General features: G+C 39.3%; 3 protein-coding genes across 3 annotated transcripts; all 3 read left to right on the plus strand.

Annotated features, from left to right (window-relative positions):
- Window positions 1-20,890: 20,890 nt before the first annotated feature.
- LOC114827383 (uncharacterized mitochondrial protein AtMg00810-like) lies at window positions 20,891-21,343 on the plus strand. The gene has a single exon (XM_029109163.1). It carries the CDS (start codon window positions 20,891-20,893, stop codon window positions 21,341-21,343), a length of 453 nt encoding a protein of 150 aa, XP_028964996.1.
- Window positions 21,344-28,081: 6,738 nt separating this feature from the next.
- LOC139188578 (uncharacterized) lies at window positions 28,082-28,621 on the plus strand. The gene has a single exon (XM_070806190.1). The coding sequence runs from the start codon at window positions 28,082-28,084 to the stop codon at window positions 28,619-28,621; it is 540 nt and encodes a 179-aa protein (XP_070662291.1).
- A 21,023-nt stretch (window positions 28,622-49,644) lies between these two features.
- LOC114827582 (cyclin-D3-1-like) lies at window positions 49,645-52,045 on the plus strand. The gene is made up of 4 exons (XM_029109641.2): window positions 49,645-50,536; window positions 50,633-50,834; window positions 50,979-51,109; window positions 51,365-52,045. Exons 1-4 carry the CDS (start codon window positions 49,994-49,996, stop codon window positions 51,680-51,682), a joined length of 1,194 nt encoding a protein of 397 aa, XP_028965474.1. The 5' UTR covers window positions 49,645-49,993; the 3' UTR covers window positions 51,683-52,045.
- The last annotated feature ends 8,903 nt before the right edge of the window (window positions 52,046-60,948 follow it).

Consider the following 60,948-nt stretch of genomic DNA (forward strand, 5'->3'; position numbering starts at 1 on the left):
TTTAACAAATCATCCTTCAGGTTTTTTTTATAGTTGACTATGATGGAGAAAAGTCAGTCCGTGCTTCAGGAGTCTGCCTCCCAGCTTCCCTCGGACACGCCGATTGAGTCTATGGATCTCCCTGAGGAAGCAGGGTTTCACATCGTGATAGAGACATTAGACCAGACTTTCGGTCAAAGGCTAGGGACATATTGTCAGGGGATGGGAAATGCCAGGTGATGGGAGCGTGGAGCCTCGTCATCCTCGGAGTCAAAGGGCTAGGTTAAGGTTTTGACGTAAGAAGTCACTGGCTTAAGGAGTGAGCTAGCATCGTACAAGTCTCAAATGTTAATGCTTGTACAAACCCTCAGTTCCTCCAGAATACGTCTCCCCAATTTTTCTACACCATCGCCCTTAGAGCCCTTCCACACAGCAATCAGGCCTGTCGACCTCTGACCCCGTCCCCAACCAGCAACAAGATTACCAAGCACCTCCGCTTTTTTTTTCATAGTATTGTTCCCCTTTCTTTTAAAACTTTATATTTGTACGTAAATTTTTATTTATATTATAAATAAAAATTGTTTTTTTATTCATTAATTTGCTTTTTTTTTTGTCATTATTATGAAATTTTTTTTCATTTTCCTTTTATTCTATTTATTATTTATTTATTAAAAATTACACTTGCGCGACGCCGACCAATCGTCGTGCAAAATTAAGCGTGTCTTATCACTTCGTTGCACATCACGACGCGACTCTTAATTTTTTGTCACGTAAACAATTTCGAGACAAACTAGTCCAAAGCGCACTTGTACCCTTTTATATCATACGATGAAAACCTTCGTTCGTATAACTTTGGCGCAACGAGTACTAAAGCGTCGTGCAATTGTTGAGACGTGCGACGAATTTGAACTTTTCGTCGCGCAATGTCTTTTTCATGACCTTTTGCGCGAAAAAATCTGTGCGACAGTTTTTTTGGTCGCCATAGTTTTTGTGCGACCTAAGAATGCTTTGTGCGACAAAATGTCCCTCGTCGCGCAAAGTGTTGAATTTAGTAGTGTGTCCCTGACAACTCCAAGAAAAAAGCTTCTTAGCCTGAAGTGAAGAGATTAAGCTATTGGGTAGAATTCTCCGTTCACCTTGGAATACCACTCGCAGTCTCCCAGGTTCACGAAAATAATAACTTTCCCATGACAATTGATAACAACATGATATTTCGAAAGCCAATTCATTACCAAAATTATGTCAAAAACGACAAGAAGTAAGGGACGAATATCTGCTTCCATAAGTTCTTCAACCATAAGGACTGGACAATTCTCGTACTCCCATTGGATACTAAAAACATCACAATGGGAATAGCTAACCCAAATTCTTGATCAAGCGGTGTAGGATAGGCATTTTCCATTTGTGAGAATGTAGTGAAGTACAAGAATGTATAGCTCCAAGATCAATTAATACTCTAGCTAAATAACCAAAAGCATTTAATGTACCAATAATGACGTTTGGATCCTCATTTGCCTGCTGCTGATTCATAGCAAAAACATAACCTTGGGCTGCTCTTCCGGAACTACTAGCTCCATCACTACTACGACCACCTCGGTTACGCTAACTTTTGTTTCCTCTACCTTGCTTGTTACCCTGGCGACGACCTCCTGAGGCTGAATAGAATTTTATGGCTTAATTTCCATTGTATTGCATAAAGGGAAAATATATACAAGAGACAACCCATGTTCTACAAGGTAATAATAAAGGACTCACAAATCCTTCCTAATAAAGGATTCCTAATATTTACAATATATTTATATGCCCATTTTACAAAAACCCCTCATGTCAACACTTCCCCTCAAGTTGGAGCATAGATATCACACATGCCCAACTTGACAAGTGAGTCACCAAACAACCTACAACACACGGCATGCGTGAGGATATCTGCGAGTTGCTCTTCTGAGTTCACAAATGGTATTGACACAATTTTCTTCTCAAGCTTTTCCTTAATAAAGTGACGCTCAACCTCCATATGCTTTGTTTGTCATGTTGTACCGGGTTCTCTGCAATCTCCCATGCGGACTTATTATCACAATACAAGCTTATTGCCTCCTTTGCTTTGAAACCTAGACCGCCAAGTAACTTACGTAACCAAAGAACTTCACATATCCCATGTGCCATACCTCTGAATTCGGCCTCGGCTGAAGACCTTGACACCACATTTTGCTTCTTACTTCTCCAAGTGACTAGATTTCCACCAACAAACGTAAAGTATCCAGAAGTAGAGCGCCTATTAGTCACATCACCTGCCCAATTAGCGTCAGTAAATCCCTCAACCCTTAGATGACCTGAATTTTTATACAAAATTTCTTTTCCTGGAGCCGACTTCAAATAAGCCAAAATTTACATAACAGTTGCCATATGATCTACACTCGGTGAGTGCATAAACTGACTCACCACACTTACTGCATAGGTTATATCTGGATGAGTATGAGCTAAATAAATTAGTCTTCCTACCAGTCTCTGATATCTGCCTTTATCCACTGGTTCTTGATCCGGATAAATTCCCAAGTAATGTTTCTCCACAATAGGAGTATCCACTGGTTTACACCCAAGCATACCCGTTTCCTTCAAAAAATATAGAACATATTTTCATTGAGACAAGAAAATACCTCTGGACGAACGAGCAACTTCAACACCAAGGAAATACTTTAAGTCATGCAAATTTTTCATCTCAAACTCAGCAGAAAGGTTCTTCTCCAGCTTGATAATTTCATCTGAATCATCATTGTTATTATCATATCATCTACATAAATAATCAAGGCTGTTACTTTACCGTTCCTCCGCTTCACAAATAAAGTATGATCAGAATGACTCTAAAAATACCAATTTTTTCTCATGGCCTGAGTGAACCTCCCAAACCATGCATGTGGTGACTCTTTAAGCCGATAAAGGGACTTCCGCAATCGGCACACTCCTATTTTTCCTCCGTTGCTATACCTTGGAGGAAAATCCATATACACTTCTTCTTCTAGATGTCCATGAAGAAACGCATTTTTTACATCAAACTGTTTCGGTGGCCAATTCAAATTTGCAGCTAGTGAGATAAGGACTCGTACCGTATTCATCTTAGCCATGGGAGAGAAAGTTTCCTGATAATCAACTCCGTATGTTTGAGTATACCCTTTCGCCACCAACCTTGCTTTATACCTGTCGAGTGATCCATCAGCCTTGTATTTAACTGTAAAAACCCATCGGCACCCAACTGGCTTTTTTCCTTTTGGCAGCTCAACTACTTCCCATGTATTATTTTTCTGCAATGCCCTCATCTCTTCATCCATTGCTTCGATCCATTCTCGACTCTTCAAAACATCTTCTACTCGAGTTGGTACTTGAATCGAATCCACATTATTCACCCAAGCTTGGCGTTCAGATGAAAGGTTTTTACAGGACACATAATTGGTTATGGGATACTTTACTTTTCCCTCCGGAGAGAACTTGTCAGGAGGTACACCACGATTTTCCCTTGGTGGCAATTTATATGTACTTATAACATCATTAGTTACATGAGTATCACTAGTGCTTACCTTAGGGATATCCAGAGAAGATATATTGGACAACGACACTGTTGAGCTAGGGAGAAGAGAGGAAGCTGCTTCGGCAACAACTGGCTGACCATCAGTACATTCCTCTTCGGCAACACCAACGCACGGACTGGTAGCCTCTTCTTTGGTGAAAAGCTGCTGACCATTCACAACAGGCTCTTCGATAGAAGGAGACCGAGCATCAACTGCATCACTCGGCATGGCACCATGCACTCTCCAACTGCATCACTCGGCATGGCACCTTGCACTCCCCCTGAAATCGTTACCTCTTGTACATCTAACCATTCAAAAACACCATCAAGATCACAACTAGAACTCTCCCCCTTATGATCGAAGGGTGGTGATACGGGAGTATAAAAATATTCTGACTCAGAGAAAGTCACATCCATGGTTATATACATGTGGCGAGTTACAGGGTGGTAACACTTGTAACCTTTCTGGTGAGATGCAAAACCCACAAAGACACACTAAAGAGCACAAGGATCCAATTTACTACGACGAATCTTGTGAATATGAACATAAGCAACGCATCCAAACACTCGAGAGTGAGAGTATTGGTAGAAACAACCGGAACATGTTCCGTCAACACTTGGAGTGGAGTACGAAATTCTACAACTCGGGATGGCATGCGATTTATAACATACATGGCGTCTCAGCTACCCCATTCTGTTGTGAGGTATACGAACACGTTATCTCATGAATAATTCCTTGATCACGAAAAAAAGTAGATAGCTCAGAGTTAACATATTCTTCCCCATTATCAGTACGAACAACCTTAATAACGGTGGAATATTGTGTAGCCACCATCTGAGAGAAAGATCGAATAATCATACTAACATCACTTTTATGTTTCAACAGATAAACCCACGTCATACGAGTGCAATCATCAACAAATGTAATAAACCATTTAATTCCCGAAGTAGTACTAATAGGGGAAGGCCCCCACACATTAGAGTGTACTAGTGCAAATGGAGAAGATGTTCTATTCATACTTAGAGGGAATGAAGCACGATGACTTTTGGCTAAAATACATACTTCACATTTCAATTCTAAGTCTTCAATACCACTAAACAAATCAGGTAATATATGTTTCAAATAACCAAACGATGCATGCCCCAAACGACGATGCAATAACAATACCTTCTGTAGACTACTATTACGTGACGCATGAACCAAATTAGCTCTTCCAGGAACCACATCATCCATATAATATAGCCTCTCTCTCTTAGTGCCACGCCCAATGATCTCCTTTGTCTGAATATCCTGAAGCAAGCAAAATGAAGGATACATTAATACAACACAATCCAATTGTTCAGTGACTTGAGGTACCGACAATAAGTGATGGGACAATGATGGAACCAATAAACAATTATGTAAGGGAAGAGAGGGTGTAAGAAACACTGTTCCCGCTCCAACAACAGCAGCAATGGAACCATTGGCAGTTGCCATACACTTTCTATGAGGACGTGTCATAAACTGAAATAAGGTTTTATCATACGTTATATGATCTGTTGCACCGGAATCCAAAATCCACCCTCAGTTTGCCATTATAACAACATACGAGACAGTGATACACGAAATCACACCAATACACGACAATTGCAGCACAAACAGAGGTACAATCCTTTTGCACGACAAGTAACCAATCAACTAGTTGATAACTCAATATCTCACGCTGCAATCCAAGGCAACAGCGAAAAACCACACTCACAGGGTCAATTGCAGAACCACATCAATTGTACACGACTTTCCACACTGCAAAAAACACAAGCAGCAGCAATAAAAGACGGGAAAAAAATACTGGATGCAACTCCAGTAGCAGCCAATCCCTATTTTTTTTCCCTTATTGTTTTGGCAGACAGCATGTCAAACCACACACGGACAGCAGCAGTAGCCGCACTGCAAATAACTCTCTTACCCAGGATGCAGACGGCAATAACACAATTATACCCACACGGGACCTACTTTTAGATAGAATATTCCTTTAATTGCTTAAGCACATTCTTCATGGCCTTGCAATTGCACTCAAGACACACGGTGCTGCTAAACACACAGCAGTACGGCACTGTACAATGCACACACGGCCTGACTTATTGCTGCAAGAAGAAGAAGCAGGAATAGGTCGGCCGAGCACAGCAGCAGTAAATATCGTTTACAATTTCTAGGGTTACGGAAAATCTGGCTTTGATGCCAAATAGAATTTTACGGCTTAATTTCCATTGTATTTTGCATAAAGGGAAAATATATACAAGAGACAACCCCTGTTATACAAGGTAACAATAAAAGACTCACAAATCCTTCCTAATAAGGGATTCCTAATATTTACAATATATTTATATGCCCTTTTTACAAAAACCCCTCACGACAACAAGCTGCACTATCTGCCCGTCTCTGTTGATAAGTCTGTTGAGCCTAGGGATAAGTCTGCTGATTAGGCTGATAAGTCGACTGACATGTAAGCCGGATGACTAGGCTGATAAAGTTGTTAACGATGCTGATAAATTGGCTTATAGTGCTGATAAATAGGTTGCAAATTTGTCATACCATAATCTGGTTGCTGGGTCATGCTAAAAGACATACCCAAATTCTGCTTAGGTGTAACGCCCCGGACTTGGCGCATGAGTTAAAGGAAAAATAAATACGAAAAACTAAGGGCCTGTTTGTTATCTAACTTGAGAACAAAACTCAAAATTTTAGTTTTTTTTTAAAAAAAATGTTTTGATTTAAAAATTTTAAATTCAAAACCTTGTTTGGCATGCATTTTCTCAAAACTAATCCAAACAGAAAAAGTCAAATACCCAGCCCAAGCAATTACCCGACCATCGCATCCCTCCCATCCCCAGCGGCGAAGACCAATTTCCCGACCACCGCATCCCTCACTTCCCTATCGGCGACTCCTTTGGATATTTACCAACTCCTTACTCCAAACTCGCGTTGACATTGGCGGTCTCAAACCAACCAATGACCATACGAAAGATGTGGTGGCTATGGTGCTATGGTGGATGCAAGTGAGAAAAGATAAGATTGAAGAGGCAACAGAGAAGAGAGGATTGAAGAGGCGGGAGAGATTGATTTGTCTTGGCCGAAGGGAGAAGGATAGAGGTGGTGGCTATAGTGGATATAAGCGGGAATCGATTGGAAAGGTAATAGAGAAAAGAGGATTGAGGGTTTAGGGATTAGAAAGGCATTTATCCTCGGATTGATGCAACACTAAAGTTCACATGCTCCATGAACAATCTCAAGTAATTCCACATAAATTGTAAATGTATCTATCATAAAACATTTACACAGGATCCAACATTATTGACTTAAAATAAAGAGATATTTGAAATAGTGTAAAATCACATAATAACTCATGGTTTTCAGTTATTAGAAAATAAAAACATTTTGACAACACATTACATAAACCCCTGACCTCGACAATTCGAGCTTTGACAAGACAACCTTACTAACATCTCAACAAACCTCAACCTCTCTCTCTCTCTCTCTCTCTCTCTCTCTCTCTCTCTCTCTCTCTGTATATATAATATATATACACATATATACAGACATGCATGGCTTTCCGCGTGCTACTTGCATGCAACGTAAAAAGAAAGGGAAAGTGTGACTAAATATGTGAATGAAATAGAGACGTGGAATGCTATTTATAGGTGTCCAAAGTCGGTATGGCATGAGTCGCCTCATACTCGGCTACTAACGCCACCAAGCAAAGAATCCTGATGCACTTCCTAATTCAACCCCTCCTACTATATAAATGATGACTCATAATAACACCTCCTGCTTGCATGATAAGCAAATGATAGCTCCTACATAAAAAACACCAGCCACTGTTTAGTTTTGGTTTCAATATTTGTTGTATATTTCATTATGAAGATTACAAGAGAATGAAGGCAACTCTTATAGAGAGCAAAAAAGAAAGCTACAAGAGATTATAGGCTAACTGATAGGAGCATATTTATGCGACTGAGTTAGCTTGTTCTCAGGCATTTATGTTGTTATTTCTTAGTTAATTATGTATTTTAAGCTATTTTCGTGTGTTTGTAGGTCCATAGGCCTTATGAAGCAATAAGATGCATTTTGGTGCATTTTGAAGCAGTTTTGGGCTTGGAATGAATGGCACATGCATGGAGCAAGGTGGATGGACGAAATTGAAGACTAAAGAGGCTAGGAATGTGTTAAAGTGAAAGAAGAATTAATGTAAAAAGAACAAAGAGCTCAGCCACAAAGGAGTGTCACTCCACCATTCACCTTTCCATCATTGCCATGCACCACCATTGCACTCCCTTTGGATTCCTATGTCGTGCATCATCATCCATGTTCCCTCCATTGACTCATTTGTTGCATCATTCCACCTCCATTTCCTTTCTCTACCATGTGCACAATCAGTCATGTTCCCTAGCTGCAACACCACTCCATTTTACCCCCATGCTTTGCATCATCACTTCACTTTCACTTTTGAATCATTTTAAACACCACTCCTTGCACTCAATTGCTACACCATTCCTTGTTCCCTCTATCATTTCAGATTTCATGCATCATTACATTGAATCATTGCACTCAATTGCTACACCATTCCTTGTTCCCTCCATCATTTCAGATTCATGCATCATTACATTGAATCATTGCACTCGATTGCTACACCATTCCTTGTTCCCTCCATCATTTCAGATTTCATGCATCATTACATTGAATCATTGCACTCGATTGCTACACCATTCCTTGTTCCCTCCATCATTTCAGATTTCATGCATCATTGCACTCAATTGCTACACCAATCCATGTTCCCCTCCATTGCCATGCACTTCCTCTATAAAAGGAAGTGTGTGTAACATAAATTTAGTTCATACTTGGTTAGATCATTCACTCCATTTCAACACAATCTTCATCCAAACACATCCATTCCTCCATACAAATAAACCTTCAAACACTCACCAACACCTTGTGCCGTAGCAAAGGAAAGGAAGGAAAGTGCTTGGACGTGCTTGCTGTCCAACTTGGATCGTTGGAGCGTTTAGGTGTTTTCTTTCTTTTCTTTCTAATGTTTAAATTCATTTCCTTTCGTTTTGTTGTAAATATGAGTGGTTAAACCCCTCGTGGCTAGGGGTGATTTCAAAGCCATGATTATGTGTGTAAGTGCATAAAGTTCAATTCCTAGCATGAGTGACATGATGTCATAGTTGCAAGTGCTTTGTAATTGCTTATGATTTTCATTAAACGTAATGATCTTTGATTGTATCTCTATTATGATGTCATGTAGGGAACTTTAGAAGAATGTTTTGGGTTGTCGAATGATGTCATCCAATCCAATAAAACAAGGAAAATCTGAGAGTTAACTAGTGATGTCACGGTTAATTTGGAGCATTGTTTTTCATAATTCAATGAATTAGTAACTGGAAATCGAGTTATTTGCATACATGTCATGTGTGGAGAAAAATCCTCTAGCTATCCCATCCATCATCTTATTTCTCACATTTGTTTTACAGTCTGTCTAGTTTTTCATACTTGTTTGTTTGTTTCAACTTCATCCAAATCAAAACCCCCCTTTTAGTTTCTTGTTTCAAATCTTTTTAGTTTGTGTTTTTAAGTGTTTTGATTCAAGTAAAAGTCAATTTTCGTCCAAAGTCATTCCTAGTGTCTAGTTTAAGTTTATTTGGTTGTTTTAAGCTGTTTTGAGTATTTTAAGTTTGCTTTGAGTCTTGTTAAGTGTTTTTAAGTTTAGTTTTATGTTTTTAAGTCAGTACAAAGGTTATTAGCAAGCCCTTCTAATCCCCGGTCCAGAACGATCCCTACTTATACTTGTACTACAATTGTCAAAAGAGGGTTAAATTTATGTGTTAAGATAATTTTCGCACCAAGTTTTTGGCGCCGTTGCCGGGGATTAGCAACTTTGCTAATCCCTTGTTATTTCTTTTTGTTTATTTTCATGTGTTTTTGTTCCTAGTTGCTGATTTTACTTATTTTCTTGTTTTAGGTGGTTTATGACTCGAAGTTCTCAACCTGTTCATAAGTACATCTTTGACTTTGACGATGATTTTGATCGAACTTTGAGACGAGCAAGGAATCAACAAGATCCCCAACCATCTCAACCTACACGAGATCTTGAAGAACACAAAGTAGAAGAGCAAGAGGAGGCCACAGCAAGGACTTTTGAAGAAGTCCAAGATATGGCAGTAGACAATCGAACAATCAATGAGCTTTTTGCTTCGGGATTGGACAATGCTCTGCCTATATGCATTCAATATCCAAGGGCGGCCCAAAACAAGACCGACGAGTTTGAATTAAAGTCCAGTTTATTGCACCATATTCCTAAGTTCCATGGGTTGTCCATGGAAGATCCTAAGAGTTCGAGGTTGTTTGTTCGAGCATGACCCCTGTTAATGTTAATGGGAGCATTCTGAAAATGAAGGCTTTTCCCTTTTCTCTCTTGGAAAAAGCTAAAGATTGGTTGTATGAGCTAGCCCCCGGAACTGTCACATCATGGGAGAGTATGAAATGGGCATTTTTGGAGAAGTTTTTCCCAACTTCTCGAGTCATTCTACTACGCAAAAGGATTAGTGGCATTCAGCAAAACCAAGGTGAATCCTTTCCCACTTACTATGAGTGTTTTAAAACCCTTGTTGCTTCATGTCCACAGCACCAGATGAAGAAGGAGCTTATTCTTCAATATTTCTACGAAGGGCTTCTACCAATTGAACGCCAAATGTTAGACGCCTCAGTGGGAGGAGCTTTGGTGGACAAAACACCCATGGCTGCCAAGATCTTAATTGCTAACTGAGCATTGAATGCCCAACAATATGAAGGCGTTGGTCAAAGAGACAACCCATGGCAGCAACAAGTTAATGAGGTAAGTGCTATTTCTGAACTTCAAAATCAAATGGCTAACCTTACTACTCTTCTTTCACAGGTGGTTGAAAAACCAAAAAAACAAAGTGTAGCCGCTTGTGGCGTGTGCTCAATGAATGGACATCTCATGGATAAGTGCCCCCAATTGATCGAGAACGGAGGGTGGGAATCTACCAACGCCGTGGGTTTTGGGAGTCAAAACCAACCAAGGAATGATCCGTTCTTGAATACATACAATCCAGGTTGGAGAGATCATCCAAATTTCAAATGGAGGGAGCCCTAACAAACCTAACAACAAAGTGCATTCAGATAGCAACCTCCGGGATTCTATCAAAGGCTGTATGCACCCGCACAACCCCAAACACAACTTGCCCAAAATAACTCAGGTTCGTCTTTTGATAATGGTCAAGTTATTCAGTTACTAACTACATTGGCGAAGGGTCAGGAAAATCAAGCCAAAAATATGCACAATTACGCCAAGGAAGTGCAAAATCAAGCTCGAGAGGTGACTGAATTGAAGAGACAAATGGGACTAATGGCAAAGTTTATGGGGCAATTTAGTAGAGAACCAGGTAAGTTACCTAGTTCGACGGATGTGAATCCAAATGGAGGCTTCGAATCTGCCAAAGCCATCACCTTGTGAAATGGAAAAGAAGCTTGATCTGATCCCAGCCCATCTAAATCCAATCAAAAGGAAGACTAAAAGATGCAATCTGAGGAGAAGGAACAAGGCTTGCCCTCGGCAAGGATTGAGCAATCTTTGCTGCAGCCACCTACACACCCTAATTCGACCACCAAAGGTAAGTTGGGTTCAAATTCTATGACTTCTAATTCCATTCCAACCAATGCACCCTTTCCTCGCAGGTTTATGCAATCAAAGAAGGATGAGAGTGACAAAGACATCCTTGACATATTCAGAAAGGTGCAAGTCAATATTCCACTTCTAGATGCAATTAAACAAGTCCCCAAGTATGCTAAGTTCCTGAAGGAGCTGTGGACTACAAGGAAGAGGGTTTCGAACAAAGAGGTGGTAAGGGTAAGTGAGAATGTCTCAGTTGTGTTGCAACTAAAATTACCTCCTAAGTGCAAAGATCCAGGCAATTTTACAATTCCTTGTGTCATAGGAAATACTCGCTTTGAATCTGCCATGTTAGATCTAGGTGCATCAATAAATATCATGCCTTATTCAATATATGCATCTATGAAATTGGGAGAATTAAAAAATGATGGAGTGATCATTCAACTGGCCGATAGATCTAATGCGTATCCAAAAGGTGTTTGGGAAGATGTTTTAGTGCAGGTGAATCACCTAGTCTTTCCGGCGGACTTCTACGTGCTTGAAATGGAAGACTCAAACCATTCCCCTCAATTACCAATATTACTTAGCCGACCATTCATAAAGACTACCCGTACAAAGATAGATGTATTCAAGGGAATATTGACCATGGAATTTGATGGGGAAGTTATCTATTTCAATATTTCTGATGTTATGAGGTATCCTCATGATGGTCACTCTTGTTTCTCTATTGATGTGATTGACTCTTGGGTGCAAGAATTCCTTGATGATTTGAGTGAGGATGCACTTGAAAAGACTCTCACGCAAAGCATTGGACTAAAAAACAAAGGGTTAGCACTTAGGCATGCACACGGCAATAACAAGGAACATCTTGCCATGCCTATTCAAGAAGAATTGGTGGAGATGGTTGCTGCCCTAGAGTCAAATCCAAGGCATATTGGTAAGTCTCCTAACCTAATTTCAATTCCCAATTCGACTAACAAGTTACTTCCTTCTGTAATCCAGCCCCCTTCCCTAGAGCTTAAACCATTGCCGAGCCATTTGAAATATGTGTTTTTGGGAGAACAAGAGAGGCTGCCCATCATCATCTCTTCTTCACGTACTGCACAAGAGGAGGACAAGTTGGTGAGGGTGCTTCGGGAATACAAAACTGCCATTGGGTGGACATTGGCCGATATCAAGGGAATTAGCCTTACCACTTGCATGCATCAAATACTCTTGGAAGAAGGAACCAAACCATCTAGAGAAGCACAATGCCGGCTCAATCCACCCATGATGGTCGTTGTGAATAAGGAAATCATCAAGCTATTAGATTGTGGAGTGATTTATCCAATTTCTGATAGCCATTGGGTCTCGCTGGTCCAAGTTGTTCCTAAGAAGTCCGGAGTCACTGTGGTGAAAAATGAAGAGAATGAGCTTGTGCCGACCCGAATCCAAATCGGATGGAGAGTTTGTATTGACTATCGGAAGCTCAACGCTACAACAAGAAAATATCACTTCCCGCTGCCCTTTATTGATCAAATGCTAGAAAGGTTAGCCGGTCATTCATTTTATTATTTTCTTGATGGCTATTCGGGTTATAATCAGATTGTGATAGCTCTCGATGATGAAGAAAAGACTACCTTCACATGTCCCTTTAGTACCTTTGCCTATCGACTCATGCCATTTGGGCTATGCAACGCACCAGCCACATTCCAAAGGTGTATGGTAAGTATTTTCTCAGAATTTGTGGAAAAGATCATTGAAGTGATTATGGATGACTTTGGTGTTTTTGGCGACTCATTTGATGCATGCTTGAATAATCTTACTCTGATCTTACAACTATGCATTGAAACTAATCTTGTCTTGAATTGGGAAAAGTGCCATTTTATGGTAAAACAAGGTATAGTTTTGGGGCATATCATATCAGAAAAAGGGATTGAGGTTGATAAATCTAAAATAGATCATGTACGTCACTTACCCTCTCCCACTTCGGTGAGGGAGGTTCGTTCTTTTCTTGGCCATGCAAGATTTTATAGGAGATTTATCATGGATTTCTCAAAAATCGCCCAACCGCTTTGCCATTTACTCCAAAAGGAAGTAGCCTTCGAGTTCAACAAGGAGTGTGAGATTGCTTTCAAAACCCTCAAGGACATGTTGACTTTGGTCCCCATCATCATGCCACCAGATTGGAACCTTCCATTTGAGCTAATGTGTGATGCATCCGATTATGCCATTGGTGCTGTTTTAGGCCAAATGAGGAACAAACAGCCCCATGTCATCCACTACGCTTCCCGGACACTAAATGATGCTCAATTGAATTATTCTACCATTGAGAAAGAACTTCTTGCAGTTGTATTTGCTTTAGATAAATTTCGTTCATACTTACTTGGCACTAAAGTGATTGTATATTCTGACCATGCAGCGTTGAAGTACCTCATCACCAAGAAGGAGGCCAAACCAAGGCTGATTCGTTGGATGCTCCTACTTCAAGAGTTCAACATTGAAATAAGAGACAAAAATGGGAGTGAAAACGTGGTGGCTGACCACCTCAGCCGTTTGGTGCACGAGGAGGACTCGTTACCCATTCTAGAGACCTTCCCTGACGAGCAATTGATGTCCCTAGAGGTAAGTGAGCCCTGGTATGCTGATTTGGTCAATTATTTGGTCACAAAACAAGTTCCTAGCACTCTAGATAAATACAAGCGTGATAAACTCAGAAATGATGCACGATTTTATGTGTGGGATAATCCATATTTGTGGAAGTATTGTCCTAACCAGATTATTCGTAGATGTGTGCACAATTCCGAGTTTAATTCAATTCTTGCATTTTGCCATAGTTATGCATGTGAGGGTCATTTTGGCACCCAAAGGACAACCCTTAAGGTTTTAGAGAGTGGCTTCTATTGGCCTACATTGTTTAAGAATGCTAGAACATTTCGTATAACTTGTGATAGATGCCAAAGAACAGGTACAATCGGTACCAAAGACCAAATGTCGCAAACCCCCATCTTTAATGTGGAGATTTTTTATGTATGGGGTATGGATTTCATGAGACCCTTTCCGCCCTCATATGGTTTTACTTATATTTTGCTAGCCACCCATACTAACAATTCTAGAGTGGTGGCAGATTTTATCAAGGCTAACATCTTTTCCAGATTTGGCATGCCGAGGGTGTTCATAAGCGATGAAGGCTCCCACTTTTGCAATCGCACCATTGAGGCACTGTTTAAAAAGTACAATGTGAAGCATCGGGTTTCCACGCCATACCACCCTCAAACAAGTGGCCAAGCCGAAGTCTCGAATAGAGAAATCAAGCAAATCTTGGAGAAGACTGTTGGGCCAAACCGGAAGGGTTGGAGCTTGCGTTTAGATGATGCACTGTGGGCATATCGTACTGCCTACAAAACACCTCTAAGGATGTCTCCATTTTGACTAATCTACAGCCATCTGTGTCACCTACCCCTGTGGAACTGGAGCATAAAGCGTACTGGGCTATGAAAACATTCGATTTGGACTTAGATGTTGCTGGAATGAATAGGAAGCTCCAAATGAATGAACTTGAGGAGATGCGGAACGAAGCCTATGAGAATGCACGAATTTACAAGGAGAAAACAAAGGCATTTCATGACAAAATGATTCGGGGAAAAACATTCTCGATTGGACAAAAAGTGCTACTATTCAATTCCCGTCTATGATTGTTCCCTGGTAAGTTACGGTCTAAATGGATTAGGCCATTTGTTGTCATTAATGTTTTTCCCCATGGTGCAGTCCAAGTTAAAAGCTTAAGGAACGGCGACGAATTCAAAGTGAACGGGCATCGCCTGAAGCTATACTATGAGAATGATGTGGGGTAGATTATGGAAGAAATCCTATCCAAGCTTAGAAGGAAGTTTCGTCCGGCTGCAAGACGTTAAAGCAAGCGCTTCTTGGGAGGCAACCCATGTTTTGCATTCCTAAAAACCTTCCATTTTCTGTAATTTTATTTTGCCATGATTGTCATTTTTATTTGTTGCTTGTTTAATTGTTTTTGGTGTGGGTTTATTTTTGAAACATTGACAGATATGTAAGGTATTTTACATTAAAATTCGTTGAAAATGAACAGGAGGCAGAAAAATATAAAAGGGAGCCTTCACAAAGGCTAATTAGGAGAAGTCTCAGTAGTCGGCGGAGCATCAGCAGTCGGCAGAGCCACAGAAGGAGGAGGTATCGGAGGTTGATCATTTGGAGCTTCACTACGCGGTACAGCATCAGAAGACGAAGGAAAATGCTGTTGGAACAAACCCACAAACCTTTGATGATCAAGTAAACTCTGACTATCAGATTCTTGCATCTGGTCAATCTTTCTTTTCATGTTTGTAGCATAGTTATGTGCAAGCTTGTGCAACTGTTTATTCTCATGCTTGAGCCCTTTAATCTCTTGTTTGAGACTCATCACTTCAGCCGCCAATGATTTAACTTGACGGGTTTGAACAAATAGACGTTGGGCCATATTAGACACAGAATCTGCACATTGCACACTAAGAGCCAGAGAATCCTTAACAACTAACTCATCAGACTGTTTGGAAAGTAGTCTGTGCCTAGATCTCTTTTGTAGTCAACAAGTGTCTTGGACAATTTGGCTAATGCAAAATTTGATTTCCATGGGTATATTTGAACTTGGGGGTTTAGAATTTATTTTTAGATAAAGAAAGTTGCCTTAAAGGCCTTGAGCTTGCATCATCTCCTTTATGAAACCCTAACTACCAAACCTTCCACATGCATTAAACACCTAATCATTGTGCATTACGGTTGCATTGTTTTAAAGTTTTGCATTAAAGTTTTGGTCTAGTTTTAAGCTTTAAATCCGGTTTTTAGACCAAGCTTTGGGATTCAAGTTAGATTATTCCTTCAACAGTTTGACTGGAGAATCTGACTGGTCATTTGATTCTAGATTTCATATGCATATCATAAAATCATATCATATCATTGATTGTGTTGATCTCAGTGCCACAAGGTGATGAGCTTAGGAGGACCTACCACTTTGTGAAGATCGAAGGAGTCCATCTCATGTAAGGTAAGGTTGCACAAAGGTAAAGCTGCTATGTAGATATGGATCTAGGAATTGATCTTGTGTGATCTTTTTATGAACCTTTGTTTAGACTAGTGGATTGGACTCAGTGGAGAGTCCTTGGTTTTTCAACCTAGAGGTGGGTTTTTCAAGCCAAAAATATCTTGTGTTCCAGTTATTTTATTGTGTCACACATCTCACGTACACATACATGATACATATATTTGTTGAACATATAAATGGTATGTGCTCATAGCCATGCTCACTTAACACATTAACAACTTGCAATGAACTACAGCCTTGTTAACTATGATAGTTTTTGAGAATTAAAATTGGTATTTTAATCTTCGATTTATTGACTAACAAATCTATCTTAGTTGACTAGCGGGCTTAACAAGCCAGTCCAGTTGATTATAATTTCTATATACAGGATATTCCACCCGATACTAATTTTAATTGGTATCAAAGCCTTACTCTGAATATACATAGAGTGATCTTTGGGATTTGCTGGTATTGGGTGCAATCTCACCATGGACCATAATCGTGTCGGTAGCTCATGTAATACACCTCCATTCTTTGATGGTACAGATTATACTGCTTGGAAGGAGAAGTTTTAGATATTCCTTAGGCTCAAGATCTTATAATTATTAATTATCTCACTCTTGAGTAGAAGGCTCCATCAAGGCTAGTTAATGGAAAGTCTATGATTAAGCCAAAAGGTGACTGGACTCAAGGAGAAATTGATGCGGCCATGGCTAATGGGAAAACAAAAAATGCCATTGTTTTGCCATTTCGTCTAATCAGTTTGCTCATGTTTGATATTGCATAATTACCAAGCAAGCTTGGGGCAAACTCTGAATTCTTCATGATGGTGATAAACAAGTAAGAGATTTAAAGTTCCAAATGACCTTTTCCAAATTTGAGGACTTGAGAATGCTCGAGTTTGAGACTTTCTCGGTCTTCTTTGAGAAAGTTGAAATGTTAACAAATGAAGCCTTGCGGTTAGGGAAGCCTATTGATGAAACAACAGTTGTTCAAAAGATTTTGAGATGCTTGCCCAAAAGATTTCAAGCAAGGAAGGTTGCCATTCAAGAGCTTCAGGACCTAAATGAGATCAAGCTTGGAAAATTGGTTGGGAAACTCCTTACCTATGAGATGAACCTTGACATGGATGAAATTGACTCCAAGAAGAGAAAAGAAGTAGCCCTTCAAAGTGTTGAGTACTGTGAGAATGTTAATGATATGTGTAAACATGCCTTAGAAGATGATCTTGCCCTATTCGTCAAACAATTTACAATAATTCTCAAAAATAAAGGAAATGATTCTAAATGGTTTAGCTAGTCATCAAACAGCAGGGGGAAACAATCTAATGGAGTGAAGAATAAAGGGTTCACTAGAAAAGGAGACAAAGGTTTGTTAAAAGGTACTTGTTCCCTGCTTTGCATGTGGTGGAAATGGGCACCGTGCCGCTGATTGTGCTAACACCAAACTCTTTGGTCAAAAGTGGAAGAAAGGCAATGATGGTTGCTTGGAGTGATAACAATGATCAAGGTTCTATGCATTCTGATGAGTCATGGAATGATGAAGCAAAGGTTGTTGCTTTTGTTGCTCCAATTGAGGAAGTGTCTCTAGATGATGATGATTCTGTTCTGAATGGCAATGAGGAGATGACTGATGATGAATTGTGCATTAAGTATGATACACTCTTTAATGAGACTTGCTCTACAAAAGTGGAAAAGATTGAACTAACTATGAAAGTTGTTGATTTACAGAAGGAAAACAAGTCTCTTCGTCTAGTCAGAATTGAATTGGATGAAAAGATTGGTTATCTTGAGGCCCATGTTGAGGAGCTAAATGAGAAGGCTCCTAATTGCAATGACAAAGTTGAAGATAATGATGTCATCACTACTCTTGAAACTTAGGTTCAAAACTTGCTAGAATCTCAAGAAAACTTGACGAATCAAATTCATGTGTTGAAGAAAAATAATGTGATGTATCATGAGGCTAATAGGAAACAACTACTTGAGCTGAATGAGGTAAATGATAAAGTTATTTGCCTTACTATTGGGGATGAAAATTTTGACAAGATGCTAAGTATTTGAAATTACACGGTGACAAAAGTGGTTTTGGTATTGTAGAAAGTGGTTCAAGTTCTATCCCCACCAAAACAAAATTTGTGAGAAAATCTAGGCTTGTATCTCAAAAAATCAAACCATGTCCAAAGACAAGATCTGTTCCTACGTGTCATTACTGTGGTGAAGTTGGGCACATTTGTCCAAAATGTAGAAAATTGTACTCAGGAAAGACTAATTTGTTGACAAATTAGGTGGATCGTCTGGTCATCAAAGTCAACATAATTGGTCAACTTTTTCATTCTTCTTCATTTAAAAATATTATGCAAAGTTTGAAGTGGGTTCGGAAAGACTCAAAAAAGTGCCTTGTTGTTCTAAATGCTATATCTACTACCAAACCAAATGTGTGGTATCTTAATAGTGGGTGCTCTCGTCACATGACTAGAGACAAGGAGGCTTTCACATCTCTTGCTCCTTTTATTGGTCGTGGTGTTGTGTTTGGTGGTGGAGACAAGTCTTAGATCATAGTTGATGGTCAAGATCCCTAGATTACCTAAGCTTGAAAATGTTAGATATGTTGATGGGTTGAATTCAAATTTCATTAGCATTAGCCAGTTGTGTAATGATGTGGCTGATAAAGTGTGCTTCTAAAAGAAAAAGGTGTCAGATTATGGATGAACATGGGAAATAACTTACTTGTACTCTCGAGATCTGAGGACAATTGCTACATTCTTGATGTCTCTAAACTTGCTAAATACTCCATGTGCCACATAGCTATTGATGAAACTAGTGTATTGTGGCATAAGAGACTTGGGCATGTGAACTTCAAAGACCTCAAGAAGTTGTCCAAACATAAGGCAGTGAGAGGGCTGCCACCTCTTTTTGTTTCGGACTCTTATGTTTGTGGATCATTTCAATTAGGAAAGCAATCTAGGGTGGCACACAAGAAAGTGATTGACATTAGAACAACTAAGTCTCTTCAATTGATTCATATGGATCTTGTTGGACCAATTCAATCTTTATCTCTTGGTGGCAAGAAGTACATCTTGGTAAATGTGGATGACTACTCTAGATTCACTTGGGTATGCTTTTTAAGGGAAAATCCTTATACCTTTCAAGAGTTCCTCACTGTGTACAAAGTAATGTTGAATGAATTTCTGTCTAGCCATTCTGCTATAGTCAGAATCAGAATTGATCATGGAACTGAATTTGAGAATACTCACTTTGATGATTTATGTTCAACCAATGGCATCAAGCATGAGTTTTCTGCTCTAATCACCCCTCAACAAAATGGTGTAATGGAAAGGAAAATTTGTGTTTTGATAGAGATGACTAGGGTGCTACTTAACAGCAAAAACTTGGCAAAGCATTTTTGGGTAGAGGCCATGAACACTGCTTGCTATATCTCAAATTAAGTGTTTCTCCATCCTGGCACTAATGTGACAAGTTATGAACTCTAGCATGGTAAGAGGCCAATATCAAAGTATTTCAAAGTTTTTGGGAGTGTTTGCTAAATTATGCGTGATCGTGAACATCTAGCAAAGTTTGATACTAAGAGTGATGAAGGAATCTTCTTAGGGTAATCCAACACAAGTCGGGCTTAAAGGGTTTTAAATCTGAGAACAAAAACCATCATGGAGTCCATACATGTCAAGATTGATGACATTAATGTCCCTCCCTCTTTGGCAAATAAAAATGATGATGTGTTATTTCCCTCTTCTAATGATAACAGTGATGCATCTGGTGAGTAAAGTGTGGTATCAGAAAGTGACAATGAGAGTGAATCAAGCACTGTTCAAGTTTCTCGAGTCATATTCAAGGACAAACCGAAGTGGGCCAGTGATCATCATGATGAGGAAATTGTGGGTCCGATTGACAAAGGCATTATAACTCGAAGACAAATAGCTAATGAAGTTGCAAATGTTTGCCATGTCTCTCAGATTGAGCCCAAGAATATCAAAGATGCTCTAACTAATGAAAAATGGATCTTAGCTATGCAGGACGAGCTAAATCAATTTGAGAAAACTGAAGTCTAGTCCCTTGTTGATCGTCCATCGAACACTAATGTTATTGGCACAAAATGGGTTTACAAGAACAAGTCTGATAAGTCAGGAAATGTAATCAGAAATAAGGCCAGGCTTGTTGCTCAAAGATACTCTCAACTTGAAGGTGTTGATTTTGATAAAACCTTCGCTCATGTTGCTCGTCTTGAATTAGTTAGACTTCTTTATGCTATTGCATGTTATTTAAAGTTCAAGCTTTTTCAAATGGATGTCAAAACCTCATTCCTTAATGGATACCTTAATGAGGAGGTCTACATTGAACAACTTAAGGGCTTTGAGGATCCTCACAAGCTAGATGAGGTGTACAACTGAGGAAGGCTTTCTATGGTCTTTAACAAGCCTCACGTGCTTGGTTTGATAGTTTGTCTTTTCATCTTCTTACTCATGGTTATACTTGAGGCTCTGTTGATGAAACCTTTTTTATTAAGAAGGTTAAATCTCATGTTGTGATTGCTCAAGTGTATGTTGATGACATAGTAGTTGGATCTGCTTCTGATTCTCTAGTGAAATAATTTATCGACATGATGATAAGTGAATTTGAGATGAGCTTGGTTGGTGAGTTAAACTACTTCCTTGGACTTCAAGTGAAACAAGAAAATGATGGCATTTTCATCTCTCAAACAAAGTATGCCAAGAATTTAGCGAAGAAGTTTGGTCTCGAGGGTTCAAAAGCTGCTAGAGCTCCAATGAGCACATGTGCCAAAATTCACAAGGACTCAAGTGGCAAGGATGTTAATCAAACTCTATATAGAAGCATGATTAGAAGCTTACTCTACCTGACTGCCAGCAGACCTGACATCACATTTGCTATTAAGGTATGTGCACGATTTCAAAACTGTCTCAAGGAGTCTTATTTACAAGCAGTCAAAACGATTATCAAGTATGTGTATTGCGCCATTGATTATGGACTTCAATATACTCATGACACCAACACAAACTTGGTTGGGTTCAGTGATGCTGATTGGGCTAAGTGAATTGATGATCGAAAAAGTACCTCAGGGGAGCCTTTTATGTTGGGAACAATTTGGTTGCTTGGCACAACAAGAAGCAAAAATGTGTCTCTTTGTCACTGTCGAGGCAGAATATGTGGTTGTGGGAGATGTTGAACTAAACTGATGTGGATGAAACAAATGCTCAGTGACTATGGTATATCTCAATCCATTTTTCTTGTTTATTGTGATAACATGAATGCAATTGATATTTCTAAGAACCCAGTCCAACATTTAAGAACCAAACATATTAACATCAGGCATCACTTCATTAAAGGTCTAGTGGAAGGTAAGATACTTACCCCAAACTTTGTGCCAACTAAAAAACAACTAGCTAACATATTCACTAAAGCCCTAGATAATCCAAGGTATGAAGATCTTTAGCGGTTTATTGGTATTTTCTACTATGAACTATATTGTTTAAATAGCTACACTTCCAGGTTCAATTTGTCTTGTCAGCATGCTCATCAGATACTTACGTTTTGTCTCTTTATATGCTTATCTTAATTGCCATACTTTCATGATATTTTTGGGATTATCTTTGGATAATTATTAACTGTGATGTCAAAGGTTCTCCCTATTATCTTGATAGCCTCTCGAAAGTCATGTTTCCATCATCCAAACCTTGAATGTTGGAAATGTGCCCTAAAGCCAATCATATAATGATACTTTACGGGCATTTCACATGTTAAACTAATTTAGTTTAATATAAAGGGCATTTCACATGTTAAACTAATCTAGTTTAATATAAAGGGCATTTCACATGTTAAACAAAGCTGAATAGGTTCTCCACCTCCTCTGATTAGCTTGGATAGCCATGACATACTGCTAGATGTCACTCATGGTTTGTGGAAGCCCTAAAGGTGTATAATCACTAAAGGGAGAATTGAAAGTATGTTTCAATTCACAATCGATTTAAAGAGTTCTAATCGCCCACTGCCTCGCTATAGTAGAGAAGATGTGGTAATGCTAACTGTTTAGAATATAATGATGCTTAAAACCCAAAAGGTTGCAAGGTAGTGACTAATCCTACTGAGTTGTGACACCTCTAAAACATAAATTACAAGTTGGTCATACATGGATGCTTTGGATCGTTAGATCCGGATCAAATGGCTTCTTGTTAAAATTATATAGAGGCAAAATGTTCAAATTTTTATTCTTTTGAAAAGAAGAAAGAATCACAAAGTTGTTGAGGTTAATTCACTTTGATGTTAGTGGCACTTGTCCACAACATAATACTACTCATGTTGTATGACATTCACCGAAGATCACTCTTGGTTGGACTATCATTTATTTTGAATAAACACAAGTCCGAATACTTTGCAATAGGTTTCAAAGAATTCAAGAATGTAAGTTGATGAGTAAGACGTCTAAAGTATTTACCTCCTTAGATTTGATCCAAGGAAAAGTAACACATTAGAAGAGTGTCCTAGAAAGAAATCAAGGAAAGTAGCATCATAAGATGATGGATTTCTCCATTGGGGGAAGAACGAACTCGAATAAGATGTAGTTTGTTAGATGTTATCAATTACCCATATATAGGATATATATATATATATGTATGTATGTATGTATGTATGTATGTATACACACTTCTAAGACAATATGATTGTCAATTAGAAGATCTTCCAAAATTTCCATGACTCCATAGGATGTAGTTGGAAAGAAAGACAAGTCTTAATTGTGTTAAGATTTGGGGTTGTGTGCTAATAAGCAATATTTGTTTGAGAACAATCTTGTGGGATATCCTTAAATTAACCTTTGGATATCACTTCTATAAACCAACTAACCAATGTTATTTGTTGGGTAGTTCATTCTAATCCTACAATGGGATTTGCCTAAGATAGATCAAATGAACGAGAGATAGAGCTCAAAGAATGGGTTCTTTGAGAGATAAGATGACAATCAACAAATATAACAACCTAGTTCCTACACCACTAGCTCCAAGGTAGTCGAGAAGGATCTATAAACCATCTCAGTTGAATAGTTTGAACCTTATGACTATGTCATAGAGTTACACCTCTTAATTTGAAAGAAATAAGAATGAAAGTCCTTATGACTACATTGAGTGTATATACAACATATACTCAAGGAAATGGTATAGCACCATTTGACCCGAAATAGTGAAACTTCATAGCTAATTGGTAGCTTAAGGTGACTACAATCAACGAGATTGGTTGACTTAGAAGAAACCATATTTGACGTAGTCTTGGTTTCTGTTAATTCGAAGATTGCTAACTACAACTAAACGGTGATTCAATGTTTGGACATAATATGGGTTTCCGAAACCATTATCAAGATTGTCTTGATAACATATGTCTAAAGACTAGGAATCACAAACGTGTAAGTTGCAGAGATCCATCTATCATGAATCTTAACAAGCGTCTTATGAGAGAAAGATCAAATCGTTTGATTTCTCATAAAGATGTAAATGAATCTTTTGTTTACTAGGTTTACAAAAGATTAGTGGGAGTTAATCATATTCCTAAATTTGAACATATATATTGTGGAGCCAAAAATAATCAAGAGGCGACACGTGGATTTTTGGGTAAAAAGGACAAAATTACCCTCGAGGCACATCGGGATTCCTACGCGTGAGCAATGGGCAATCAACCTTCAATCAAGTCAAAAATGCCGAAAATAGGTAACAAATTCAAAGTTATTTCTTCCATCCTCATCCTATATTTTCCACAAGGTAATTATTTCATAACCTTCAAAACATTCCATATAAATTGAGTTAATTGGCTAATTAATGGATTTATTCCTAATTTCTCACATCCCGGCCCGAGGCCCCACCACATCCCGGGCTCGACTCCGCCGTAGCACGATATTATCCGCTTTGGGCCCCGACCACGCCCTCATGGTTTTGTTTATGGGAACTCACATGAGAACTTCCCAGTGGGTCACCCATCTTGGGATTGCTCTCGCACGAACTCGTTTAACTTCGTAGTTTCGATGGAACCCGAAGCCAGTGAGCTCCCAAAATGCCTCGTGCTAGATAGAGATAGGAATATACATATAAGGCTTAGAGGATCCATTCCCCTGGGCGATGTGGAATGTTACATAATTAATCCATTAATTACCGATTAAATCACCCATTTCACACAAAAATACCCTAAAAGGCGGGCCACCTTTTCTCAAAAGGGGGACCGGCCATGCTCTATATACTGAACCCCATTTTCTCTAAAAACCTAGGTCCACACTCTTGCAAAACTCCAAAAACTCTCTAAACACTTTTCTCTCTAAATTCTAACTTTGGCATCGGAGGTTCTTTGGCCAAAGCCCCACCCCCCCCCCCCCCCAATTCATTGTGGGCGCATGAGGCTTTTGGCCTTAACCAAAGGTGTTAATTGTTTTGTAGGTGCAATTTTGTCCAGGATCAAGGAGGAAGAAATTTGCATCCACAAATTGGGGCTTTCATTGAGAGAAGAGTCACACACTCGTAGAAGACTCCCACATCAAAAGGTTTTTCTACTTTCTTGTCCATTTGTAGACTTTTCGTACATTCTTATTATTAGAATTTTTTATATGCAAAGATTCTTTGATAAAACGTAAACGAGAAATACAATGGCTAGAAATTTAGAAAATTCCACAAGTGAAAATTTCAATATTCAAGAAATGGGCCCACGGCGATCCACGAGGCTAAATGTGATCATAGGAGCGGCATCATCGCTATGGAGCTCCACCATAGCAACCACCGCGATGGCCACCACGGTCACCACTACTTGTGGTGAGGTCCATGGCACCGCTACCACGTCTCGAGCCGTGCCATCCATGCTTGAAGGAAATTTTGTGAAAAACATGTTCATTTGAGCAACATCTATAGCATGCAATTAAGAAATTAAAGGTGGAATCATGCTTGCATGCACTCAAAACAAAACATTACCCATGAAATTCAAAGTCTAGTAGTTAGGTGAACCAAGACTCAACTCAAAACAAAGTGAGTTGAGAAATTATACCTTTGTTGATTCCTCTTTGCATAAGCAAAGGATAATCACCCAAGAGATAGGGCCTTCATTCCTTGCTTCTTAGCTCCATGGATTTGGATGGAAGAATTGGTTTCTCCAAGTTCTCAAAGTTGAGAACCTCTAAGTCTCCACACCAAGGAAAGATTGATGAAGAAATGAGTGACCTAGAGGAAGTAAGATTGCTAGCTATTTTCCTCTAGGGTGGCCGGCCTCTTTAGAGAGAAAAGAGAGTTTGTGTTCTCATCTTTTCTCCAAAAAAAAAAACTCTAAATGAATTTTGGCTATAAAGTCATATTTATACCTTCCTTCATTGGAGTGGCAAACTTGTAATTAAAGCAAGTTCACTACCCTTCCTCTAAATGGCCGGCCTTAAGGGTTTATTGGGCTTTCAAGCCCTTTGTTTATTCAAGTTGTCATACAACTTGAGTTAATGGGATTGACATTCAAATCCCATTGGGCCTTGCGGCCCAAAACTAACCCTAGGTCTATAACGAACTTATTCATTTGATTAATTAACATATTAATTAATTCTAGCCATAAATAAATAATTAAACCATTTAATTATCCTTACTCATCTTCGTTGTTTCTTCAATCTCTACCTTACACGGTGTACAATCCATTAGGTTCCTTTTAGCGAGGCAGTGGGCGATTAGAAGTCTTTCAAATCGATTGTGAATTGAAACTTACTTTCAATTCTCCCTTTAGTGATTATACACGTTTAGGGCTTCCACAAACCATGAGTGACACCTAGCAGTATGTCATGGTTACCCAAGCTAATCAGAAGAGGTGGAGAACCTATTTAAGTTTAGGATTACAATGCAATACGGTCTTTCTCTAATACAATACTCTTGACCACATTGTTTGGATTGATAGTTTATTCATGTCTACTATCCAATGTGATTCATTTACTTATATGATTACCTTGAATGTGATTTGGAATGACTTCCTAAATCTCATTCATACTCTGGCCAGAGATTCTTAATCATATCATAGAGTATTCTCCCTCAAACGGTTTGAAGGTTAGAGATCCCTTGTTGCGCATTCAATTGCCTCCATGGCTAAGTGGCTTAAACCCAACTATGCCGTGGACACCCGCGAATGGAGTGACTTTGACATAATCAAAGATCAAGGACCTAACCACAAGATAACTATGATGCCTCAGGTCAAAGGACTACTTTGCATTATCCCAACCATGAGTTCTCATGTGACATGAGTATGAGAACTCTTCGTTGATCGTGTTCAGTGAACTTATTCCTTATTGAGCACCTACGTACTTGTCTTGGTGTCAGTCACACCAATGACTCGAGACCTGTCACTCTCACTAAAAGAAGACATAGCACATACTGATCTTAACGGACTGTCAATGCCCAATTGGCAATCCTATGATCAGGAACGTTTAGGATATGTATACGAAAGAGAATGGTCTCATGAATCTAACTTCTTTAAATTACATTCTCCTAATTACATATTCCTTGGACTCATCGTTTAAGCATATAACAAATATATGAGACGGCTTTAAAACAATAATCTATGCCCTTGATATTAAACTATATTAGTTTAACATGTGAAATGTCCATAAAGTATCATCATATGATTGGTTTTAGGGCACATTTCCAACAATCCAAGCTTGCACGTGCCCAAGTCCAAGTCATGCCATCCAAGGCCCATGGCACCAAAGCCACGACCCAAGCCTCACATTCACATGCATCACACACTGAGCAGCCTGCTCTCGCCAAGCAGCCCACTCTCGTGGCCCATCCTGCTCTCGTGGCCCAGCCTGCTCTCGTCGAGTAGCCCTCTCCTATGGCCCAACCTGCTCCTGTGGCCTTCCAGGCAGCCCAAATCGATCCAAGATTAGTTCAATAGTCCCAGCTCCAAATTTTCGGACCGACGATCAAACCGGAAGTATTTTCACCATATTTTTCTTCGGATTTGACATTTCCCAACTTAAATCTCGCGCCTAAAGTCTACTACACTTCCACTGCTCAAGGAGACACATTCCTTCCAAGCTATTCCAACTCAAATGGAGAACAACACTTGTCTCGACAAGTCTCAGAGTTGACGAACGCCTACGCATAGCAGATGACCTTGGTGAACCAGGTATTGCAGCGCACCGAGATGTAACGTGCCCTAGACGAGGTGTCCCAAAGTAGGACAAGGGCAGACAAAGAACCTCTCCAGCAGGGTCTCGGCAAGCAGCCACTCGACCAACCACGAACCGAGTGTTCAGGCAATGTACATTCCCAATTGGGCCCCCGAGATAGAGTATACTTTCGTCTTAGCGCGCGGAGAAGCATGCACTCTCGACTAGGCTCATGGACAAGCATGCACTCTCGACTAGGCTCATGGACAAGCATACATTCCTGGTTGAGTCACATTCCGATAGTCAACATAAGCAATCTTCTAGGCGAAGTCTTTATTCACGGCTAAGCTCGTAAAGAGCATCCTTCAGCCTACATCGGAGTAGGCAGCACGACGGACGGAGAAAAGCAGTCACTTAATCTGGCTTAAGTTCAATCGGCAGCCTGTGAAAAACTTACTCGCCTACTAGGAATGCACCACATGCACCGCATCCACAGTATAGACGAGCTTAACACATGGAAGAGCAGCCTAGACCAGCAAGTCGAGGCTAAGGGCAACCAAGAGCTCCGCTACCCCAACAAAGGCAAATTCAGGAAGAAGTAGCGAGACAATTGACCAAGCGATTGTGTAATTTCCAACGAACGAGTTCACCGACGAGGCACTACGACGGAACATGACCAATATAAGCAGGTCACCCTTCACGGATGAGATCGAGCAGGCAGAGACTCCATGCGAGTTTAGCATGCCACATTTCACATATTTCAAAAGGGATGAAGACCCGAAGAAACACTTAAAGCACTACCGAAGCGTAATGATCCTCTATCGAAACAACGACGATCTCATGTGCAAGATATTCGCTACCACTCTACAAGGTGAGGTGCAAGATTGGTTTTATACCCTGCCACCACAATCTATCCGGAGTTTCAACGAACTTTCTTTGGTTTTAACCAAAGAATATTCATCCCATCACTCAATCAAAAAGAAGTCCGACCATTTGTTCAACGTCAAGAAGAACCCAAAAGAGTTGTTTCGTGACTATGTGAAGAGGTTCAAAGCAGAGAAGGCAATGATAGTCAGATGCAACGACTCGATAGCTAGAGCAACCTTCCAAAAAGGACTTCCAGTAAACCACCTGCTATTCAGAAAATTGATCATGAAAGAAGATCTAACTCTGGCAGACTCAGTCACTCTAGTAAAGAAGTATGCACTTTAGGACAAGGCTTGTTGATGAACATTCAAAGACTTAAGTGCGTACCCAACATCACCTCCCTACTATCCAAACCAGAAGCAGCGGAGGACTTATTCAGAGTTTGACGATATCTAAAGCAGCAATAAGCTCTACCATTGTGCGAGAATAGCTGGCGGCCCGACTACCTGTATTCTACATTTCCAAAGCTCTCATCGATGCTATTATAAATTCAAAACCTAACTTTAACGATAGTTGTAGTAACCCGAAAGCTCAAGTTTTACCTTCAAACCCATGTAGTTATCCTCATAATGCACTATTCAGCCCAATCCAGACACGCGATGATGAAGGCGTAAGACCTTGGCGAATGGAAAGTTTTTTTACGAACGCAACAACTCAGCCCAAAAGACACGCTAAGGGCAGACTGGAAGTACACACTCAAAAGCAAGTTTTATCCTCGTCGTCCCAAAAGATTCTACATAGGACCAACATGTACCGGCAATTGACCACCACTTCTTGCTACATGTCACACGGTCCCAGCCGACCCTTGCTCCATAATTCAACTATAAAGTGGTCCAATATCTGCAATTGAGCATCTCCTGCTGTGTGTAACATGGCCCCAGCTCCATGGTTCCCTGTCACACATTTATGACACAACAGAATGGCCCAACGACGCCCCGAAGGTATCCAACATGCCCTAGCTGCGCCTGTTCCACCCGATGGAGACTTCTGACATTTGCATGTCCACGACACATCCAACTACAAAGGTTCGAGAACAGGCGTAGTCCTTGTCACCCAAACAGTTTGATGCCTGAGCAGACGATCACTCTAGGCTTTAAAGCATCCAACAGTGAAGTAGAATACGAAAGGCTTCCGAATGGCAAAAGACTTGGTGGTGAAAAAGCTTGCAATTCATTCTGATTCCCAACTAATCACTAGCCAAACTGCTTGAGGCGTTTCAGACTTACACGCTCACTCAAGTTCCACAAGCACACAATGCTCACATGGACGTACTAGCCGGCCTAGGCTCCGCCCTCGACCACCAATTGAAACGCTTTATTCTTATGGAGTATTTAGACAGGCCAAGCATAGAGGTGAAGCCAGCAGCTGAGGTATCACAGGTTAGTACAACTCCAAACTGACAAGATTCCATTGTAGACTGCCTGGTCAATGGCACATTCCCCACAAAAGATTGAAGTCTAGGAAGCTCCAAATCAAGGCAACACGCTTCTACATATGTAACGGCCTTTTCATCCGAAAATTCTACACCATACCACATTGTAGACTTCCTAGTGCCTCCCGATGACTTGAAGGTTCTAAGTTCAATCCACGAAAGTGTTTGTGGAAATCACTCCAGAGGTCGATCCTTAGCATAAAAAGCTCTAAAGGTAGGCTACTACTGGCCTACCACAGGCAGACAATGCTCACAAGGACGCACTACCGGCCTAGGCTCCACCCTCGACCACCAATTCAAACGCTTTATTCTTATGGAGTATTTAGACGAGCCAAGCATAGAGGCGAAGCCAGCAGCTGAGGTATCACAGGTTAGTACAACTCCAAACTAACAAGATTCCATTGTAGACTGCCTGGTCAATGGCACATTCCCCACGAAAAGATTGGAGTCTAGGAAGCTCCAAATCAAGGCAACACGCTACTACATACGGAACGGCATTTTCATCCAAAAATTCTACACCATACCACATTGTAGACTTCCTAGTGCCTCCCAATGACTTGAAGGTTCTAAGCTCAGTCCACGAAGGTGTTTGTGGAAATCACTCCAGAGGTCGATCCTTAGCACAAAAGGCTCTGAAGGCAAGCTACTACTGGCCTACCATGCACCAAGACGCTAAGAAGTTGTACAAAAGTACGACCGCTGCCAACGCTACAAGCCAGTACCAGCACTGTCTGCTACTGAGCTACACAGTCCTTAGCCGTTCATGCAGTGGGCAATCAACTTGGTATGACTTATGCTGCCTATTACTAGGGGCAAAGGCATGATGATCGTGGCAAATGAGTACTACTTAGATAAACATAGAACGCTTTATATGGAGGAACATCATTTGCCGATTTGGTATCCCTCAATCCATTGTCACCAATAACGGCCAAGATATCCTCAAGGTAATAGGCGGGCCAAAACATCTAACAAGATGATCCTCGATTGGCTCAAGAAATCCCTCGCCAACAAGAAGGGAAAATAGCCAGACGATCCCCTGGATGTCTATGGGCATATCGCACCACCAAAATATGAGCAACCAGACAGTAAGGAGATGGCTAAAAGCTTAGATCTGACGAGGAGAAGCGTGAACAGACCATCACTCGCATCGCAGCCTACCAACAACAGCTCATTTCCAGCTACAACAAAATGGCCAAGATCCGATAGTTCCAACCTGAATATCTAGTCCTAAGAAAAGCCTTCGTCACTGCCCGTAAAAAAGCTCCAAAAAAATGGATCCCATCTAGGAAGGTCCGTACAAGATCAGTAGAGTAAGCGACAAAAGTAATTACACCCTCACCACCATGAAATGATAAAAAGATCAAAAAACAGTGGAGCGCCTACAATCGAAGGAAGTACCATGTATGACCTCCTGTTACATCAAAGCCCAAAGACTCAAGCAGCTCGACGGGCACCACCTCACAAATCGAGGATTACCCAGTTGTTATGCAGTTCCAGCCTTACAGCTAAGTTCTTGTTTGTTTCACTTGTTTTTCAATAAGGAATTCAGAAGTAATCACAACTTGGCTCGTCTACATTCTTAGAACAACTAATCACTCATGCACTTCAAAAGAAGACCATGCCCTTCTTATGGACTTATCGCAGGAATTATGCCCTAAGGGACCAACTATGCTCTCTAGTGCGATAGTGTAAACTAATTGCTCTTCAGTGCAAGAGGGTAAACCAATTCCCCTACACCCACATAGGTCAGTTCTCCAAGACGGGAGGATAAACTCTACACTCTGAATATCCAAACGTGGATGAGCCTGGCTGCCCTAGTATAACTAGATACACGATGGCTTGCACCAGGATTCTTAGAAGTAGCCACAATGGTCTTTTTCAAGGCTTAGCTAACTAAAGGATTTTGGGCCTCTTGGATTAATCCGTGGGGAACCGGACCCTAGAGACGGAGAGGGCACATTACATAGTACGCTCTATAGAAGGCTGCCTGGAACCCTAAAGCTGCTACCGAGTGCACTAAGATAGCCTACGGTTTCTAAAAAACTGCCTACAGCTTGCCCTTCGAGCAGTAAAACCACGCTAGACTTATACAGCCGCACATTCTTGTGAAAAGTTAAACAAGCTAGTGTGCATATACGAAGTTTTATACACTGCCGACATGCTACGTAGTTGATAAACTTCACCTCTGCCAAACGCAGAACAACCTACACCACGTCTTAAAGTGTTGTAATACTTGCTACGTAACCTCCGGAATTGGAGAAAGTCAAGGTTAACAGCTTTGTCTACTTCTGTAAGTAAGGCATCCGACTGCCAAACCTAGGGCTAACAACTTTGCAAAGTTCTAGACCAACACTTACGGCTAGATAGGCTACGCGGGCCTATCTGCTTATAGAAAAGTAGCACACCTGCCACTAAACTATAAAGTCTAAAGGTTAGGGCATGAACAAAAGAAGTGAAGATGAAGAAAAGCAAAGGAAACATGTTTATAAACAACTAGGAAAGGCCAAAGGAGTTCAAGCAAAACAAAAGCTACAAGGAAAAATAAAGAAAATCCTAAAGGCTGCCTAGAAGACTACACTTCAGCTGCTTGGACATCCCACGACTACTCGGTCGCCACACCTTCAGCAGCCACAACGCTCTTAGCAGTGGCATCATCCAGCGGTTCACCCCTGGTGCCCCAGCCTGGGCACCAACTTCTACCAATGAAAGCCATAAAAGTAAAAGCAAACAAGTCTTCCGAAGAAATAAATAAGGTCTTGAAACCTCGAGCCCATCATTCTCACCCTTCAGCTGCACATCCTTCTCGAGCATACCAACACGGACACGCTGCAAATCTTCCATTTCTTTCTTCAGACTTTCGTTGATCTTTAGTACACCTTGAAGTTCCAACACTTGGGCTTCAAGCCTATCAACGATTCTCTTGAAGTGGATCACTTGATTATAAGAAACAATCAACTCTTCATCCTTTACATAAACAGTGAAACAAAGCTCAGGAATTGCAAACTCAAGATGTTGAATCTGAGGTATGCAACATCCAATCTCCTTCTCTACACTTTCATACTTCAAGTCAACAATATCTTGATGAGTGGTCTCAAGCTACAGGGAAGCAGGGGCAGAAATATTAAACCCTTCAAAGCATCGAGCTCAGAATCCAACCTCTTGATCTTCTCGGTCGAGGAATAAGCTTTAACTGTCATAGTCTTCACCACCTCCTTGGCAACATTGCTATATCTGCATCATAGCAAGCAGAGCAGTCGTTCTATATTGGGTCATGTGCTTCACAAATAAACTTGGGCAAAACAAACCTTTCTAAATGCCATCAACAAACTTGGCACAAGCATCCATGTCTTCAAGCAGATCTGGTTTCAAGAGCACACAGATCTCAGCAGCCTCCCCAGAAGCAGGCTTAGTGGATTTCTCACAGCTGCTCACGCGAGCAGTCTCGTCCTCCCCAGCAGGTGAATAAGTCCCAGCAGTAGAGGGAGTGGGCCTTAGCGCCACTTTAGCAGTAGAGTCCATCTTATCGCTCTTCATAATAGCAAGCCTTTCCGAATGAGAACCGAACTTTGCTCCTAACGGATGTCTTGGCACAGACTTCAGCATTAGGGGCATGACAAGATTTATACTTTGAGCAATACTATCAATAATTGTACAGGCCATTATGGACATGGCAGGCGCCACATGTTCAGATCTAGCAGCCCCTTATTTTTCTTCCCATTGAAAGAAGTCATGTCAATCATAGGACTTTCAGCAGCAAGCGGATCCTCATACGCAGCGGAAAAAGTCTTCAGATTTCTCAATTGGCATCTCTTTAGCAGGCGAGGAAGATCTCTTCTTTCCACCTTCATTCATAATAGGCTTCACGACAACGTTCAGACAAGCCAATGCATTCACCTTAATCCTTTTTACCTTTTCTCTCGGAAGCAACTCACTTTTCTTCGGGCAAATAGAACTAAGCAATCAACGCCAATCACGGTACTTAACAGGGGAGCTCAACCCATACTGGCTTTTCCCTCATTTTTTTTCTCTCAGACCAGCAGGCAAGAGGCCTGCATGCTCAACATTCGAGCAGCCCATGAAACCCGTGACCTTTTCATTTCTCTTAATCGCCTGTCTGGCCCGCGTCAGGACCAAGAGCCCAAAGGACAAGAACCATGTGACTCGCCTAGTACTGCGCCCCAACGCCTCAATCCGCAACCCCAGCCACGCATGCTGCCCTTGGCACTAGCCAAAGCCAAGCGGCCCAAGTAGTGGTCCCTGCCACAACACCTCTATAGCCCATGCCAAGCCGACTCCTGGCCCATGCCAGCCAAATTACCGCACCACCCTGACAGTTGCCCCACGACACCACTATCCAAGAAGAAGATAAGGAAAATTAAAATTTTCTTACTTTGATGCGGCGCGAAGAAGACGAAGAAAGCAACGAAAGACGGTCATTTGCACGGGCAAGATGTTGAAGATTGCTAGAAGATGGGGAACAAATATCCTCTAAGCTCTCTCTCTTGTAGGGTAGAATAAATTGCTCTCCAAAGTTCATTTAATAACCCACTTAGGTGGACTTAAATAGGCTTTGAGAGAAATTTATTTCCCTTTTCTAGAAGGATATAATTTCCAATTAAAAAGGGAATCAACATCAAAATAGGAAACAATCTTATGTTTCCTCAAGCAATAAGATCTCTACACCTGCTGCCCATTCCTGCGAGCAACCCAACAGGTGCGGGGGCATTTGTGGAGCCAAAAATAATCAACAGGCAACATGTGGATTTTTGGGTGAAAAGGACAAAATTACCCTCGAGGCACATCGGGATTTCTATGCACGAGCAGTGGACAATCAACCCTCAATCAAGTCAAAAATGCTCAAAATAAGTAACAAATTCAAAGTTATTTCATCCATCCTCATCCTATAGTTTCCACAAGGTAATTATTTCATAACCTTCAAAACATTCCATATAAATTGAGTTAATTGGCTAATTAATGGATTTATTCTTAATTAATCCATTAATTAACAATTAAATCACCCATTTCACACAAAAATACCCCAAAGGGCTGGCCACCTTTTCTCAAAAGGGGGATCAGCCATGCTCTATATATTGAACCCCATTTTCTCTAAAAACCTAGGTCCACATTCTTGCAAAACTCCAAAAACTCTCTAAACACTTTTCTCTCTAAATTCTAACTTTGGCATCAGAGGTTCTTCTGCCAAAGCCTCCCTTCCAATTCATTATGGGCGCATGAGGCTTTTGGCCTTAACCAAAGGTGTTAATTGTTTTGTTGGTGCAATTTTGTCCAAGATCAAGGAGGAAGAAATTTGCATCCACATATATGATATATTAATTTTGGAAATGAAAGGAATTCTTCTTCGTTAAAGTTATGACTTTAGACATTCTATAACGATATAATGTATATGGGAGACATAGTCTATATACATGGGATGGAAATTTATAATTATAGATTTCAAGACATAATTGGATTATCTCAATCCCTATTGATAGACGATAGATGTACGAAGTTTCTCAAAATGATAAACTTCAAATGAAAGGACAATTCCAATCAGACTGGTGATAGGAGCATATTTATGCGACTTAATTGGCTTGTTTCTTTGCATTTATGTTTTTAGTTCTTAGTTATTTTAGTATTTCAAGCTATTTTCATGTGTTTGTAGGTCCAAAGGGTTAATGTGGCAAAGAAGTGCATTTTGGAGCCTTTTGGAGCAGTTTTGGGCATGGAATGGATAGCATAGGCTTGGAGAAAAGGGTATGGACGAAATTGAAGACCTACAGATGCTAGGATTCCTAATTGAAGAAGGATTCCTAATTGAAAAAGGATTCCTAGAAGAATGAGGATTCCTAGAAGAATATGGATTCCTACTCAAAGAGGGAATGTTAGCCAAGGTTTCCTACTTTGGTTTTGACCTTTCCTAATCCTAATTTATCAAGGTTCCAGCTGCAAAGGAGTGTCCCAAATATGTTAGGACACTTAATTACATCTTTCCCTTTCCTTTTCATCCCTTGTCGCAACTTCCCCTTTCCTCTTTTCCTTTTTCCCTTTTCCCTTTCCCTTTGTCCTTGCCTCAACTTTCCTTTCCCTTTCTCTCTTGATTTCTGATTTTACTTAGCCTTTTCCTTGTTGATTTAGAGTTAAAATCCTTCTAAAATAATGAAAACTTTATTTCCCTTTTCCTTTATTTTCTTATGCACCCTAGCTTTAATTCCTTAGGGTTTTAACTTACTTTGCTATATAAATAACATATTGCCGCACCCTTTAGGGCTCGCTTCTCTTCTCCTTAGCCATTCCATCCACCTATCTACCTATCCATCCTCTATCACACATCACCACAGATTCTCTACACACCCCTAACCCTCTCTACGTAACCTGCCACAACCCCTAGACCATTCATTCACCATTCTACATATCCATTCACTCCCATACACAATTCCAGCCATTCTCCTTTCCTTGCAGCAGCCCCATTCAACCTTAACACATCTCTAACCCCTTCATTCAGCCATAAACATCCATAGTCACTTGTGCCGCAGCAAGGTGGGGAAGAAGAAGGGCTTTTGACATTTCAAGCTTGAAGATTGGAGCGTTTTAGGTGTACTTCGTTCTTGTTTTCAATGTCTATTTTATTATTCTCTGATTTTGTGTAACTATGAGCAGCTAAACCCCTACTTAGCTAGAGGGAAGTTCTAAGCCATGAACATCCTTGAGATATGAATTGATTTCTTCCAATTGTGATTTGATAAGTTGTGAATGCAATTCAATTAACTGTTTTCTTCAAAACTAATTCTTGTATGTTGATTAAGGATGCATACTTAGTTTTCATGCATGAATTTGATGCTAGAATATAAATGAGTTTCACCTAATCATTACAAATTTATATTCATGAGTAGTGAAGGTTGCTAGTCACAATCGCATTAATTGAATTCTTGGCAAACGTATCATGCATTCATAGTTACAAATGTCTCGTCAACACTTATGATTTTCATGGAACGTAATGATCTCTGATTGTATCTCTATTATGCATTCATGTAGGGGACCTTTGGAGAATGATTTGGGTTGTCGCATGCATTCATCCAATTCAATGAGTAAAGGAAAATCTGAGGGTTAATTAGTGCATCACGGTTAATATAGGGTGTTGAGCTTCATAATTTATTGAAAAGCAATTGGAAATTGATTCATGTACAAGTGTGTCATGTGTGAAGAATGGACTAGCTAATCTATCAACCATCTTATTTCCCAAAAATTTGTTTTACAATCTTTTTAGTTTTACAATTTGTTTGTTTCAAATTCATCAAAACCAAAACCCCCCTTTTACTTTCCTGTTTCAAAGTGTTTAAAATCTGTTTTTTTTTTTTTTTTTATGTTTTTGAGTCAGTTTAGAGGTTATTAGCAAGCCCTCCCAATCCCCGGTCCAGAACGATCCCTACTTGCATCTTTACTACAATTTGACAACAAGGGGTTTAATTTGAGTGTTGGATTATTTCACATCAACTGGGAAATTGCTCTTCTAAAAGGGAATGTACCCTTTTGACTCCCAAAGAAGCATAATGCATAAATAGAATCCTTTATGCATATGTAAAAAGGTGATTTATGTATTTCATATTGTATGAAAAATGATGATATGAGTTGTACCAAGAACGGTACAAGACAATATCAGTGCAAGCCTAGGATCAAAACCATGGCAACTGTCAAGTGAGTGCTTAAGTATTTAAGAAATACTGAAGGATAAATTCATCAAGAATGAGGAAGAATTTGAGTAACACAATGGAAGCGTAAATGTATTAGATTATGAATCTAATATCGTATCCATCATTGGATGTCTCTTCATTATGAAAGAAGAAATAAATGGATATCTCTTTATTATGACTAAAGAGATATTTGGGTGGAAACGTTATAAGTAATGACTTTAGTGTGTTCCATCATGCATGCAAAATATATCGCCATATAGAAGTTTACAACAATGTTGTTTGGATGGGAAAGTTTATTATAAAGGGCAAAGATTATTGTTTAAAGCCATCTCATATAAATGTTATATGCTTAAATGATAAGTCCAATGAATATGCAATTGGGAGAATGTGATCTAAAGAAGTTAGATTCATGAGACCATTCTTTTTCGTATACATACCCTAAACATTCTTGATCATAAGATTGCCAATTGGGCATTGACAGTCCGTTAACAGCAGTACGTGCTATTTGTTCTCTTAGAGAGAGTGACTGGTCTCGAGTCATTGGTGCGACTGACACCAAGACAAGCATTTAGGTGCTCAATAGAGAATAAGTCCATTGAACGTGATCAACGAGGAGTTCTCATACTTATGTCACATTAGATCTCATGGTTGGGATAATGCAAAATAGTCCTTTGACCTGATACATCATAGTTGTCTTGTGGTTAGGTCATTGATCTTTGACTATATTAAAGTCACTCCATCAAAGGGTGTCCACGGCATAGTTGAGGTTAAGCCACTTAACCATGGAGGCAAGTGCATGCACAACAAAGAATCTCTAACCTTCAAACCGTTTGAGGGAGAATACTCTATTATATAATTAAGAATCTCTAGCCAGAGTATGAATGAGATTTAGGGAGTCATTCCAAATCACGTTCAACGTAATCATATAAGTAAGAGAATCATATTGGATAATTGACATGAATAAACTATCAAACCAAACAATGTGGTCAAGAGTATTGTATTAGAGAAAGACCGTATTGCATTGTAATCCTAAACTAAATAGGTTCTCCACCTCTTCTGATTAGCTTAGGTAGCCATGACATACTATTTGGTGTCACTCATGTTTTATGGAAGACCTAAAGGGAGAATTGAAAGTATGTTTCAATTCACAATTGATTTGAAGAGTTCTAATCACTCACTGCCTCGCTAAAAGGAACCTAATGGATCGTACACCGTGTAAGGTAGAGATTGAAGAAACAACAGAGATGAATAAGGATAATTAAATGGTTTAATTATTTATGGCTAAGATTAATTAATCAAACGAATAAGTTCATTTTAGCTTTTGATTAATTATTAGACCTCAAGGCCCATCGGGCTTAAAACCATCAAGCCCATTAACTTAAGTTGTATGACAACTTAATGAGTAAAGACTCAAAAGTGCCCAAACAACATAAAGCCTTTAGAAGGCTGGTCATATTATGAATGAAAGGGTTTTGGTTCTTTTTGTCACTTAAGTGAAGTGACTATATAAAGGACTTTATAGCCAAAATTCATTAGGGTCCTCTCTTGAGGAAATTGGAGAGAACAAAAGCTCTCCTTTTCTTTCTAGGAGGTTGGCCCCCTTGGAGGGGATTTACTAGTATCAATCCTCCACCAAGCTCACTCATCTCTTCTTCAAGTCCTTCCTTGGTGTGGAAACTTAGAGGTTCCCTTTCTTGGAGAATCCATTCATCCATCTTCCTCCAAGAAATCCATGGAGCTAAGAAAGGAATGAAGGCCCTCTCTCTTGGGTAATTAGCCTTTGCTTATGCAAAGAGGAATCAACAAAGGTATAATATTTCTTAACTCACTTTGTTCTTGAGTTGAGTCTTGGATCACCATAATTATTAGGCCTTGAATTTCATGGGTAAAGTTTTGTTTTTGAGTGCATACAAGCATGATTCCACCTTTTAATTGTTAATTGCATGCATAGATGTTGCTCAAATGAACTAGTTTTCACAAATATTTCCTTCATTGAGGTGATTTTGGTGTTAGACTTGCTTTGGTTCTAAATGTTGGAAATGTGCCCTAAAACCAATCATATGATGATACTTTACGGACATTTCACATGTTAAACTAATCTAGTTTAACTATAAAGGGCAAAGATTATTGTTTGAGCCGTCTCATATAAATGTTATATGCTTAAACGATAAAGTCCAAGGAATATGTGATTGGGAGAATACGATCTAAAGAAGTTAGATTCATGAGACCATTCTTTCGTAGACACATCCTAAATGTTCCTGATCATAGGATTGCCAATTGGGCATTGACAGTCCGTTAAGATCAGTACGTACTGTGTCTTCTCTCAAGGAGAGTGACTAGTCTCGAGTCATTGGTGTGTGTGACATCAAGTCAAGTACGTAGGTGCTCAATAGAGAATGAGTTCACTGAACACGATCAACGAAGAGTTCTCATATTCATGTCACATGAGAACTCATGGTTGGGATAATGCAAAGTAGTCCTTTGACCTGAGGCATCACAGTTGTCTTGTGGTTAAGTCCTTGATCTTTGATTATGTCAAAGTCACCCCATCGGGGAGTCCACGGCATCATTGGGGTTAAGCCACTTAGTCATGGAGACAAGTGAATGCGCAACAAGGGATCTCTAACCTTCAAACCGTTTGAGGGAGAATACTCTATGATATGATTTAGAACCTCTGGCCAGAGTATGAATGAGATTTAGGAAAGCGTTCCAAATCACATTCAAGGTAATTATATAAGCACACGAATCACATTGGATAGTAGACATGAATAAATAAACTATCAAACCAAACAATGTGGTCAAGAGTATTGTATTAGAGAAAGACCGTATTGCATTTGTAATCCTAAACTGAATAGGTTCTCCACCTCTTCTGATTAGCTTGGGTAACCATGATATGCTGCTAGGTGTCACTCATGGTTTGTGGAAGCCCTAAACGTGTGTAATCACTAAAGGGAGAATTGAAAGTAAGTTTCAATTCACAATCGATGTAAAATGGTTTTAATCGCCCACTGCCTCGCTAAAATGAACCTAATGGATCGTACACCGTGTAAGGTGGAGATTGAAGAAACAATGGAGATGAGTAAGAATAATTAAATGGTTTAATTATTTATGGCAAGGATTAATTAATATGTTAATTAATCAAACGAATAAGTTCGTTAAAGACCTCGGGATAGTTTTGGGCCTCAAGGCCCAATGGGATTCGAACGTCAAGTCCATTGACTTAAGTTGTATGACAACTTAATTCACAAAGGCCCAAAAGCCCAAACAAAACCCCATGGCCGGCCATTTAGAGGAAGGGTAGTGAACTTGCTTTAATTACAAGTTTGCCACTCAAATGAATAAAGGTATAAATATGACTTTATAGCCAAAATTCATTAGGGTTTGTTTTGGAGAAAATTGGAGAGAACATGTCTCTCCATTTCTCTCTAAAGAGGCCGGCCCCTTGGAGGGTGTATCTAGCCATACTACTACTCCAAGGTCACTCATTTTCTTCTCCAATCTCTCCTTGGTGTGGAGACTTAGAGGTTCTCAATTTTGGGAACTTAGAGAAACCTTTTCATCCATCCAAATCCATAGATTTTAGATGCAAGGAATGAAGGCCCTCTCTTTGGGTGATTAGCCTTTGCTTATGCAAAGAGGAATCTACAAAGGTACAATTTCAACTCACTTTGTTTTGAGTTGAGTTTTGGTTCACCAATCTACTAGGCTTTGAATTTCTTGGTTAAGGTTTTGTTTTTAAGTGCATGCAAGCATGATTCCGCCTTTAATTGTTAATTGCATGCTTATAGATGTTGCTTAAATGAACATGTTTTCACAAAATAATCCTTTACTAAATCTGTAATCTAAACCAAGTGTCATTTCTCTTATTCCTTTTGTGTCTCCCCAAAAGAAAATATCAAAAAAGGGGGAGTATAGGAACATCAAAAACAACAAAGGAGGGTTTACTTCAAGAAATATTATCATTGATCAAGAGAAAATCTCTTCAAAAGTATCCTTTCATGCAATGTCATGGGGTGTTTCAATGTCTTAAATTCCCTTTGTTGGGTCATACATCAATCTTTTCATAGTTTAGAATGGTGGTTCATAAATTTTACACCTTCTCTCACATGACATTGGCATCTCTCAATTGATGTCTCACTCAAAGTCTCACAATATGTGCTCCCTTCATTCAAGGCTTTTGCCTTATTTTACACGCCATGTCCTTTGTTTATATTACGTAGGAAGTGTTGCCTCTTAAGGTCAATGAATTTTTAAAAGCTTGGTTAAAATTGGCATGACCTTTCTTGGTTAAGTGCTTGGATCTATGATTTTAAGATGGCTATCACAAATCCTTTCTCCCATGCTTTGACACATCATTGCAGGATTATAAGCTTGTGTTAATCTCATTATTAATGTTTGTGTATGCCCTTGAAGATTTGTCCATTGAGAACTGCATTGCATGTCTACTTTTCGTGTTCTTCAAATTGCATATCTCTTGGAAGCATAGATATTCAAACTACATTTTAGTCCATTATCTTCTGGTTGTTATGTTGTTGGTTATCTATTAGTGCAAATCTCTAATTATATGTGGTCATCTTGTTCAAGAGTTTGTTCATATTGCAAGCATCATTTATGGGGGAGTTTTCATTATGGGAGAGTTAAATCTCAACCCATGCATCTTTTTGTGCTTCTTATTTCTAGTCTAATTGTTTCAACACTTTGCTTGGGCTTATCCATATGATCTTATTGCAATTTCTTTATCCGTTGTGCTCTTGTTGTTTGTGTCTTGTGTATTTGCAGCAAATTTGACTACTTTGTGCATTTTTTTCCAACATGTCTTTGTCTTAACATGACAAAATGGGGGAGACAAATAAAAATTTCATTGTGTTTCATACCTTGCAAGCCTTTTCTAACCCATGATAATTTTCACTTGTTCTTGGCAAGAGTAGTTCATGTGCATGATTCATTCCTTGGCTCTTCTCTTGAGCGTGGGTGAGTGAAATTAGTTCTAGGTTTGGAGTATTTTGTCAAGGAAAATCAAAGGGGGAGATTGTAAAGTCTAGTCTTAAGTGTTTGGTTTCCCTTGTCAAATATTGTATTTGTGTACCAGATGCTCAATTTAGTTTTAGACTACATTATCTAATTATGGGATGCTGCTACTGGGATTAAACGTTCAAGGATGTGGCTCACCTCACTTCAAAAGGTTTGTTCATGCATGTGCATTTCATATCTATATTTGTGTTACATCCTGTCTAGTTTGATTGTCTAATCAGTTTTACGCACTAACTTCGAGCTGTTTAGGCACATAAATTAAGACAACCTACATAGGGTGATTGACACCTTTCTGCTGGTTGTCAATTTATAGCCATTGATCTGCCTAGATCTCTTTTGCAACTCACAAGTGTCCTTGGGACAAGTTGGCTAATAGAAAATCTTATTTCCTTGGGTATATTTGTTCTCTAGAGTTTCAGTTTGAACTTGGGGGTTTAAAATTTATTTTTAGAAAGATAGAGTTGCCTTAAAGGCCTTGGGTTTGCATCTTCTCCATTTATGAACCCTTGCCAAATCTTTTTCATGCATTAAACACCTAATCATTGTGCATTAGGGTTGCATTGTTTTAAGGTTTTGCATTAAAGTCTTGGTCTGGCTTTAAGCTTTAAATCCGATTTTTAGACCAAGTTTTAGGTTTCAAGTTAGATTCTTCCTTCAACTGTTTGACTGGAGAATCTGACTGATCATTTGAATCCAAATTTTATATGCATATCATAAAATCATATCATATCATTGATCGTGTTGATCTCGGTGCCAAAAGGTGATGACCTCAAGAGGAGTTGCCACTTCGTGAAGACCGAAGAAATCCATCTCATGTAAGCAAGGTTGCACAAAGGTAAAGCTGCTTCCTAGATAGAGAGCTAGGAAATGAGCTTATGTGATCTTTGTATGAACCTTTGTTTACACTAGTGGATTGGACTCAATGGAGAGTCCCCGTCTTTTTAACCGAGAGGTAGGTTTTTCCGGCCAAATATATCTTGTGTTCAAGTTATTTTTATTGTGTCACATATCTCACATACACATACATGATACATGTATTTTGTTGAACATTTAAATGGTATGTGCTCACAGTCATGCTCACTTAACACATTAATAACTTGCAACAAATAATAGCCTTGCTGACTAGGATAGTTTTTGGGAATTGAAATTAGTATTTGAATGTTCGATTTATTGACTAACAAATCTTAGTTGACTAGCAGGCTTGACTAGTCAGTCTAGCGGATTATAAATTCTATATACATGATATTCCACCTGGTACCAATTGTGACATCCCACATCGTCCATGGGAGTGATCCTTAAATGTATATTCCCATCCCTACCTAGCGACGAGGCCTTTTGGGAGCTCACTGGCTTCAGGTTCCGTCGGAACTCTGAAGTTAAGCGAGAAGGAGGCCAGAGCATTCCCAGGATGGGTGACCCACTGGGAAGTTGCTCGTGAGTTCCCAAAAACAAAACTGTGAAGGAATAGTAAGCCCAAAGAGGACAATATCGTGCTACGGTAGTGGAACGGGCCCGGGATGTGGTGAACCCGGGCTGGGATGTGACAATTTGGTATCAGAGCCAATCCTTGGCCGGAAGTGTGTCGACGAGAACGTTGGGCCCCTAAGGGGGGTGGATTGTGACATCCCACATCCCCTAGGGGAGTGATCCTTAAATGTATATTCCCACTACATAGCGACGAGGCCTTTTGGGAGCTCACTGGCTTCGGATTCCGTCGGAACTCTGAAGTTAAGCGAGAAGGAGGCCAGAGCACTCCCACGATGGGTGACCCACTAGGAAGTTGCTCGTGAGCTCCCAAAAACAAAACCGTGAGGGAATGGTAAGCCCAAAACGGACAATATCGTGCTACGGTAGTGGAACAGGCTCAGGATGTGGTGAACACGGGCTGGGATGTGATCGCCCAGGGGAGCGATCCTTAAATGTATATTCTCATCCCTACCTAGCGACGAGGCATTTTGGGAGCTCACTGGCTTCGAGTTCCGTCGGAACTCTGAAGTTAAGCGAGAAGGAGGCCAGAGCACTCCCAGGATGGGTGACCCACTGGGAAGTTGCTCGTGAGTTCCCAAAAACAAAACCGTGAGGGAATGGTAAGCCCAAAGCTGACAATATCGTGCTACGGTGGTGGAACGGGCCCGGGATGTGGTGAACACGGGCTGGGATGTGACACCAATTTCATAAAAGAACAAGGTAATTGTAGTATAGTCAGCTCTAATAAGGTCATTCTCCATAGGAATTATTTAAAAAAAATTATTGTTAAAACCAATTCTTTATTAATTATTTAAAACAAAGTTTAGAAAGGTTGATTTTGGAATTCAAAATAATAAACACGAATTTTAATTAAAACAATTTAAAAGATTCAGCAAAAGGAAAATAACTAAAAGGAAACGGTTTTGAAAATCATTATAAAAGCACTAGAGTTCTGCCATCACCTTAACAATTTCATGCAATTTAACCAATTACTTATGAATCACACATGCGTCTTTGAAGGTTAGATTTTCCTTATGCATATTCTCGTCGTGATAATCAAGCAAGAACGTATATATAACATGCATTCCGTCAAGACTCATTAAACTTTGTGAAAATCTTTTGAAAAACCATGCAATCCCTAAGAGTGTGATATACGCCTTAAGTGAATTACAATTATCAATCACAACAAACCCTACTCAATCCTCCGGTGATATTCTGACTGAATTGCATTTGATTACTTATCTATCATCCTATATAGAGACAATTTAAACACAATGATTAATAATTCAAAGTATGCATGCATAATATCATAAGCAATTAAATACTGACTACATATTCATGCTAAGACTCTTGGCCTCGCCTTAGACAAAGAAAGTTACTTACGTGTATTCATAATTAAGATCAAAGGAAATTTTATTGAATAGAAAAAGAGTGAAAACACCTTATAGAATAAAGTCTTCAATTTGCCAGAGCCTTCGACAATCTTCTCAAAGTTGTGTAGAGAATTCTATAAGCCAGTACCTTTATTATATACTACTACAAGACAAAATCCATCCTAGAAATGGTCTTCTAAAAACTAAGAAACAAAATAAGCTAAGAGAAACTAGAAAACAATTCCTAGTCAAACATGGATAAACTGCAAGTAAACTCATCTGCCACGTTTTAGACCGTAGAAACCTCCAAAAACAGGCTCAAAATGACTCTTTTTAAACTTTGAGATGTCCTGTACATATTTTTAGAAGAACCCATTGCCAAAAGACACCATCTTGGAAGCCAAAAAGCCTAAGTAAGCCAAAAACGTTACTTTGACAACTTCGCTTGCTAGTCTTTTATTTCATCCACCGTAAAATAACCACTTAGCTTCGCATCCTGGGCTCGACTCCGTCATAGCACGATATTGTCTGCTTCGCATCCTGGGCTCGACTCCGTCATAGCACGATATTGTCTGCTTTAGGAACTCACACGAGAACTTCCCAGTGGGTCACACATCCTAGGATCGCTCTCACACGAACTCGCTTAACTTTAGAGTTTCGATGGAACCCGAAGCCAGTGAACTCCCAAAAAGCCTCACGCTAGGTAGAGATGGGAATATACATATAAGGCTTATAGGATCCACTCCCCAGAGCAATGTGGGATGTAACAATCCACCCCCTTTAGGGGCCCGACGTCCTCATTGGCACACTTCCGGCCAGTGATTAGCTCTGATACCAAATTGTCACATCCCGGCCCGGGCCCCCACCACATCCTGGGCTCGACTCCGCCGTAGCACGATATTGTCTGCTTTAAGCCCAGACCACGCCCTCATGGTTTTGTTTCTAGGAACTCACACGAGAACTTCCTAGTGGGTCACCCATCATAGGATTGCTCTCGCGCAAACTCGCTTAACTTCGGAGTTTTGATGGAACTTGAAGCCAATGAGAAAAATAAGGGAGTCAGGGAGTAGAAGAATCAGGGAGGAAAGGGAAGGCTACTGCCCAACCGGAGGAGAGGAAACGAGATGTGGTTTGCCCAATCAGGAGAAAAAGAAGAAGGAACTGTCCAATTAGGAGAGGAGAAAGGAAATCCACCGCATGCATACAGCTCGATGACCTTCCAGCTTGTATCTCCACCCAAATTTGATAGGTTTTTGTTCTCGTATCACCAAGATCGAGCTCGTTGAGTTTCTGGTGTACACGGCAGCAATTCGCCATTTTTGAAGCCATCATTGTCGATTACCACTACCATTAGTCTTCCCTTGGACCCAGGATCAAGACCCAACTAGTGGTTGGGGCGGCGGAGCTTCGGAATCAACGAATCGAAGCACACCCTTTATAGGGTTTCCGACGGGTTTGAGACGAATTGGATCACTTCCTGGCTGAATTGGACCTCGGCCCAGGTATAAAAATTGTTCCTCACGTGGGCTGAGGCCCCACCTACCATTCCTAGACTGATTTGTTTACACTAATTTCATATGTGAGGTTTGATTGACAAAATCTCGTTGTAAGACTGTAGTTTTGATAGAGACCGCCACTTGGATATTAAATGAATCGACGATTCAACTGTTGGATCGTGACCAAAATTTAATGCTTTGTAACGTAATATTTGAAGACCAAGGAAACTTACGGATGGGGAATCCGACATGGGGATTTTCTCGAATTGGGTTTGTAAGCTAGTAAAATAAAACGTCGGCCGCCACTTAATTCTAGCAATTGGTAGAGATCCGACCGTTGGATCGTAATGAAATTTTAGTATGATGTTCTAGAAGCATAATGTGGATCTTTGGAAGCTATGGATCAGAAATCCGAGGTACGGATCTTCTAGATTGAGTTACGTAGCATTGTGGATCCTACCGTTGTGATCTTTGACCGACGGTTGACTTTTGGTCAATGGGTTTCAAATCATTCTAGAATGTCCTTAGGGATGTATTTTATGTAAGTTGCATGTTCTATTGATAGGAATTATGAGACGTTATTTGATAATTGGTCTAGACGACGATGGTTCGTGACGCCTCGATATTCGAGCTAGAGAATTGTAGCGCAGACTTCAGGTGAGTGGGTCTTTTCCTTTTTATCGTATATATATAATTGATAGTTCCACAAACGTTTTAAATTGATTTATGCATTTTATGCCATGTCATATATATATATATATATATATATATTCTAAAATACTATGATATGGTTGAGTTTTAGATTGCATCATGGCATAACCATATGCATATTACCTACATTGTTGTTAATGCCTTGAAGTGCTAAGGTGAACGCGGGACATACATGTAAGTACAGGTGAGTTTATGGTGTTATTTGAAATGATTGAGTTATGGCATGACTATATTAGTGTTTTATGCAACTCCGACACTGTCGTACAGATTGCAATATTAGGTAACTCCGACATTGTCCTATAGGTTGCAATAGGCAACTCCGACACTGTCGTACAATTTGCATTAGGCAACTTCGACTCATGTGTTATCATAGATTGATTTATGAGTCATACAGGTTGGATTAGACAACTTCGACTCATGTGCTATCATAGATTGATTTCTGAGTCGTACAAGTTGCGTTAGGCAACTCCGACTCGTGGGTTATCATAGATTGATGAGCACCTGATTTTATTATGTTGTTGCCGATATGTACTGATTTGGAATATTTCTGGATTTACTGTTGATTTACATTTGATTTCATACTTATACGTAGTATGATTTCCTGGAAACTATACAGGTATTACAGCGAAGGGTTATATCGTTTAGAAGGTCTTTATTAAAGCTTTATTTTCAGGCCTTCTCACTCTCGTTTTTTTTTTCCTCCAAGTTCTAGTAGCATAGTTTTTGTATCGACGAGGATTCGTGGCAAGTCTTGGTATTGGAGATTACCTTCAATGGTATGATTTTCAATCCACTATACTATACTTTACTTATGCTTTGACGTCACGTGTGAAATGGGTTCATTCCCTGTCACAACGCACTCTCGTATTTAGGCACTTTTAGGTTTAAATGTATTCACATATTCCACATCACTACACTTTATGGCTTCGTCACCTTCCAGGTGTCGGCCAGCACAACCCGATTCGGAGTCCTAGTGGACAATTCGGGTCAGGATGTGTCAAAGACTCACGAACATCATTCAATAGTAATCACTCCCAGATTCATTTGTTTGATCACGTTTTGTCCAAGAAGAAGTCACAAGTTCTACATTGGAAATATAAATCAAAGTATCAAAATATCACCAAAATAATTACCAAAATATACTGAGAATAAGATAAAGTATATAATATAAAATAGACTCATCAGGAGGCTGCCCTGTCTCAGGGCCAATACATAACACAAGCTTCTTTGAGGACTTACAACACGGCTCTTAGCTCTTTTTTTTATTTTTTATATTTTATAGATCGCCCACCAAGAGGGATTGCATGCGCGAGACTCGAACTTACGCTGTGATATAGCAAAGAAAACGATCATTACCGACTCAACTAACCCACATTGGCAGTTGCATTAAAGGAGAAAACTTTTAAGTCAAAACTCAACTTTTTTTTTTTTGTCAAACGATAGATTTTGTTAGATTGGTGTTACATTAGCTATTGATGGGGTTTGAACCCATACTGTCATGCAATGGCTCAACACATTTCCACCACTTGCAAGTAAGTCAACTTTGAATTTTAATAATTTGTGTATGTGCATTGAAGATAATTCGACTCGAAATTACAATGTTATTTTCCTTGTTGGAATGATACCATTGTAGGTCTCAAAAGTGGACTCTCCATGGGCTCTCAGACACATCATGTTTTTGACATAATATTTTATAATATTAGTACATTATTGACGTTAGGCGACAAAAAGTTCATAAAAAATACTACTTTTGAGAAAATTCCTTTAAAAACATTTCTCGTATAGCATTATCACATGACGTGTGGGTAATCAATGCCTTATAAATATGTTGGGTGCTTCCAAAACCCTCCATAGTTAAACAAAGAGTCCAAGACGCATAAATCCTTGAAAGTATGATCTAGGAGTGGGTTTGAAAAACCGAAAAGGCCTATTAACTATACAACCCTACGACTTACTCTTTCTCCCTCCTACTACCAATAGTCAAATGACTCTCTCTCTCTCTCTCTCTCTCTCTCTCCCTCCCTCCCTCCCTCCCTCCCTAGAGCAATGAGCACAGTGACTTTTTATTTAGGCCTTGTATATGAGGTTGCTTTCATGGGTCCGGCTTGATGTGTGTGCCGTTACATTTCTCCCCGCCAACGAAACGAAACAACACACCGAAAGCACAAAACAAAAAAGAAACAGTAGAAAGAAAGAAAAGATTTTCCCAAAATCCAATATATTTATACAAAAAAGAACAAGCGTGAAACCCACTCTGCTCTATTTTCACTGTGTCTGCTGCTGCACCACTACACCACTACACCACAACCCAAAGCAAAAAATACAGAGATAGAGGGAGAGGGAGGGAGAGAGAGAGAGAGAGAGAGAGAGAGAGAGAGAGATGGGTGTGAGATTGATGGGCTTTTCTTTTGTATAATGAGCAGAGGAGTAAAACCTCTTCTTCTCGGAAGAAGATTGCAATGAATCACAACCAACACCGAAACCCACAAAGCCATTCACTTTTGCTGGATGCTTTGCTCTGTGAGGAGGACAAATGGGAGGAGCACGACGACGACCAAGGAGAAGTAGTGGAACAAGAAGTGAGTAGTGGTGAGAACTACAACAACGGCGTCAGTGGGAAAAACCCAAACTGCCCTTCTCTGTTTCCCATGCTCCTGTTGGAACAAGATCTGTTCTGGGAAGATGAGGAGCTTGTCTTTGTTTTTTCGAAAGAGGAGCTGCAACAGACGCATTTCGCCAAACACTTGGAGAGCTTGGGGAAAGAGGAGTCGTTGATCTCCATGGCTCGCCGTGAAGCGGTGCTGTGGATGCTCAAAGTGAATTCCCATTACGGGTTCACAGCCCTCACTGCAATCCTAGCAGTTAACTACTTTGATCGGTTCATCTCAAGCCTCCATTTCCAGGGAGACAAGCCGTGGATGGTCAAGCTTGTGGCCGTCACTTGCCTCTCTCTGGCTGCCAAAGTGGAAGAAACCCAAGTTCCTCTGCTTTTAGACCTTCAAGTAAATAATCATTTTTTTGTGCTGAAAGAATCGATTTTTCTTCTAAATTTTCGATTAATCTCCAATATCTGAAACATGGATTTCGTTCTTTATCAGGTGGAGGACACAAAGTACTTTTTCGAGGCGAAAACGATTCAGAGAATGGAGATTCTGGTGCTCTCAACTCTCCAATGGCGGATGCATCCAGTGACCCCACTTTCGTTTGTCGACCACATCTTAAGGAGGCTCGGATTGAAAACCCACCTCCATTGGGTGTTCCTCAAGCGCTGCGAGCGTCTCCTTCTCTCTGTAGTCGCCGGTAAGCAGAATCCGTAACGCTTTCATTAACGCAGAAAGCTTTAAATGTTTTTTCGATAAGAACAAAGAGAAGAGCTAGATTTAATACATTTTAAGTGTTTTGTCTCGTCAATTTGTTTACTTTTTCGTATTGGGTCTCTTTCAGATTCGAGATTCGTCGGTTATTTGCCTTCTGTGTTGGCCACTGCAACAATGATGTGCGTTATAGACCAGGTCGAGCCTTGGAATGCCATTGAATACCAGAACCAGCTTCTTGGTGTTCTCAAAATAAGCAAGGTTGGTGCTTTTTATGTTTTTGTTTTTTCCGTTTAGCAAAATGATATTCTAAACTAGTCTAATCTACGAAATAAGACATTCGAACTTGGATGATGAGACAATGCAATGCCAACGTTATGTTTTTGTTTCATTTAATTTGATTACTTTGATCGGTTTCAATCTTCTTCAAACAGAAGATCAATAAATGCACGTTGTTAAATTTGTGTAATCCTGTTTAATTATTGCTTAATTAAGTGCTGCTGCATTGTGAAACAGGAAAAAGTGAACGACTGTTACAGTCAGATACTCGACTATGATTACGCTTGCAGCAACACCACAACCATCGCCACCGCCGCCACCGCCGCCACCGACAAACGCAAGCACGATCAAATCCCGGGCAGCCCAAGTGGAGTGATTGATGCATATTTCAGCTACGATGAAATCTCAAACGACTCGTGGGCACTGGGATCATCGGTTTCTTCGTCCCCAGAAGTACATTTCAAGAGGGCTAGAAATGCTGAAGCAGAAGAGAAAGAGATGAAATTGGCTTCACTCAATAGGCTCTTTGTGGGTATTATTAGTAGCCCACCTTAATTAATCTCATTAATTAATTTGTCTTCCTTTTTAAAAACCCAACAAAATAAAAAATAAAAAAAAAAACATGGTTATCATGGCAATTTCATTTTGGTGAAAATCTGAAGTGCTGAGCTGCTGCCGCCGCCGCCTTAGAAATGTATTTCTCTGGTTTAATCATGGCGCTGTGGGGATTATTTACTATTATTTGATGGCAAATTACAGCAAAAAGGAGGGGCAAGATTGGGAATTTAATTGAGAATTACTCTTTACATGAAGTCTGCTTCTTTGTAAAATTTTATGGAGCACTCATATATGTTCTTCATTGTATCTCTCTTGGAACCATTTGGACATATAATATTAATAAATAAATTTAAACACCAATTTTGTTCGCTTGTGTCAGAATACTATTTGTTCACTTCTCATTAGCTCGAACGAATGATGCAGAAAATTGGTGTCAGATCTGTCAGGTATCGAAATCTCAATTGATTATTTTTTTTTATAAGCTCTATTTATTATTTGGTCATTGAATATGGGTTTTACTTGATTGATGATAGATTTCAACTTATATTTTAAGTGTAATTTAATACTAAGGTTTAGGTGGTATTCATCTTCACTTGTAAGTAAGAGGTTTTAGGTTGGATTTGCGTCAAACACAAATTTATATCAAATTATTGTTAGCGTATTGATGCTTAAACTACTTTCCCATCGTTTTAGTGTAGATAATATCGTTTGTTAAAAAAAAAAAAAAAAAAAAAAAAAAAAAAACTTTTATATTAAGTACATGACCAGAATTTTCTAGTATGTTTTGGGACTTTAGTTATTAGATTTTTGGTCAAAGTTTCGGTTGTATTAGAGTAGGACGTGACCAAAACGATTTTCTTTCAAATATCAATCACTAAAATGATTATTGTTTAAGATGTTGATGTTGCCGTCTTCAATCTTTGATCCTTATATTATAGATATTTATTCTATAAGTTCATATTCAATTTTGATCAACTTAACAATTGAAATTTGACTTATGATTAATTTTGTTATTACTAGTTGGTCTAGTAGCATTCAACCTTTACTTGGTTGAAAGAGATTTCAAAATTGACTCACATAAATGTGATTAGGACATATATTCGTAATGAGTTTGATGTTAATTTGTTCATAGAATTTCTTTTTTACACTAAAAAGACCCTCAAACTATCTATAATTGAGACGTTAAATTTGAAGTAAAATTGTCACAGCCCGTCCCGGAAAATTATTCTCATGGATGGGAAATGTCGAGAATACCCTTAAACGTTTCATGAGATTTAATATTAGGGTTTATTTGGTTGCCCTAGCTTAATTTTGGATAATTTGGGACTTGGACTTTCTGTTTGGTTGTAGATGTGGGTTTAGGGATGTGTTAGTGTGAGGACCACACACACACACACCCAAAACTTTTTCTCTCTCACCCTCCCGTACTCTCTCTCTTGGACGCACTCTCTCTCTCTTTTCTTCTCTCTTGTACTGACTACACCCAAAACCCATCGAAAGTGTAAAGATCGAGGGTGTGAAGCACACCATTGTGTTCGTGAGAACCATACGAGTTGAATGGTACCATTTTCAGGTAAGAACTCCTTTGAAAACTCGTGAAATCTGAACCCCGATTTGAGGTACTATTCATGCTCACGTAAAATGTTGATTTTTAGGGAATTTTAAGGACATAGGAAGCTTTAGGAGGTCCTAAGGAAGCTCGGAGTGGTTCGTTGGGTGAAATTGGATGTTGAGATCATGATTTTCAAGTTTGGCCGGATTTTGTGGAATTTCTCCGGCGAGATTCCGTGACTTTTGAAGCTTCAAATTGGTGAGACTTATCCCGAGGACGAGCGCGTTCAAGGGCGACTCGGGGGCTACGACCCTTCGACATACAAATGAGTGGGCTTTTGGTTTTCAATATATATTTATATACTTGATATTTTCCCAGAAATATGTGTTTAAATGAAAGTATGCCTTGAATGCCATGCATATGAATTTATATGTCGTATATGAATTGGTATATGATGCATAATATATAATTGTGGTGCTGCGGACGCTTAGGTAAGCTCATGTAAGTTATGTTTGATTATGTGAATCATCAATGATGTTATATGTGATTGAATAACGTTGAGCTCATAAAATTGCACCTAGGGTGATTGTGATTTAACCAGAATTATGGCACATACCTGTTTATTATGTCACCTCCCACACCATATGCTCATATTGGATCCAATTTAGGTGCACAGTCCTGTCGTACAGACCATCTTAGGTGGTTCCGACTCGTAGGTGACTAGTGATTTTTCGCCCAGCTATTGTGTGAGAGTAGTATTGAGCATGATTATATTACACCCATTATTATCGTACAGACCTTTTCATTTGGTTCCGACTCTTGTGCAGTATAGTGCCATATAGGTCATTGTAGTGAGTCCGGCTAGATTGACTTTTGAGCTATGAATTCAGCCGTACAGACTATTGATGCGATGAAAGTTAAGCACTCAAATTAAACCCTCTTATTGTCAAATTGTAGTATAAATGCAAGTAGGGATCGTTCTAAACCGGGGATTAGGAGGGCTTGCTAAACCTCTAAACTTACTCAAAAACATAAAAACAAAGTTAAAAACGTTTGAATAGACTCAAGGGACTCAAAACAGATTCTAAAGACTCAAAACAACTTAAAAACACTCAAAACTGCCTAAAAACACAAACTGGGCAGATTTGACTCTAACACAACTTTGGACGAATTTAGTGTTTTGACTTAAATCAAAACACTCTAAAACACAAACAAAACAGATTTTAAACACTTTGGAACAAGAAAGTAAAATGGGAGTTTTGATTTGGATGAATTTGAAATAAACAAGCAAGTTATAAAACTAGGCAGATTATAAAATGAATTTGAGAAATAAAAAGATGGAGGGATTAGTTAGAGGTCCGTTCTTCACACATGACACACTTGTACATGAATCGATTTCCAATTGCTTTTCAATAAACTATGATACTCAACACCCCAGATTAATCGTGATGCACAAATTAACCCTCAGATTTTCCTTTACTCATTGAATTGGATGAATGCATGCGACAACTCAAATCATTCTCTAAAAGTCCCCTATATGAATGCATAATAGAGATACAATCAGAGATCATTACGTTCAATGAAAATCATAAGTGTTGACGAGGCAATTATAACTATGAATGCATGATACAATTGCCAAGAATTCAATTAACGCGATTGTGATAGACAACCTTCACTACTCATGAATATAAACTTGTAACGATTAAGTGAAACTCATTTATATTCTAGCATCTAATTCATGCATGAAAATTAAGTATGCATCCTTAATAAACATACAAGAATCAGTTATGAATAAAATAGATAATTGAATTGCAATCACAACTTATCAAATCATAATTGGAAGAAATCAATTCAAATCTCAAGCATGTTCATGGCTTCAAACTTCCCCCTAACTAAATAGGGGTTTAGCCACTCATAATTGCAACAAAATTAGAAAATAAAAAGTAGACATTGAAAGCAAGAACGGAGTATACCTAAAACGCTCCAAAGTTCCAAGCTTGAAACATCAAGGACCTTTGTTTTCACCACCTTGTTGTAGCACAAGTGTCTAGGATGTGTATGCATATATGGATGTAATGGATTTGCACGACTAAGAGATGAAAGTGTATGGATTGGTGAGATGTAGTATGGCTAGATGAATGGATTGTTGGAAATGTGCCCTAAAACCAATCATATGATGATACTTTACGGACATTTCAAATGTTAAACTAATCTAGTTTAACATATAAAGGGCAAAGATTATTGTTTGAGCCGTCTCATATAAATGTTATATGCTTAAACGATAAAGTCCAAGGAATATGTGATTGGGAGAATGCAATCTAATGAAATTAGATTAATGAGACCATTCTTTCGTAGACACATCCTAAATGTTCCTGATCATAGGATTACCAATTGGGCATTGACAGTCCGTTAAGATCAGTACGTACTGTGTCTTCTCTCAGGGAGAGTGACTAGTCTCGAGTCATTGGTGTGTGTGACATCAAGACAAGTACGTAGGTGCTCAATAAGAGAATGAGTTCACTGAACGTGATCAACGAAGAGTTCTTATATTCCATGTCACATGAGAACTCATGGTTGGGATAATGCAAAGTAGTCCTTTGACCTGAGGCATCACAGTTGTCTTGTGGTTAAGTCCTTAATCTTTGATTATGTCTAATTCACCCCCTAGGGGTGTCACGGCATCGTTGGGGTTAAGCCACTTAGCTATGGAGACAAGTAAATGCGCAACAAGGGATCTCTAACCTTCAAACAGTTGAAGGAGAATACTCTATGATATGATTTGGAATCTCTGGCCAGAGTATGAATGAGATTGGGGAATGCGTTCCAAATCACATTCAAGGAAATCATATAAGCAAATGAATCACATTGGATAGTAGACATGAATAAATAAACTATCATACCAAACAATGTGGTCAAGAGTATTAGATTAGAGAAGGACCGTATTGCATTTGTAATCCCGAACTGAATAGGTTCTCTAACCTCTTCTGATTAGCTTGGGTAACCATGACATGCTGCTAGGCGTCAACCATGGTTTGTGGAAGCCCTATACGTGTATAACCACTAAAGGGAGAATTGAAAATTGTTTCAATTCACAATCGATGTAAAATTGTTTTAATCGCCCACTGCCTCGCTAAAAGGAACCTAATGGATCGCACACCGTAAAAGGTAGAGATTGGAGATTAAACGGAAATGAGTAAGAATGATTAAATGGTTTAATCATTTAATTTATGGCAAGGATTAATTAATATGTTAATTAATCAAACGAATAAGTTCGTTAAAGACCTCGGGATAGTTTTGGACCTTAAGGCCCAATGGGCTTCGAACGTCAAGCCCATTGACTTAAGTTGTATGACAACTTAATGAATAAAGATTCACAAAGGCCCAAAAGCCCAAAATTCCCAAGGTAGGCCGGCCATGAAGATGAATTAGGGTTGTTTGGTTATTTAGGTCACTTAAAGAAGTGACTATATAAATGACTTTATAACAAAATATTCAAAAATGTGATTAAGGGTTTATTTTGGGTGAAAATGGGTGAGAATTGTCTCTCCATTTTCTCTCTAAAGAAGCTAACACCTTGGAGGGTACATCTAGCAATACTACTACTCCAAGGTCACTCATTTCTTCTACAATCAAACCTTGGTGAAGAGACTTAGAGGTTCCCTATTTTGGGAACTTGGAGAAACCTATTCTTCCATCCAAATCCATGGATCTAAGAAGCAAGGAATGAAGGCCCCTATCTCTTTGGGTGATTAGCCTTTGCTTATGCAAAGAGGAATCTACAAAGGTATTAATTTCAACTCACTTTGTTTTGAGTTGATTATTGGTTCACCAATCTACTAGGCTTTGAATTTCATGGGTAATGTTTTGTTTTTGAATGCATACAAGCATGATTCCGCCTTTAATTTGTTAATTGCATGCCATATGATGTTATTCAAATGAACATGTTTTTCAAAATAAATCCTTCATGGATGGAGGTCACGGCAAGGAAATTGTGTTTGTGAATGAAGTTGTGAGATGTGAAATGTAGTGTCTTTGGATGATGGCCTCCCAAATTATGGTGAAGGGTGGATGTATTTATAGGCTAGGGAGAGGAGTGTATGGAGTTGTAATGAGTGGATGTAATGGGTGTAGTGGGTGAGTGTTGTGGTAATGAGTGGATGTAATGGGTGTAGTGGGTGGATGTTTGGTAATAAGTGAATGTAATGGGTGTAGTGGATGAATGTTTGGTAATGAGTGGATGTAATGGGTGTAGTGGGTGGATGTTTGGAGAATGGATGTGTTGGGTGAAATGAGTGGATGTAGTGGTAGGTGAATGTGTTGGGTGAAATGAGTGGATGTAGTGGTAGGTGAATGGATGTGTTGGGTGAAATGAGTGTGCTAAAATGGTTATTTATAGGGAGAGGATGATGCACAAACTTCAAATTTCGTCCATTCCTTTTGCTCCAAGCATATGCCATCTATTCCATGCCCAAAAATGCTCCAAAATGCTCCAAAATGCAGTTCTTTGCCACATTAACCCTTTGGACCTACAAACACACAAAAATAGCTTAAAATACTAAAATAACTACGAACTAACAACATAAATGCCAAGAAACAAGCTAATTAAGTCGCATAAATATGCTCCTATCAACTATCATAGGGGTTCCGGCTAACATGTTATATTTATATGAAATTATTCTTACCTGAATTGCTTACTCTGTTATATCTTGGCATGGCATACATATGAATATGATTATATGAAGCATGAATTGAGTTGATAGTTTACATATATATTTATGTATATGCTTATATCTTAATTCTGGGAAAAATTATACATGTTTTACAGTGAAGGGTTAGATATGTGGATAAATGAAATGGTTTTGTAAAACATTTGTTTTTGCCCACTCATGTTTTTTGTTTTGCACCCCTCCAAGTTTTAGGTAAGCTTGTTGTCGGTGGCCTTGAGGATTTCGGCGATTCTGACCTATCTAGATAATTGTAGGACATCTTACGATATTGTATAATTAGTACTTGTCCTACTAGACTGCACCTAGACTTTCTATGCTCTGATTAGGAGTATTTACTTCTGTATCTTACTCCTAACACTTCTTGTTTAGTAGTGCACTCTAGTATATTCGGTTTTAATTATTCATATATTTCTTATCTTTATTGCTTCCGCACTGTGTATATGGCTACGTCACCCTCACGTGACGGCCAGCATGCCTTGATCTCGGTTGGGGTGTGTCAAAAATGTCACACAATCAAAAAAAAAAAAAAAAAAAACTTCTATTTATATGTCAATCTACATAAATTTACCTATAAATATTTTAAGTAAAAAATTAAATGGATTTGCAGGTGAGATTCTTTTATCGGGGAGGTTTTTTTTTTTTTTTGTTAACACATGATATGATCTATACTAATGGGAAGTGATGAGCTTAGTCTCATAATGAGCTAGTAATAATGTAGTTGAAATTTTTTTTTGACCAAAATCGAAACTAAAATCTCTCATTTACAAATAAAAATAAATACTATTATGATGTATTACTAAGTTGCTTTTATTTGAGAGTTTGACCTCGTACAAAGAGGCAACTTCTTTTATTTTTTTTATTTTTTTATGCAATATTTGTAACGTGGTGCCCATTGTCGTCTTGGTGTAAGATATAAAGGTCACACTAATCCTTCTCCCTACGCAACGTAATCCCCTCCCTAAATAATTGGTGAATAACTTTAAAGTCATAAAAAATTGGATAAATTACATAAAATTACCTTAATTATGGGTTGAATTACAATCTCATACCTCATATTTTAAAAATTACAATGTCATACCTTATTTTACAAATTTGTTGCAATGTCAGACATCCGTCAGTTTTTCTGTCAATTTTTTTGTTAAATGCTAATGTAGTTTAAAACGAGGCTTACTCCTTAGCCCAACTAGATTAAAAAATTAAATAAAATTAAAAATTAAAAAATAAACATTTTAACATTTTAATTAAAAAATGTGGGACCCACCCTTTACAACTAAAAGTAAAATCACCCTTCTTCCCCATTCTACCGGCAACAACGACCTCGCCCATCTCCGAGCACCCCAACCTTGCCCATCTACTCTGCAACTCCAAAATGCCCTTCGCCACCACCCCCATGACCTCCACCCGCCTCACCATCACCACCCTAAAGTTAACCCCGCCAAACCCATCTCTTTCAAATGCTTAACCACCACTACCCACATCCAAGGATAGTGGGCTATTGGCTAACTAGGATTTAATAGAAGATGAGTAATGGGTGGGCTATTGGCTAACAGTGGAAAGAGTATTGGGATTTTTTTATTCGAATTGGATTTAAAGAATTTGTGTTTTCAGAAAATTTATCTGGGTTTTTTTTTAATTTTTTTTTTTATGAAAATGGATAGAAATATCATTACAGCTTAAGAAATTTCAGCCATCTCCTCTGCAACTCCCAACTAGGAAGCAAGAGTCACCATATGCAAGCAAAGTTGAAGACCTGATCCCGGGATTCAGACTGGCTCGGCAAGCAATCTTGGATGTGGGTGGTGCTAGCTGCATTTGATAGAGATGGGTTTGACAGGGTTAACTTTAGGGTGGTGGAGGTCATAAGGATGGTGGCGAAGGGTGTTTTGGAGTTGTAGAGTAAATAAGTGAGGTTGGGGTGCCCGGAGATGGGCGATGTCGATGTCGTCGAGTAGAATGGGTGAGGTTGAGTCACACAAAAGTTTTTCACTTTACTGAACTTAACCATATTGCAGGAAGGAACAAGTTGCAAAATAATTGCAGCAGCTGCCTTCCCCTGGTTCAATTTCCAACTGTTTAAGGTATAATTTTTCTTAACTAAGTTATCTAATTGCCATTCATTTAAATTGTGTTGTATGTAGTTTATAGGTGTTCTGAGTTTATGTATTTGTATGTAATCATTTTTGTATAGATGTACAAAAAATGGTTTGCAATGTTCGTATGAGCTTAGTTTCTCGTTTGAGAATTAGTTGGGTCTCGCGAATAGATGCGAAAACATGACTGCAGTCCAATTAATTCTTGAATTGTCCCAAAGTTTTGGACAGTTTGAGATTGCACATTTACATGTTGTTGTTTGTGATTCACGCATTAGAGTTTAAACGTGGGAAATGTGGTAGCATCTCTTTGCGTTCTTCGGGTGCTTCGTAGTTTTCTGTATCTACATCGTGCACTTGAAGAAATGCAGGGAAACGTTGCCGAATTTTTCCCACTCTAATGTGTTGGAATTGTAAATTACATCACGTAACTGTGCATTCTCGAATGAGATAAGACCCATACCGGAGGCATAAGGTGGCATGTCATGATTGAAGTCGTTGTAACCCTTGTAAAAAAATTTTGTTTGCAAGTGAAATGGACAAACAGTGGATACATAATCCTAATAGATGTGCTGATGAATATTTAGATGGAATAAATCAGTTCATTGATTTTGCAATTGCAAACAACCGTGGTTTAACTCAAATTCGGTGTCCTTGTAGAAAGTGTAACAACTTAATGATTGAATATTTTGAAACTGTTCAACACCATTTGGTGAGAAATGGGATGATGGAAACCTATACTACATGGAACAAATACAATATGCTTAATCCTCCGACACTACTCGAGCAGTGGATACAGTTGACTGTTATGGATCCAAATGATCAAATTATGGATATTATCAATGATGCTTTTCCAACCACTAGTTCGAATACGAATGTGGAAGTAGAAGACGA

The sequence above is a fragment of the Malus domestica genome, chromosome 10, assembly GCF_042453785.1.
Source record: "Malus domestica chromosome 10, GDT2T_hap1".
In the NCBI taxonomy this organism is placed as follows: Eukaryota; Viridiplantae; Streptophyta; class Magnoliopsida; order Rosales; family Rosaceae; genus Malus; species Malus domestica.

What these genes read in the sequence shown, in the direction of transcription:
- LOC139188578 (XM_070806190.1), top strand. Translation starts at nt 28,082, where the DNA reads ATGACCAATATAAGCAGGTCACCCTTCACGGATGAGATCGAGCAGGCA.
- LOC114827383 (XM_029109163.1), top strand. Translation starts at nt 20,891, where the DNA reads ATGATGATAAGTGAATTTGAGATGAGCTTGGTTGGTGAGTTAAACTAC.
- LOC114827582 (XM_029109641.2), top strand. Translation starts at nt 49,994, where the DNA reads ATGAATCACAACCAACACCGAAACCCACAAAGCCATTCACTTTTGCTG. An exon ending in CCTTCTCTCTGTAGTCGCCG is followed by an intron (nt 50,835 to 50,978) that starts GTAAGCAGAATC and finishes GGTCTCTTTCAG; the next exon opens with ATTCGAGATTCGTCGGTTAT. An exon ending in GTGTTCTCAAAATAAGCAAG is followed by an intron (nt 51,110 to 51,364) that starts GTTGGTGCTTTT and finishes ATTGTGAAACAG; the next exon opens with GAAAAAGTGAACGACTGTTA.